The 71,355-nt window shown below is 43.5% G+C and overlaps 1 protein-coding gene across 1 annotated transcript; it reads left to right on the forward strand.

Annotated features, from left to right (window-relative positions):
- The first annotated feature begins 16,804 nt into the window (after positions 1-16,804).
- Positions 16,805-52,058, forward strand: LOC109867793 (hepatocyte growth factor-like). The gene is made up of 18 exons (XM_031802136.1): positions 16,805-16,979; positions 18,122-18,278; positions 28,992-29,104; positions 29,501-29,615; positions 33,706-33,848; positions 34,927-35,047; positions 37,362-37,480; positions 38,428-38,593; positions 39,419-39,552; positions 40,394-40,481; positions 46,478-46,614; positions 46,780-46,812; positions 46,918-47,023; positions 47,203-47,277; positions 47,385-47,534; positions 47,644-47,750; positions 47,870-48,012; positions 48,132-52,058. The coding sequence occupies exons 1-18, from the start codon at positions 16,931-16,933 to the stop codon at positions 48,309-48,311; spliced, it is 2,136 nt and encodes a 711-aa protein (XP_031657996.1). The 5' UTR covers positions 16,805-16,930; the 3' UTR covers positions 48,312-52,058.
- Positions 52,059-71,355: the final 19,297 nt, after the last annotated feature.

Here is a 71,355-nt window from a genome sequence, read left to right on the forward strand (position 1 = left end):
TTTGGATAGCTGATGCCAACTAGCTTTTCAATGTGTGTTCATGTTTTTCACGACACAAGCACATAGCCACTGGGCATAGACGTCAGTTCAACATCTAGTTTGCATTTACATTTGGTTGAGTTGTCAAATAACATGAATTCAACATGAAATCAACAACAAAAATGTAATATCATTGGATTTAGGTTCAAATCTGGGTGAGAAATAGGGCTTCCCGAGTGGCACAGTGGTCTAAGGCACTGCATCGCAGTGCTAGAGGTGTCACTACAGACCCTTGATTGATCCCAGGCTGTGTCGCAGCCGGCTGTGACCAGGGGATCCATGAGGCGGCGCACAATTGGCCCAGCATCGCCCGGGTTAGGGCAGGGTTTGGCAGTTGTACAGTGTTTCCTCCGACACATTGGTGCGGCTGGCTTCTGAGTTAAGTGAGCAGTGCGGTGTGGCAGGGCCATGTTTTGGGGGAGCAAGGCTCTTGACCTTTGACTCCCGTGTCCGTATGAGAGTTGCAGTGATGGGACAAGACTGTAACTACCAATTGGGGGAAAAAAGTGAAAAAAAAGACTTGAGTTGATGACTTTTGCAGCGACAAGGGCAGATTCAGAGGCCATGAAAGGACTGTCACAAACAGATCTGCCCTTACATATTTTCAACACCTAATTGACCTAAGTGTTTTTGTTATATCAAATGTGGCAAAAAGTCATGAAGTCCTACATATTCCTTTACAGAGCATTCAGAAAGCATTCAGACCCCTTGACTTTTTCCACATTTTGTTATGTTATAGCCTTATTGATTGATTAAATTGTTTTTTCCCCTCATCAATCTACACACAATACCACATAAAGGTTTAGTAAAAATGGGTTTTTAGACATTTTTGCTAAATAATTCAAATTAAATCGCATTTACATAGGTATTCAGACTCTTTACTCAGTACTTTGTTGAAGCACCTTTGGCAGTGATTACAGCCTCAAGTCTTCTTGGGTATGAGGCTATAAGCTTGGCACACCTGTATTTGGGGACCTTCTCCCCATTATTCTCAGCAGATCCTCTCAAGCTCTGTCAGGTTGGATGGGGAGCGTCGCTGCACAGCTGTTTTCAGGTCTTTCCAGAGATGTTTGATCAGGTTCAAGTCCGGGCTCTGAATGCCACTCAAGGACATTCAGAGACTTTTCCTGAAGCCACTCCTGCATTGTCTTGGCTGTGTGCTTAGGGACATTGTCCTGTTGGAAGGTGAAACTTCGCCCGAGTCTGAGGTCCTATACTAGAGTTGCTTACCAGGATGATATTGAATGTTCCTGAGTGGCCTATTTACAGTTTTGACTTAAATTAGCTTGAAAATCTATCGCAAGACTTGAAAATGGCTGTGTAGCAATGATCAACAACCAATTTGACAGAGCTTAAAGAATTTTTATTTTAAAAAATTAATAATGTGCAAATATTGTACAATTCAGGTGTGCAAAGCTCTTAGAGACTTACCCAGAAATACTCTGTAATCACTGCTAAAGGTGATTTTAACATGTATTGACCCAGGTGTGTGAATACTTATGTATTTAATTTTCAATATATTTGCCAAATTTTCTACAAACATGTTTTCACTTTGTCATTATTATGTATTGTGTATAGATAGGTAAGAAAAACAAATACATTTGATCCATTTTCAATTCTGGCTGTAACAAAACAAGATGTGGAATAAGTCAAGGAGTGTAAATACTTTCTGAAGGCAGTCGGGTAGGATGGTTATTTGGCCTATATTCACTGTTGGTAGTTGGCTAGGATTCCGGTTTGGGGAAGGCCCAGCAGGAGATGAGGAGAGTGACAGAACCTGTGAGTGTAATCTCAGGTTACCTAGAGGTTACTTAGAGTGTAGGTCATAGACTATGAATATGTTGGTTATGAGGGACGTACACAGCTCCACACAGCTCCACACAGATACACATTTGAAGATGATCCCTGGGCTTTGATGGAAAGTAAAGGTGTTGCAGGGTAGGTGGAACTGATCAAACATGGTGCACAAAGGCCACTCACTCACAGTCAATCCCCAACCATCATACACGTTGACATACAGCATCTTTGCTTAAGTTTGACCAAACTAAGGGGCCTCTTGTTTGCCACAGATGGCATTATGTCCTTAGGGATGTTGGGATTACTGAACAGTTTCCTAGACCAGTGCATGAGTCACCCCAGCATGAGAGCTCATTCTTCACATGCAAGTCCAGTTCAGGTGTCACATGGGCTGGCCAGTCATGGGTAGTAGCAAAATAGGGCAATGCACGGCAGAACTTTCCAGATGGCATTTTGGCTGTTGAATGGCCAAATGACATATGGCAGTCCAGATCCACGGTGTCTCTGTCTTTATTAACTGCCAGAGGGGGGACTGATGGTGGAGTGGGCCTATCACGAACAGTTCTGGGAGATTCAGGAGGTGTGTTGGATTAATGTGGTGAACTTGCATCCTCTCCATACACCACAATGTCATCAAGTCAACATGTACATCAACTCCAGGGCAGACTGGGAGAGTCAAGATGGCATTAACATTTAATAGGCACAATTTTCTATGACATGTGAAGGTCCACTAAGTTAATGGCATTTCTTGTCAATAAGTGTCAGGTTGTGTTGGATCATTGTAGTGAACACCTACCTTATGCGCTTGTCATCATGTGTTTTTGCATCTTCCCCATACACCATAATGTCACCAAGTCAACTCATACGGCAGCTCCAGGGCAGAAAGACAGAATGGTGGACATGATTTTTAATTTTTTTAAAGATGTGCCAGCTCAACCTGAACAGCATTTTTTTTATTTATTTCACCTTTATTTAACCAGGTAGGCTAGTTGAGAACAAGTTCTCATTTGCAACTGCGACCTGGCCAAGATAAAGCATAGCAGTGTGAGCATACAACAAAGAGTTACACATGGAGTAAACAATTAACAAGTCAATAACACAGTAGAAAACGAAGGGGGGGTCTATATACAATGTGTGCAAAAGGCATGAGGAGGTAGGCAAATAATTACAATTTTGCAGATTAACACTGGAGTGATAAAAGATCAGATGGTCATGTACAGGTAGAGATATTGGTGTGCAGAAGAGCAGAAAAGTAAATAAATAGAAACAGTACGGGGATGAGGTAGGTGAAAAGGGTGGGCTATTTACCAATAGACTATGTACAGCTGCAGCGATCGGTTAGCTGCTCAGATAGCTGATGTTTGAAGTTGGTGAGGGAGATAAAAGTCTCCAACTTCAGCGATTTTTGCAATTCGTTCCAGTCACAGGCAGCAGAGTACTGGAACGAAAGGCGGCCAAATGAGGTGTTGGCTTTAGGGATGATCAGTGAGATACACCTGCTGGAGCGCGTGCTACGGATGGGTGTTGCCATCGTGACCAGTGAGCTGAGATAAGGCGGAGCTTTACCTAGCATAGACTTGTAGATGACCTGGAGCCAGTGGGTCTGGCGGCGAATATGAAGCGAGGGCCAGCCGACTAGAGCATACAAGTCGCAGTGGTGGGTAGTATAAGGTGCTTTAGTGACAAAACGGATGGCACTGTGATAGACTGCATCCAGTTTGCTGAGTAGAGTGTTGGAAGCCATTTTGTAGATGACATCGCCGAAGTCGAGGATCGGTAGGATAGTCAGTTTTACTAGGGTAAGCTTGGCGGCTTGAGTGAAGGAGGCTTTGTTGCGGAATAGAAAGCCGACTCTTGATTTGATTTTCGATTGGAGATGTTTGATATGAGTCTGGAAGGAGAGTTTGCAGTCTAGCCAGACACCTAGGTACTTATAGACGTCCACATATTCTAGGTCGGAACCATCCAGGGTGGTGATGCTAGTCGGGCATGCAGGTGCAGGCAGCGACCGGTTGAAAAGCATGCATTTGGTCTTACTAGCGTTTAAGAGCAGTTGGAGGCCACGGAAGGAGTGTTGTATGGCATTGAAGCTTGTTTGGAGGTTAGATAGCACAGTGTCCAAAGACGGGCCGAAAGTATATAGAATGGTGTCGTCTGCGTAGAGGTGGATCAGGGAATCGCCCGCAGCAAGAGCAACATCATTGATATACACAGAGAAAAGAGTCGGCCCGAGAATTGAACCCTGTGGCACCCCCATAGAGACTGCCAGAGGACCGGACAGCATGCCCTCCGATTTGACACACTGAACTCTGTCTGCAAAGTAATTGGTGAACCAGGCAAGGCAGTCATCCGAAAAACCGAGGCTACTGAGTCTGCCGATAAGAATATGGTGATTGACAGAGTCGAAAGCCTTGGCGAGGTCGATGAAGACGGCTGCACAGTACTGTCTTTTATCGATGGCGGTTATGATGTCGTTTAGTACCTTGAGTGTGGCTGAGGTGCACCCATGACCGGCTCGGAAACCAGATTGCACAGCGGAGAAGGTACGGTGGGATTCGAGATGGTCAGTGACCTGTTTGTTGACTTGGCTTTCGAAGACCTTAGATAGGCAGGGCAGGATGGATATAGGTCTGTAACAGTTTGGGTCCAGGGTGTCTCCCCCTTTGAAGAGGGGGATGACTGCGGCAGCTTTCCAATCCTTGGGGATCTCAGACGAGATGAAAGAGAGGTTGAACAGGCTGGTAATAGGGGTTGCGACAATGGTGGCAGATAGTTTCAGAAATAGAGGGTCCAGATTGTCAAGCCCAGCTGATTTGTACGGGTCCAGGTTTTGCAGCTCTTTCAGAACATCTGCTATCTGGATTTGGGTAAAGGAGAACCTGGAGAGGCTTGGGCGAGGAGCTGCGGGGGGGGCGGAGCTGTTGGCCGAGGTTGAAGTAGCCAGGCGGAAGGCATGGCCAGCCGTTGAGAAATGCTTATTGAAGTTTTCGATAATCATGGATTTATCAGTGGTGACCGTGTTACCTAGCCTCAGTGCAGTGGGCAGCTGGGAGGAGGTGCTCTTGTTCTCCATGGACTTCACAGTGTCCCAGAACTTTTTGGAGTTGGAGCTACAGGATGCAAACTTCTGCCTGAAGAAGCTGGCCTTAGCTTTCCTGACTGACTGCGTGTATTGGTTCCGGACTTCCCTGAACAGTTGCATATCACGGGGACTATTCGATGCTATTGCAGTCCGCCACAGGATGTTTTTGTGCTGGTCGAGGGCAGTCAGGTCTGGGGTGAACCAAGGGCTGTATCTGTTCTTAGTTCTGCATTTTTTGAACGGAGCATGCTTATCTAAAATGGTGAGGAAGTTACTTTTAAAGAATGACCAGGCATCCTCAACTGACGGGATGAGGTCAATGTCCTTCCAGGATACCCGGGCCAGGTCGATTAGAAAGGCCTGCTCACAGAAGTGTTTTAGGGAGCGCTTGACAGTGATGAGGGGTGGTCGTTTGACTGCGGTTCCGTAGCGGATACAGGCAATGAGGCAGTGATCGCTGAGATCCTGGTTGAAGACAGCGGAGGTGTATTTGGAGGGCCAGTTGGTCAGGATGACGTCTATGAGGGTGCCCTTGTTTACAGAGTTAGGGTTGTACCTGGTGGGTTCCTTGATGATTTGTGTGAGATTGAGGGCATCTAGCTTAGATTGTAGGACTGGCGGGGTGTTAAGCATATCCCAGTTTAGGTCACCTAACAGAACAAACTCTGAAGCTAGATGGGGGGCGATCAATTCACAAATGGTGTCCAGGGCACAGCTGGGAGCTGAGGGGGGTCGGTAGCAGGCGGCAACCGTGAGAGACTTATTTCTGGAGAGAGTAATTTTCAAAATTAGTAGTTCGAGCTGTTTGGGTATGGACCTGGAAAGTATGACATTACTTTGCAGGCCATCTCTGCAGTAAACTGCAACTCCTCCCCCTTTGGCAGTTCTATCTTGACGGAAGATGTTATAGTTGGGTATGGAAATCTCTGAATTTTTGGTGGCCTTCCTGAGCCAGGATTCAGACACAGCAAGGACATCAGGGTTAGCAGAGTGTGCTAAAGCAGTGAGTAAGACAAACTTAGGGAGGAGGCTTCTGATGTTGACATGCATGAAACCAAGGCTTTTTCGAACACAGAAGTCAACAAATGAGGGTGCCTGGGGACATGCAGGGCCTGGGTTTACCTCCACATCACCCGCGGAACAGAGAAGGAGTAGTATGGGGGTGCGGCTAAAGGCTATCAAAACTGGTCGCCTAGAGCGTTGGGGACAGAGAATAAGAGGAGCAGGTTTCTGGGCATGGTAGAATATATTCAGGGCATAATGCGCAGACAGGGGTATGGTGGGGTGCGGGTACAGCGGAGGTAAGCCCAGGCACTGGGTGATGATGAGAGAGGTTGTGTCTCTGGACATGCTGGTAGTAATGGGTGAGGTCACCGCATGTGTGGGAGGTGGGACAAAGGAGTTATCAGGGGTATGAAGAGTGGAACTAGGGGCTCCATTGTGAACTAAAACAATGATAACTAACCTGAACAACAGTATACAAGGCATATTGACATTTGAGAGAGACATACAGCGAGGCATACAGTAATCACAGGTGTTGAATTGGGAAAGCTAGCTAAAACAGTAGGTGAGACAACAGCTAATCAGCTAGCACAACAACAGCAGGTAAAATGGCGTAGACTAGGCAACGGGGCCAACAGATAAAACAAACAAGCAGAATGGAGTACCGTGATTTATGGACAGTCCAGCGTGCATCAGCTATGTAGCCAAGAGATCAGTGTCCAGGGGGCAGCGGTGGATGGGGAAGGGAAGCTGGACTGGCGAGTGTTATCCAGGTTAAAAAAACGAACAATGACTAAATAGCTTGTAGCTAGTTAGCTGGTTAGCTTCTGGAGGTTCTTGAGTGTGTTCTAAAAATAAATAAAAAATAATAGCGATTCCGTATCACATTGGGTGAGGCAGGTTTCCGGAAGGTATAAACAAATTAAAAGTCAAAAGAGATAGAAAGTAAATATGGGTCCGGTGGGCGTTTGGGACGCGGCGATTCAGGCGGTTAGCAGGCCTGTGCTAACAAGCTAACAGTTTGTAGGCCCGGGCTAGACAAGGTAGCAGTTAGCGGACCGGAGCTGGACAAGCTAGCAGTTAGCAGGCCGAATTAGCAAGCAGGGAGATAGCGAGGGCTAGAGAGTTAGCCTTTGGGGGACGTCGCGATGGGGTGAGTCTGTTTATTCCTCTTCATGCGGTGACATCGATAGACCGGTCGTGGGCCCGGGTATTGTAGCTCAGGAGTATGCTACGGTGGTAGCGCAGGCCGGGCTAGCTTCAAGCTAAGTGGGTGGAAACGCTAGCCAGGGGTGATCATCCAGGGTTGCGGTTTAGCTAGATAGCTAGTTGTGAAGATCCAGCGTATTTGGAAGCTTAGGTTTAGCAAAATGTTTTTAAAGGGATAGCTATGTAAAAAACGAAAAATATGTAAAAAAACGAAAAATATGTAAAAAACGAAAAATAAACAAAATATAAACAAAATATACAGGGACACGACACGACAGGACGACTTACTGCTACGCCATCTTGGGTTCAGCATCTTGGGTTCAGCATAAGAGCGCATACACCAATGAGGATCACAAATGTAGTGAGTCAGCAGAAAGTCATGTTGGATTCTGGCAGCCGCCAGACTAGCAATAAATCAAAGCTTACTTGTAAGTAATATGGAGGTGTGACTACCCATCCCGCATGCGGGAGCGTAATCATCGACTGACACTAATTAGCATAACGCAACGGACATAAATATTCCTAGAAAATATTCCTATTCATGAAAATCACAAATGAAATATATTGAGACACAGTTTAGCCTTTTGTTAATCACCCTGTCATCTCAGATTTTCAAAATATGCTTTACAGCCAAAGCTAAATTTATCGATAGCCTAGCATAGCATTATGTCCAGCTAACAGCAGGTAACTTGGTCACGGAAATCAGAAAAGCAATCAAATTAAATCGTTTACCTTTGATGAGCTTCGGATGTTTTCACTCACGAGACTCCGAGTTGGATAGCAAATGTTCCTTTTTCCCAAAAATATTTTTTTTGTAGGCAAAATAGCTCCGTTTGTTCTTCAAGTTTGGCTGAGAAATCGCACGGAAATCGCAGTCACGAAAACCCGAAAAATATTCCAAATTAGCTCCATAATATCGACAGAAACATGGCAAACGTTGTTTATAATCAATCCTCAAGGTGTTTTTCAAATATCTATTAGATAATATATCCCCCGGGACAATTTGTTTTTCAGTAGGACCGATTGGAATAATGGCTACCTCTGTATTTTACGCGAGAGTCACTCTGGGAGCCATCAGGTGACCACTTGCGCAATGTAGCCGCTTATGGGTATTCTTCAACATAAATGCGTAAAACTATGTCACAATGCTGTAAACACCTTCGGGAATAGGGAGAAAGAGTAATCTGGTTGATAGCCCATTTACTGCTCAATAGGGACACATTAGAACGCAGCGCTTCCAAAACATGAGACACTTCCGGATTGGATTTTATACTCTGTTATACTCACAGATAATATTTGTACAGTTTTAGAAACTTTAGAGTGTTTTCTATCCTAAGCTGTCAATTATATGCATATTCTAGCATCTTCTCCTGACAAAATATCCCGTTTACTACGGGAACGTTATTTTTCCAAAAATGAAAATACTGCCCCCTAGTCACAAAAGGATAACTTATTAAGAGCCCAATCCTGGAGGCACAATTTATCCCACAGTAGGGGCAAGTTGTAGAGCTAGGGAGAGGGTGTCCAGGGTTCTCTTTCCTTTCGTTGTAGCCTCTGAGTTTCCTCATTGATCCTCAGAGGCTTGTGACTTGAAATACTTTGTGTTGCAATACCATGCAGTCTGCTGCTTTTTCTATATCCAGACAATGGTGTTTGAGTGTAATTATGGCAGGCCTATTGGATTCCAAACATAGTTGAATTACACAAAAAATGATATTGTGTGCAGGTCATAATTAGAGTACACAAATCTGAAAGATGTCTTTGATTAAAAGCATGTAAAGTACCAGTCAAAAGTTTCGACACACCTACTCATTCAAGGGTTTTTCTTTATTTGTACAATTTTCTATATTGTAGAATAAGAGTGAAGACATCAAAACTATGAAATAACACATATGAAATCATGTAGTAACCAAAAAAGTGTTAAACAAATCTAAATATATTTTATGTTTGAGATTCTTCAAAGTAGACAACCTTTGCCTTGATGACAGCTTTGCACACTCTTGGCATTGTCTCAACCAACGCATTTCAATTAACAGGTGTTCCTTGTTAACAGGTGTGCCGTGGTCAGATTACACGTATGCTAGGCTACAGGACTTTTTTGCAAGCACGGACTGGAATATGTTACGGGATTCATCCAATGTCATTGAGGTTTATGCTCCCTCAGTCACCGGCTTCATCAATAAGTGCATTGACGTCGTCTTCCTCACAGTCACCATATGTACATTTCCAAACCTTAAGCCATCGATTACAGGCAACATCCGCACTGAGCTAAAGGCTAGAGCTGCCGCTTTCAAGGAGCGGGAAACTAATCAAGAAATCCTGCTATGCCCTCAGACGAACCATCAAACAGGCGCCAATACAGGACTAAGATTGAATCCTACTACACCGGCTCTGACGCTCGTCAGATGTGGCACGACTTATAATGGACTACAAAGGGAAACCCAGCCGTGAGCTGCCCAGTGATGCGAGCCTCCAGACGAGCTAAATGCCTTTTTATGCTCGCTTTTTGAAGCAAGCAACACTGAAGCATGCATGAGAGCACCAGCTGTTGCGGACGACTGTGTGATCACACTCTCCATAGCCAATGTGAGCAAGACTGTTAAGCAGGTCAACATTCACAAAGCCACGGGGCCAGACAGATTACCTGGACGTGTACTCAAAGCATGCGTGGTCCAACTGGCAAGTGTCTTCAATGACATTTTCAACCTCTCCCTGACAGGCTATAATACCTACATGTTTCAAACAGACTGCCATAGTCCCTGTGCCCAAGAAAGCGAAGGTAACCTGCATAAATGATTACCGCACCAGCTGGTCATGGCTCACATCAGCACCATCATGCCGGAAACCCTAGACCCACTCCAATTCGCATACCACCCCAACAGATCCACAGATGACGCAATCTCAATCGCACTCCACACTGCCCTTTTCCACCAGGGACAAAAGGAACACCTAAGTGAGAATGCTGTTCAATGACTACAGCTCAGCGTTCAACACCATAGTGCCAATAAAGCTCATCACTAAACTAAGGACCCTGGAACTAAACACCTCCCTCTGCAACTTGATCCTGGACTTCCTGACGGGCCGCCCCCTGGTGGTAAGGGTAGGCAAAAGCACATCTGCCACGCTGATTCACAACACTGGGGCCCCTCAGGGGTGTGTGCTTTGTCCCCTCCTGTACTCCCTGTTCATCCACGACTGTGTGGCCAAGCACGACTCCAACACCATCATTAAGTTTGCAACAGTGGTAGGCCTGATCACAGACAACGATGAGACAGCTTATAGGCAGGAGGTCAGAGACCTAGCAGTGTGGTTCTAGGACAATAACCTCTCCCTCAATGTGAGCAAGACAAAGGAGCTGGTAGTGGACTATAGGAAAATAAACCAATTAACATCGACAAGGAGATAGTGGAGCGGGTCCACATCAACAAACCAAACACACACACTACACTGGTGCCTGGCAAATTTGGAGGAAATCAAATTACCCCATCTATCCTATTACCCCCTACCCCCTCTACACCAGTGATGCCCAGTTCCAAACCAACATTTTAAGAATGTGCCTGCACCCTTTTAAACTTGCAAATGTGGTAGGTTGAACTGGATGCTTACAAAGTGCCGGTTGAGGAGCTGTTTTTTAATATAGGCCTACTGCACAGTTGAATATTTCACCTTTATTTAACCAGGCAGGCAATTTGAGAACAAGTTCTCCTTTACAATTGCGACCTGGCCAAGATAAAGCAAAGCAGTTCGACACATACAACAACACAGAGTTACACATGGAGTAAAACAAACATATAGTCAATAATACAGTAGAAACAAGTCTATATACGATGTGAGCAAATGAGGTGAGACAAGGGAGGTAAAGGCAAAAAAAAAGGTAATGGTGGCAAAGTAAATACAATATAGCAAGTAAAACACTGGAATGGTAGATTTGCAGTGGAAGAATGTGCAAAAATAATATGTTTTGGTTGGAGTCATTAAAACTCGTTTTTCAACCACTCCACACATTTCTTGTTAACAAACTATAGTTTTGGCAAGTTGGTTAGGACATCTACTTTGTACATGACACAAGTAATTTTTTTCAAACAATTGTTTCCAACAGATTATTTCACTTATTACAATTAGAAGTTTAAATACACTAAGTTGACTGTGCCTATAAACAGCTTGGAAAATTCCAGAAAATTATGTCATGGCTTTAGAAGCTTCTGGTAGGCTAATTGACATTATTTGAGTCAATTGAAGGATCACCTGTGGAAAAATCAGTGCCTCTTTGTTTGACATCATGTGAAAATCAAAAGAAATCAGCCAAGACCTCAGAGAAAAAATTGTAGACCTTCACAAGACTGCTTCATCCTTGGGAGCAATTTCCAAATGCCTGAAGGTACCACGTTCATCTGTACAAACAATAGTTTGCAAGTATAAACACGATGGGCCCACGCAGCCATCATACCCCTCAGGAAGGAGATGCGTTCTGTCTCCTAGAGATGAAAAGTGCAAATCAATCCCAGAGCAACAGCAAAGGACCTTGTGAAGATGCTGGAGGAAACAGGTACAAAAGTATCTATATCCACAGTAAAACGAGTCCTATATCGACGTAACCTGAAAGGCCGCTCAGCAAGGAAGAAGCCACTGCTCAAAAAACCGCCATAAAAAAGCCAGACTACGGTTTGCAACTGCACATGGGGACAAAGATCGTACTTTTTTAAGAAATGTCCTATGGTCTGATGAAACAAAAATAGAACTGTTTGGCCATAATGACCATCGTTATGTTGGGAGGAAAAACGGGGAGGCTTGCAAGCCGAAGAACCCCATCCCAACCGTGAAGCACGGGAGTGGCAGTATCATGTTGTGGGGGTGCTTTGCTGCAGGAGGGACTGGTGCACTTTACAAAATAGATTTCATCATGGAAAAGTATGTGTCAGTCAGGAAGTTAAAGCGTGGTCACAAATGGGTCTTCCAAATGGACATTGACCCCAAGCATACATCCAAAGTTGTGGCAAAATGGCTTAAGGACAACAAAGTCAAGGTATTGGAGTGGCCGTCACAAAGCCATGACTTCAATCCCATAGAAAATGTGTGGGCAGATCTGAAAACGCGTGTGCGAGCAAGGAGGCCTACAAATCTGACTCAGTTACACCAGCTCTGCCAGGAGGAATGGGCCAATATTCACCCAACTTATTGTGGGAAGTTTGTGGAAGGCTACCCGAAACGTTTGACCCAAGTACAACAATTTAAAGGCAACGCTACCAATTACTAATTGAGTGTATGCAAACATCTGACCGACTGGGAATATGATGAAAGAAATAAAAGCTGAAATAGATCATTCAGTTTACTATTATTCTGACATTTCACATGATTAAAATAAAGTGGTGATCCTAACTGGCCTAACACATGGAATTCTTACTAGGATTAAATGTCAGGAATTGTGAAAAGTTCAATGTATTTGGCTAAGGTGTATGTAAACTTCCGACTTCAACTGTATATATTTATTACCTTTTTCACAGTTTTCATGATTTACAATTTCAGACAAGGCAATGGCAAGTCAAACCCAATGTCCAAACAACTCATGCCTCTATTCAGTCTTAAATGGTTCCAGTTGTATGTAACAGTGAGCTAGCTACTAAACAACAAAAAAAGACCCTGTCTTTCAAAGATAATTTGTAAAAATCCAAATAACTTCACAGATCTTCATTGTAAAGGGTTTAAACACTGTTTCCCATGCTTGTTCAATGAACCATAAACAATTTATGAACATGCACCTGTGGAACGGTCGTTAATACACTAACAGCTTACAGACGGCAGGCAATTAAGGTCACAGTTAATTAAGATAACTTAGGACACTAAAGAGGCCTTTCTACTGACTCTGAAAAACACCAAAAGAAAGATGCCCAGGGTCCCTGCTCATCTGCGTGAACGTGCCATAGATATGCTGCAAGGCGGCATGAGGACTGCAAATGTGGCCAGGGCAATAAATTGCAATGTCCATACTGTGAGACGCCTAAGACAGCGCTACAGGGAGACAGGACGGACAGCTGATCATCCTCGCAGTGGCAGGCCACGTGTAACAACACCTGCACAAGATCGGTACATCCGAACATCACACCTGCGAGACAGGATGGCCACAACAACTGCCCGAGTTACACCAGGAACGCACAATCCCTCCATCAGTGCTCAGACTGTCCGCAATAAGCTGAGAGAGGCTAGACTGAGGGCTTGTAGGCCTGTTGTAAGGCATGTCCTCACCAGACATCATTGGCAACAACATCGCCTTTGGGCACAAATCCACAGGACTGGCAAAAAGTGCTCTTCACTGACGAGTCGCGTTTTTGTCTAACCGGGGGGGGATGGTCGTATTCACATTTATCGTCGAAGGTTTAAGCGTTACACCGAGGCCTGTACTCTGGAGCTGGGTTCGATTTGTAGATGGAGGGTCCATCATAGTTTGGGGTGGTGTGTCACAGCATCATCGGACTGAGCTTGTTGTCACTGCAGGCAATCTCAACTCTGTGCGTTACAGGGAAGATATCTTCCTCCCTCATGTGGTACCCTTATTGCAGGCTCATCCTGGCATGACCCTCCAGCAGTTTGACAATGCCACCAGCCATGCTGCTTGTTCTGTGCATGATTTCCTGCTAGTCAGGGATGTGACTGTTCTGACATTGCCAGCGAAGAGCCCGGATCTCAATCCCATTGAGCACGTCTTGGACCTGTTGGATCGGAGGGTGAGGGCTAGGGCCATTCCCCCCCAGAAATGTCTGGGAACTTGCAGGTGCCTCGGTGGAAGAGTGGGGTAAAATCTCACAGCAAGAACTGGCAAATCTGGTGCAGTCCATGAGGAGGAGATGCAGTGCAGTACTTAAAACCTCTTATGGCTGCATCCCTTGTTCTCAATTTCCGCCTGAAGACATACCCTAATCTAACTGCCTGTAGCTCAGCCCCAGATGCAGGGTTATGCATATTCTTGGTATCATTTGAATGGTAATATTCTGAAGTTTGTGGAAATGTTAATTGAAAGTAGGAGAATATAACACAGTAGATCTGGTGGAAGAAAAGAGAAAGAAAGCATACGTTTTCTGTTTTTTATTGTTGTAGCATCATCTTTCACATGTACTAGAATAGCCACACAGCAAGATAGGATGCCGGAGATAATGTGATGGATAACACAATGGGGCAACTGTAGGTGTGCAAAGTTTCAGACTGATTACTTCAGGAATGGGTGAGCTACATGACATTTAGCATGAAGTCACCCAGGAGTCCTTGCAGAAACAGCTCCTCAGTTCCTGTTTGAATCATAACACAAAAAATCTGTCTCACTTTCACTTTTTCACTTTCACTTTAGACTTTGACTTCGCTTTTCCTGATTTATTCGCCATGATATCTTCAATGAAATCGTTGAAAATACAACTTTCTGAAATACTGCTGTGCGTAACAAGCCTCACAGCAACTCCTCTGATAGTCAAGGCGAGAATGGAGTTCCTTACGCGTGCATTTACAAACAAGGAATGGTGGTCCAACCCAAAACCATTACATACTGGCGTTTACCTCAGCTCATTGGCTATCTACCCAGCTAGATTTCAAGAAGATCAGTGGTCATTGGGCAGAAATACAGTCAATCAATGAAGCTTCGCTAAAATTATTGGTGCGCAAGGAAGTAATTGCTCGTTGTCTTCAAATCAGTTCACTTCGGTCAATACTCCCCGCAAAAAAATAATGACGTTTGGCTGTGTTGCAAACATCCAGAGGAATGCACTGAAACCAACCATGACTAGATAAACAATTGTTTACGTGTGTAATTACGTTGAATGCTCCGTAAAAAATTGATAGAGATGGAATTCACGGCACAAATGGTTTACAAAATGTTTCGATTTAGGCTATAAAAATGGATTTTATCAAAGATAATGGCACTTCATTTGATCACTGGGACCCGCAGGAAGAGAAATAAGAGCAAGATATCAGAATGTAAGTCATAATTTTACCTTCAGATGTGAATGTGTAAAAACTGTCATGGTGGAAAATGTTTCTGTTGTTGATCGCTCTTCTCAAACAAAAGCATGGTATTTGTTCTCTGTAATAGCTATTTTAAATTGGAAAACGTAGTTTGAAGGATGTAAGACACTTGCATTTTCAAGAATGTTTAATGTTACGACCTTGCATTTTTAGTTGTCACATCAAGGGAAATTTCCCCTGATGTTGATCCCTGTACAGGGATCGCAGCCATATTAATGCAGCTGGTGGCCATACCAGATACTGACTGTTACTTTTGATTTTGACCCCCCCTTTGTTCAGGGACACATTATTCCATTTCTGTTAGTCACATGTCTGTGGAACCTGTTCAATTTGTCTCAGTTGTTGAATCTTGTTATGTTCATACAAATATTTACACATGTTCAGTTTGCTGAAAATAAACCAGTTGACAGTGAGAGGACGTTTACTTTTTTTGCTGAGTTTAGAACTTTAATCTTAGTCTAATTTCAAAACACACACACAAACACTTCTATATCAGATCGTTATAGAGGACTAATGGAGATTTCTGCAAACCATAACATCTGAATGATCCCAACACATCTGCTGCTACAGTGCTACAGTACTTACATGTGTGTGTGTGTGTGTGTGTGTGTGTGTGTGTGTGTGTGTGTGTGTGTGTGTGTGTGTGTGTGTGTGTGTGTGTGTGTGTGTGTGGTTATGAGAGTTTAAGACCCTGTTTCATTGGTATGGATGGTTTATTATCAAAGAGCATGACTGGTTTATAATAATAATACAAAACCACCTATCAGTCATCTGCAGAGCGAGAGAATAGAGAGAGAGAGAGACATGGAGATGCATAGAGTGTGTGTGTGTGTGTGTGCATTTAGGAGCGATGACATGATGAGGGGGTGATGACGTGATGAGATTCCCCATGTCCCAGGAGATATGGAGGAGCGGAGGTTTAGGATGCTGTGTGTCCTCCATGAAGACAGGGCTGTTTGTAAAAGCTGAGATAACTCCTGACACTCCGACTCATGGGGGACCTTTTCCACTAATTAATACCTAATGATTTTCCTCATCACTTTTTCACTGAGATATTAACTGAGTGTACAAAACATTAGGAACACCTTTACCTAATATTGAGTTGCATCCCGTTTTGTCCCTTTAGAACAGCCTCAATTCGCCGGGGCATGAACTCTACAGGGACAATTGCCCACGTTGACTCCAATGCTTCCCACAGTTGTGTCAAGTTGGCTGGATGTCCTTTGGATGGTGAACCGTTCTTGATACACATGGGAAATTGTTGAGCGTGAAAAACCTAGCAGCATTGCATTTCTTGACATACTCACCTACTACCATACCCCGTTCAACTGCACTTAAATATTTTATCTTGCAAATGTACCTTCTGAATGGCACACGTACATGATCCATCTCTCAAAGTAAAAAACATATTCTTTAACCTGTGTCCTCCCCTTCATCTACACGGATTGAAGTGGATTTAACATTTGATAATAATAGGGGATCATAGCTTTCACATGGTCAGTCTATGTCATGGAAAGAGCAGGTGTTCCTAATGTTTTGTACACTCAGTGTACCATGAGTTGTTAAACAGTGAGTGAGTGTAGTAGAGGAATAAAGTGGGAGGAGAGCGCTGAGATGGAGAGGGAGAGAGAGAGAGATCCATAGTGTGTTTCTACTGAGAGTCATCTGTGCTGTAGCTGAGTGAACAACCCCAGTACCTCCGTCCCGCTGTCTGGACCTTGTCAACGAAAGACAACACCGTTACTATTATTGGGATATCAATAATCGTTTATAACGTGAACAGCCTTTGCAGCAACTATGTGGATTTACAACATTATTTTTAGTCTCTTAATCGTCTGTTATTCAGGTAAGTTTGGGAGACAGTCACCAGGGCATTTTAGACTTTATGATTGTAGGCTAATTGAGATTCAGCAGTTTGTTGTAGAACTTTTCTCCTCGCCCTACTAGCGTAGCCTAATGTCGATTGGTGGATGTGATTTTCTACAAAACAACACATCATAATCATCTGTTTAAATCTGTTACCTTTCAAGTTAGCTTGTCAAGTTTAAACTGTAAAAAAAAAAAATATCTGCGCAGCTTTCTGTGAGGCATATAGAAACCTTAGAGCCCATCTCTGTGATGGTTCTACAGCAAACTTTCGTAACATCATTTTTTAAAAGCCAATTTAAAAGCCAATTAAGAACCTGTGCGTTTTATGTAAAACTATGTATATCGAGCTGAAGCGCTAGACGTAACTCTCTCTGCTCTCATGTGTCTATTCCGCTTGATGTGTTGGTGGAAATAGGCTAAATTCATACACGTTACACTCAGACGAGTCTGACGTGAACTCGCTGATCCCAGCCAGCATTCACCATTTAGAAAGAACATAATGTTTGCTATAGGCTATTGATACTACTTGTATAGGTATTCTTCCATAATGTGGCTCTTATTAGGCCATACATTTATACACTTTTATTGAGGAGGAGAATACTGGAGTATTAAGACTAAACAGAGACACAGCCTGACAGTCTGCTACTGTGCTGTTTATGTGTGAGTCAACACTACATTGTGTGTGTAGTGTGTGTGTGTGGGGGGGGGGGGGGGGGGGGGGGGGGGGGTGAGAACCACAGCATTGAGTGGATTTGGAACAACATGAGCATATCAGTCCCTGTTGGAGAGGAAGGGGTGGAAAGAAACTATGTGCATGTGTGAGAGAAAGAGAGAGAGAGGAAGGGTAGGGGTGGTAGGTAAGTAAGTGTGTCCCAGCTGAAACGGAGAGGAGAAGAAATAATTATCTGTCCGTCTGTATGTATGTCAGTAAGGGGACAAGGAGTGATGAGTGTGCATCTCATTAAGACATTCATATTAATGGGGGTAAAACCATGCTAATTTAAACATCATGATGCTGCTGGGTTTGTCTCAGTCCTGATGGGAACATCAATACAGCCTCACTGGACAGGGGCTGGACACTGCATTCAACACCTGAATTTCATACTGTGTGTGTGTTAGAGTGCAGGAGGAATGCATTACAGGACTACCAGAGGAGTGATGGCGTGAGATTGGTCCAACTGCCAGACTCTGCCCTCCATACCAAAAGCAGGAAGTTGAGCATTGTGAAGTGTGCCCGTGGTTGCAGCCGCAACAAGATACTGCTCTTCACCTGCAGGTAGGTGTGGTGCATATGTGACCAACTCCTGGGTATAGCAACAATTTTTGCGCTTGCAGCTTCATATTCTATGTGTCTATGACCATGTTTACATGCAAACCAATATCCCGGTATTATTCAGGATACTGAAGTATTCTGTTTTTGAGTTGATGCAAATAAACCTATCCCGTTTACAATAACCCAAAATAGTTTGTGTCCCGGTTATGAGAAACGCGGACAAATGCCTGGGATAGGCTGATCTAAGATGGGATAGTGTGGGATGTAGGCATCTTATCCTGTTTACTGTTGTTTTAGTTTCACATGTCATGTGTGTTGTGTGATGATGTTTTATCTGTTTGTCAAACCACTTGAAAAAGAATGCTACCTGCACAGTTTTATACCCCATAATAATTCAGCCTACTATAATTAATTTACTATAATTTACTACTAGCAACTTTCACCCCTAATTTAGACAAGTTTCTGCTTATAATTTACAACATTTGGTAGGCCATATTATAATTCCCGACATTTGGTAGGTCATTTGTTTGTCAAATATAGTTTGAAACATGGAACTTCTCTTCAGTCTTAACTTGTTGCCCCAGAAGACTAAATAAAGAAGTGCTCACTGGTAACAGTGGCGGTAGGTGTTGTTTAAGATGAGGGAGGACGATTATTTTTTCATGAGCATGGCCTTATTTCTATTACAGCATATTGGATGACTGTCATTCATATTCCATTCACCCAGCTCAATGTAACATCAATAGGTTTAGGCTACTGCACGGTGCTAACATTTTCCCTATACCCATCATGAGGTTGCTACAACATAGCCTATGAATGAAAATTTACAATGTAGGTGCACAGGTCAAGAGAAATTGAGTAATCAAGGTGACAGACATTGACACATTAAATACCACCTAGCACAATTTTTGCCTGCATCTAGCTGATCTAGTGTGTAATCATTTGTCCAACAGTTGCAAACGAGAGTTTCTATTGGTGTAACGTTCGTCGTCTTCCTCTGATGAGGAGTAAGAGAGGTCGGACCAATTTTCAGCGTGGTATGTGTCCATATTTATTCAAACGAACACGGAAATAACAAAATAACAAAGAGAAACGACCGAAAACCGTTCTGGCTGGTGCAGACACACAACAGAAAACAGAAAACAATCACCCACGAAACTTAATAGAAAACAGGCTCCCTAAATATGGTTCTCAATCAGGGAAAACGATTGACAGCTGCCTCTGATTGAGAACCATACCAGGCCAAACACAGAAATAGCAAATCAAAAACTAACATAGACAACCCACCCAACTCACGCCCTGACCATACTAAAACAAAGACATAATAAAAGAACTAAGGTCAGAACGTGACAATTGGACAGATTCAGGTATGTTTATCCCTGTTTTGTTCAGTTTGCTTCCATTTAAGAAATGTTTTTCAACAGAATTTGCAGTATGAATACACCCCTGATCACACGCAATCACAGTTCACTTTCATAGCAGCCAGATTATTTTATAAATCCTTCTTTCATCTATGCACTCTCCTCCTCTCACCTTTTCTCTTCACTTGTTGACTCCAGTGCACAACACATTACCTTTCCAAGCCAAACCTTAATTTCATAACCGCTAACAAATACACACGGCCTACATCATTGTCACCATTTTATCTAATGTCAAGGCAACAACATAGCTACTAGATCTAACATGTTAGTAAACCCGCTACAATCATGCAGTAGGAAAATTGCAATTGGCTCAGAACATGGCAACACGGATGGCCCTTGTATGTACACAGAGAGCTAATATTAATTAATTTGCATGTCAATCTTTCCTGGCTCAAAGTAGAATAGAAATTGACTTAATCAATATTTCTATTTACAGTACCATGCAAAAGTCTTTGTGTTTTTCCTATTTTGTGGCATTACAACCTGTAATTCAAATGTATTTTTATTTGGATTTCATATAATGGACATACACAAAATAGTCCAAATTGGTGACGTGAAATGAAAGAAATTACTTGTTTAAAGAAATGTTGTAACGACGTTCTTCGTTTGTTGAAGGAGAGTCGGACCGAAATGCGGCGTGGTGGTTAATCATGATCTTTAATGGAAAAGTGACGATACATGAAAACTGTACAAAATACGAAAACAACAAACGGAACGTGAAACTTATTACAGCCTATCTGGTGAACACTACACAGAGGCAGGAACAATCACCCACGAAAGACAAAGCGAACTCAGGCTACCTAAATACGGTTCCCAATCAGAGGCAACGAGAAGCACCTGACTGCTGATTGAGAACCGCCTCAGGCAGCCAAGCCTATACAACACCCCTAAACCCCTCCCAAATACTACAAACCCCAATACGAAACACAACACACAAACCCATGTCACACCCTGGCCTGAACAAATAATTAAAGAAAACACAAAATACTAAGACCAAGGCGTGACAGAACCCCCCCCCCCAAGGTGCGGACTCCCGGACGCACCTCAAAACCATAGGGAGGGTCCGGGTGGGCGTCTGTCCATGGTGGTGGCTCCGGCTCGGGACGTGGACCCCACTCCATAAATGTCATAGTTCCTCCCCTTCGCGTCCTGGGATAATCCACCCTCGCCGCTGACCATGGCCTAATAGTTCTCACCCAGAACCCCACAGAACTGAGGAGCAGCTCGTGACTGAGGGGCATCTCGGGACTGAGGGACAGCTCGGGACTGAGGGACAGCTCGGGACTGAGGGGCAGCTCGGGACTGAGGGGCAGCTCGGGACTGCGGGGCAGCCCGGAACTGAGGGGCAGCTCGGGACTGAGGGGCAACTCGGGACTGAGGGGCAGCTCGGGACTGAGGCAGCTCGGGACTGAGGGGCAGCTCGGGACTGAGGGGCAGCCCGGAACTGAGGGGCAGCCCGGAACTGAGGGGAAGCCCAGTACTGAGAGGAAGCCCAGCACTGAGAGGAAGCCCAGTACTGAGATGAAGCTCAGGTAGGTAGTAGGCTCCGGTAGATCCTGGCTGGCTGGCGGATCTGGAAGATTCAGGTTGACTAGCAGATCTGGAAGATTCTGGTTGACTGGCAGATCTGGAAGAATCTGGTTGACTGGCAGATCTAGAAGATCATGGCTGACTGGCGGATCTAGCTGCTCTATGCAGACTGACAGCTCTGACTGCTCCATGCAGGCTGACAGCTCCTTGCAGACTGGCAGCTCTGGCTGCTCCATGCAGGCTGACAGCTCTGACTGCTCCATGCAGGCTGACAGCTCCTTGCAGACTGACAGCTCCTTGCAGACTGACAGCTCCGACTGCTCCATGCAGGCTGACAGCTCCTTGCAGACTGACAGCTCCTTGCAGACTGGAAGCTCCTTGCAGACTGGCAGCTCCTTGCAGACTGACAGCTCTGGCTGCTTCATGCAGGCTGACAGCTCTGACTGCTCCATGCAGGCTGACAGCTCCTTGCAGACTGACAGCTCCTTGCAGACTGACAGCTCCCTGCAGACTGGCAGCTCCTTGCAGACTGGCAGCTCCTTGCAGACTGACAGCTCCTTGCAGACTGACAGCTCCCTGCAGACTGACAGCTCCCTGCAGACTGACAGCTCTGACTGCTCCATGCAGGCTGACAGCTCCTTGCAGGCTGACAGCTCCTTGCAGACTGGCAGCTCCTTGCAGACTGGCAGCTCCTTGCAGACTGACAGCTCCGACTGCTCCATGCAGGCTGACAGCTCCTTGCAGACTGACAGCTCCTTGCAGACTGGCAGCTCCTTGCAGACTGACAGCTCTGGCTGCTTCATGCAGGCTGACAGCTCTGACTGCTCCATGCAGGCTGACAGCTCTGACTGCTCCGTGCAGGCTGACAGCTCCTTGCAGACTGGCAGCTCCTTGCAGACTGACAGCTCCGACTGCTCCATGCAGGCTGACAGCTCCTTGCAGACTGACAGCTCCTTGCAGACTGGCAGCTCCTTGCAGACTGGCAGCTCCTTGCAGACTGACAGCTCTGGCTGCTTCATGCAGGCTGACAGCTCTGACTGCTCCATGCAGGCTGACAGCTCCTTGCAGAGTGACAGCTCCTTGCAGACTGACAGCTCCCTGCAGACTGGCAGCTCCTTGCAGACTGGCAGCTCCTTGCAGACTGACAGCTCCTTGCAGACTGACAGCTCCCTGCAGACTGACAGCTCCCTGCAGACTGACAGCTCTGACTGCTCCATGCAGGCTGACAGCTCCTTGCAGGCTGACAGCTCCTTGCAGACTGGCAGCTCCTTGCAGACTGGCAGCTCCTTGCAGACTGGCAGCTCCTTGCAGACTGACAGCTCCGACTGCTCCATGCAGGCTGACAGCTCCTTGCAGACTGACAGCTCCTTGCAGACTGGCAGCTCCTTGCAGACTGGCAGCTCCTTGCAGACTGACAGCTCTGGCTGCTTCATGCAGGCTGACAGCTCTGACTGCTCCATGCAGACTGGCAGCACCCTGCAGACTGACAGCTCCTTGCAGACTGACAGCTCCCTGCAGACTGGCAGCTCCTTGCAGACTGGCAGCTCCTTGCAGACTGACAGCTCTGGCTGCTTCATGCAGACTGACAGCTCTGACTGCTTCCTGCAGACTGACAGCTCTGACTGCTCCATGCAGGCTGACAGCACCCTGCAGACTGGCAGCTCAGGCTGCTTCAAACAGGCAGGAGGCTCCGGCAGCGCAGGAGAGGAGGAAGGCTCTGGCTGTGCTAAACAGGCGGGAGACTCCGACAGCGCAGGAGGGAAGGAAGGCTCTGGCTGTGCTGAACAGGCGGGAGACTCCGACAGCGCAGGAGGGAAGGAAGGCTCTGGCTGTGCTGAACAGGCGGGAGACTCCGACAGCGCAGGAGAGGCGAGGCGCACTGTAGGCCTGATGCGTGGTGCGGGCACTGGTGATACTGGAGCGAGGACATGCACAGGAAGCCTGGTGCGGGGAGCTGCTACCGGAGGACTGGTGTGTGGAGGTGGCTCTGGATAGACCGGACCGTGCAGGCGCACTGGAGCTCTTGAGCACCGAGCCTGCCCAAGCTTACCTGGCTCGATGCCCACTCTAGCCCGGCAAATACGAAGGGCTGGTATGAACCGTACCGGGCTATGCACCCGCACTGGAGACACCGTGCGCTCACTAGCATAACACGGTGCCTGCCCGGTCTCTTTAGCCCACCGGAAAGCACAGGGAGTTTGCGCAGGTCTCCTACCTGGCATAGCCATACTCCCTGTAAGCCCCCCCCCAATAATTTTTTTGGGTTGCTTCTCGGGCTTCCTTGCCAACCGTGTTCCCTCGTATCGCCGGCTCCTATCTCCTGCTGCCTCTGCTTCCTCCTTGGGGCGGCGATATTCACCAGGCTGAGCCCAGGGTCCTCTTCCGTCTAATATCATCTCCCAAGACCAGAAGTCCTTATATCGCTGCTCCTCATGATTAACAGGGAGAGTTGGCTCAGGTCTGACTCCTGACTCTGCCACTCTCTCCCTGAGCCCCCCCCCCCCCAATACATTTTTTGGGGTGACTTTTGGGTTTCGCTCTGCGCCGCCGTGTTTTCCTTTTCGACTCCATTCGCCTATAGCCTTCTTCGCACTGCTCAAGCGAATCCCATGCGGGCTCCTGCACTCTCTCTGGGTCGGCCGCCCACCTGTCGATTTCTTCCCACGTCGTATACTCCATGCCATTGCTGTCCATAACGTCCTCCTTTCGCTGCTCCTGCCTGTTACCACGCCGCTCGGTCCGTATGTGGTGGGTGATTCTGTAACGACGTTCTTCGTTTGTTGAAGGAGAGTCGGACCGAAATGCGGTGTGGTGGTTAATCATGATCTTTAATGGAAAAGTGACGATACATGAAAACTATACCAAATACGAAAACAACAAACGGAACGTGAAACTTATTACAGCCTATCTGGTGAACACTACACAGAGACAGGAACAATCACCCACGAAAGACAAAGCGAACTCAGGCTACCTAAATACGGTTCCCAATCAGAGGCAACGAGAAGCACCTGACTGCTGATTGAGAACCGCCTCAGGCAGCCAAGCCTATACAACACCCCTAATCAGCCGCGATCCCAAATACTACAAACCCCAATACGAAACACAACTGGTGCAACCAATTACCTTCAGAAGTCACATAACTAGTTAAATAAAGTCCACTTGTGCAATCTAAGTGTCATGTGATCTGTCACACGATCTCAGTATATATAGACCTGTTCTGAAAGGCCCCAGAGTCTGCAACACCACTAAGCAAGTGGCACCACCAAAAAAGCGGCACTATGCAGACCAATGAGCTCTCCAAACAGGTCAGGGACAAAGTTGTGGAGAAGTACAGATCAGGGTTGGGTTATAAAAAAATATCAGAAACTTTGAACATCCCACGGTGCACCATTAAATCCATTATTAAAAAATTGAAAGAATATGGCACCACAACACACCTGCCAAGAGAGGGCCGCCCACCAAAACTCACAGACCAGGCAAGGAGGGCATTTATCAGAGAGGCAACAAAGAGACCCAAGATAACCCTGAAGGAGCTGCAAAGCTCCACAGCAGAGATTGGAGTACCTGTCCATAGGACCACTTTAAGCCATACACTCCACAGAGCTGGGCTTTATAGAAGAGAGGCCAGAATAAAGCAATTGCTTAAAGTGTTTGCCAAAAGGCATGTGGGAGACTCCCCAAACATATGGAAGAAGGTGCTCTGGTCAGATGAGACTAAAATTGAACTTTTTGGCCATCAAGGAAACCGCTATGTCTGGGGCAAACCCAAGACCTCTCATCCCCCATGAACACCATCATGTTTTTCATCATCAGGGACTGGGAAACTGGTCAGAATTGAAGGAATGATGGCACTAAATACAGGAAAATTATAAACCTGTTTCACTCTTCCAGAGATTTGAGACTGGGACAGAGGTTCACCCTCCAGCAGAACAATGACCCTAAGCATACTGCTAAAGTAACTCCCAAGTGGTTTAATTAAAGGGAAACATTTAAATGTCTTGGAATGGCCTAGTCAAAGCCCAGACCTCAATCCAATTAAGAACCTGTGGTTTGACTTAAAGATTCCTGTACTCCAGCGGAACCCATCCAACTTGAAGGAGCTGGAGCAGTTTTGCCTTGAAGAATGGGCAAAGATCCCAGTGGATAGATGTGCCAAACTTATAGAGACAAACCCCAAGAGACTGTAATTGCTGCAAAAGGTGGCTCTACAAAGTATTCTTGGGGGGGGTTAATAGTTATGAATGCTCAAGTTTTCCTTTTTTTGTCTTATTTCTTGTTTGTAAAACAATAACAAATATTCAGCATCTTCAAATTGGTAAGCATGTTGTGTAAATCAAATTATACAAACCCCCCAAAAATCTATTTTAATTCCAGGCGACAAAAGAGGGGAAAAATTACAAAATAAATACAAAAGAACTGCTGTTTTTTTCTTTGTATTGTCTTTTACCAGATCTATTGTGAATTTTCTCCTACATTCCTTTCACATTTCCACAAACTTGTGTTTCCTTTCAAATGGTACCAAGAATATGCATATCCTTGCTTCAGGTCCTGAGCTACAGGCAGTTAGATTTGGGTATGTCATTTTAGGTCCTGAGCTACAGGCAGTTCGATTTGGGGATGTCATTTTAGGTCCTGAGCTACAGGCAGTTAGATTTGGGGATGTCATTTTAGGTCCTGAGCTACAGGCAGTTAGATTTGGGTATGTCATTTTAGGTCCTGAGCTACAGGCAGTTAGATTTGGGTATGTCATTTTAGGTCCTGAGCTACAGGCAGTTAGATTTGGGGATGTCATTTTAGGTCCTGAGCTACAGGCAGTTAGATGTGGGTATGTCATTTTAGGTCCTGAGCTACAGGCAGTTAGATTTGGGGATGTCATTTTAGGTCCTGAGCTACAGGCAGTTAGATTTGGGTATGTCATTTTAGGTCCTGAGCTACAGGCAGTTAGATTTGGGTATGTCATTTTAGGTCCTGAGCTACAGGCAGTTAGATTTGGGTATGTCATTTTAGGTCCTGAGCTACAGGCAGTTAGATTTGGGTATGTCATTTTAGGTCCTGAGCTACAGGCAGTTAGATTTGGGGATGTCATTTTAGGTCCTGAGCTACAGGCAGTTAGATTTGGGGATGTCATTTTAGGTCCTGAGCTACAGGCAGTTAGATTTGGGGATGTCATTTTAGGTCCTGAGCTACAGGCAGTTAGATTTGGGTATGTCATTTTAGGTCCTGAGCTACAGGCAGTTAGATTTGGGGATGTCATTTTAGGTCCTGAGCTACAGGCAGTTAGATGTGGGTATGTCATTTTAGGTCCTGAGCTACAGGCAGTTAGATTTGGGGATGTCATTTTAGGTCCTGAGCTACAGGCAGTTAGATTTGGGGATGTCATTTTAGGTCCTGAGCTACAGGCAGTTAGATTTGGGTATGTCATTTTAGGTCCTGAGCTACAGGCAGTTAGATTTGGGTATGTCATTTTAGGTCCTGAGCTACAGGCAGTTAGATTTGGGTATGTCATTTTAGGTCCTGAGCTACAGGCAGTTAGATTTGGGTATTTCATTTTAGGTCCGGAGCTACAGTCAGTTAGATTTGGGTATGTCATTTTAGGTCCTGAGCTACAGGCAGTTAGATTTGGGTATGTCATTTTAGGTCCTGAGCTACAGGCAGTTAGATTTGGGTATGTCATTTTAGGTCCTGAGCTACAGGTAGTTAGATTTGGGTATGTCATTTTAGGTCCTGAGCTACAGGCAGTTAGATTTGGGGATGTCATTTTAGGTCCTGAGCTACAGGCAGTTAGATTTGGGGATGTCATTTTAGGTCCTGAGCTACAGGCAGTTAGATTTGGGGATGTCATTTTAGGTCCTGAGCTACAGGCAGTTAGATTTGGGTATGTCATTTTAGGTCCTGAGCTACAGGCAGTTAGATTTGGGTATGTCATTTTAGGTCCTGAGCTACAGGCAGTTAGATTTGGGTATGTCATTTTAGGTCCTGAGCTACAGGCAGTTAGATTTGGGGATGTCATTTTAGGTCCTGAGCTACAGGCAGTTAGATTTGGGGATGCCATTTTAGGTCCTGAGCTACAGGCAGTTAGATTTGGGGATGTCATTTTAGGTCCTGAGCTACAGGCAGTTAGATTTGGGTATGTCATTTTAGGTCCTGAGCTACAGGCAGTTAGAATTGGGTACGTCCTTTTAGGTCCTGAGCTACAGGCAGTTAGATTTGGGTATGTCATTTTAGGTCCTGAGCTACAGGCAGTTAGATTTGGGTATGTCATTTTAGGTCCTGAGCTACAGGCAGTTAGATTTGGGGATGTCATTTTAGGTCCTGAGCTACAGGCAGTTAGATTTGGGTATGTCATTTTAGGTCCTGAGCTACAGGCAGTTAGATTTGCGTATGTCATTTTAGACGACAACTGAAACAAAGGGGCGGATCCTTATGAGGTTTTAATGTTTCACCGTTTTTTTAATGACATGGTCCTCCTCAGTGATAGGTCCTGTGCGAAATGTCCAAATGTCATCCGTTTTAAGGAAATGAAAAGCTGAGAAAACGACGAAACACGTTTCTGATCAGACTTCAGTTAGTCTTGGATGCATATTTTATGTAGTTGAAATACTGTTAGCTTGCAAAACAGTTTCAAAGATAACACCTTACACGTGTTTTCACATTTTCTCTATAGAGGTGCTGAATTTAAAAATATATATTTCTCCACTCCTGTTCCTGAGACAAAATGAACATATGTTGTATAATTTCACTCCAGGAAATGCATAGCCAAATTCTGCAGGAGTTCATATTATGTTAGGCTACATGTGAGATGTTACAGGCCTACAGTCAGTGTCCAGATTTCACTTACTATTCCATTTAACTCATATGAATTTAAATGAGGAGTATTGAATGTTTATTCATGGTCTGGAAGACTCATGAGTGGGATATCAAAGGTGCAAACGGCTTATCCAAAATAAGACCTTAAGTGGGGTATGAGCTACTCTCCGGAACAATGTCCGTATGCAAATATGGTCTATGACAACTGTCAAGAGTTGTTTTCCACCTGTAGTTAGATTGTCGCTGTCAAGTTTTTGATTAATTAAATGCAGTAACTCCCTTCATTTCATGACTCTAGAACCAAGAAAATGTATTCAAAATAGCTTCTGAATTTTCATAATTGTATTTCCAATAATGGGAAAATATGGTGCTTTTTTAAATTCCTGAAAAGTTTATGTTTGGGAGAAAATACATTTTCATCAGACAGCGACAATATACTGTATTTGTTGTCTAAGCCAGTATGACACCATCCCCTGGCCTTCTTTGGCAGCAGCCCAAACTCTATATCGTAATCATGTGAGGGTTGGAGCCAATTCCATTTCAATTCCAGTCAATTCAGGAAGTACACTGAAATTAAAATTCTCTTCAATGCTTTTCAATGAGGAACATTTGGAATTTGTTTTTCTTTTGATTGCCTTCTAAATGGAATTGTTCCCAACCCTGCTCACTGTAATACCCTACCACTCTGTAATGAGAAGTTCGGTTTCCCTTAGTGTCTTTCAGCAGCAAAATTAGTCTGGTATGCATGTCTAGGTTTCCCCTGACAGAATCAGTCCTCTCAGCAGTCTCCTTTCAGCAGTAGCAGGCATGGCGTCAATCCTATTTCAATTCAGGACACATACTGTATTATCTGCATGTTAATTCCATTTGGATAAACATGCCTGCTAAATGATTATACTACATAAATCAATCAATATTTCACTCCATCCCTTCCCTCTCTCTCTCTCTATCTATCTAGAGCGTTCTTGTATGATCAGAAAAACAGGAAATGCCAGTGGTTGTCATTTGACAGGAACTCACCAGGAGTCCAAAGCCAACATGACTTCAACTACCAACTCTACCAGAAGAAAGGTATTGTACACTATCTCCCTGTCTTTCTCTCTTTCTGTCCTCCAGCCCTCTCCCCCTTCTCTCTCTACGGGCAGTAGAAAGGCACTGCTTACAAGTGTCTAAAGTGTCTCGTACTCCTTGTTCTCATCAGAGTTTGGTACCTGGGTTAGTAATGTTATGTATGTGTAGAGTAAAATGGAACAGTATGGGGGATGTGAGACCAGTCCTAACATGTTCTCTCAGATGCTCTGTGCTCTGTCAGATGAGAAAAGCAGAAATGTTCTTACAAACAGAGTCCTTTTTTTGTTGACTGTCCTCTCTCTCTCTCTCTCTCTCTCTCTCTCTCTCTCTCTCTGTCCCTCTCTCTCTGTATCTCTCTCTCTGTATCTCTCTCTCTTGTTCTCTATCTCTTTCTAGCCTATGTGCAGGAGTGCATAGTGGGGACAGGAGTGAACTACAGAGGGAGAAGGTCTGTAACGGCCAGTGGAATCAGGTGCCAAGCCTGGGCCTCTCCTTTCCCTCATGAACACAAGTAAGCTAGAACCTGTGTTTGTGCATGTGGTGTGTGTGTGCGCCTGTGTGCATGTGTGTAGAGTGATACATTAGCTGGTGATTAGTCTTAAGGGGCCAGTCATTCATCAGTACTAGTCCTCTCTGAACTCACTCTAACACTTTACACAGTCAGGGATCATTTCCTGTTTTAGTCTCACTGTTTATGTAGGGTGTGTGTGTTCAAGAGGGTTTATACTGTAGTAAAACCTGTTAATTAAGTGATAAAAACCTGAGAGAGAGAGAGAGCACAGGGAGAGAGATAGGGAGAGAGAACACAGGGTGAGAGAGAGAACACAGGGATACAGGGAGAGAGAGGACACATGGAGAGAGAGAGAGAGAGAGAGAGAGAGAGAACACAGGGACACAGGGAGAGAGCGGACACAGGGAGAGAGACAGCTCGTGACAGAAGATCATTAGAGGAGCACAACCATCCACCCCCTCCTCGTTCTTCCTCTCGTTCTCCTCTTACCTCGCCCTTCTCCTCTTCTTTCCTGCTGTTTTTGCCTTTCTTCCCTGTGCAGTCAAATCAAATGTTATTTGTCACATGCGCCAAATACAACAGACCTTACAGTGAAATGCTTACTTACAAGCCCTTAACCAACAATGCAGTTTTAAGAAAATACCAAAAAAAAGTCAGAGATAAGAATAACAAATGATTAAAGATCAGCAGTAAATAACAATAGTGGGGACTATATACAGGGGGTACCGGTACAGAGTCAATGTGTCAATGTGCGGGGGATTGTAGCAGCGTTCCAGCTATGACTAGGGTGACTGGAGTCTTCGACAATTTTTAGGGCCTTCCTCTGACACCGCATGGTATAGAGGTCCTGGATGGCAGGAAGCCACTACCCTCTGTAGTGCCTTGCGGTCGGAGGTCGAGCAGTTGCCAAACCAGGCAGTGATGCAACTATGCTCTCAATGGTGCAGCTGTAAAACCGTTTGAGGATCTGAGGACCCATGCCAAATCTTTTCAGTTTCCTGAGGGGCAATAGGTTTTGTCGTGCCCTCTTCACGACTGCCTTGGTGTGCTTGGACCATGTTAGTTTGTTGGTGATGTGGACGCCAAGGAACTTCAAGCTCTCAACCTGCTCCACTACAGCCCTGTAGATGAGAATGGGGGGTGTGCTCAGTCCTCCTTTTCCTGTAGTCCACAATCTTCTCCTTTGTCTTGATCACGTTGAGGGAGAGGTTGTTGTCCTGGCACCACATGACCAGGTCTCTGACCTCCTCCCTATAGGCGGTCTTGTCATTGTCGGTGATCAGGGCTACTACTGTTGTGTCATCAGCAAACGTAATGATGGTGCTGGGGATTGTGCCTGGCCATACAGCTATGAGTGAACAGGGAGTACAGGAGGGGGCTGAGCACCCCAGATGGGCCCCCGTGTTGAGGATCAGCGTAGTGGATGTGTTGTTACCCACCTTTACCACCTGGGGGCAGCCCATCAGGAAGACTAGGATCCAGTTGCAGAAGGAGGTGTTTAGTCGTAGGGGCCTTAGATTAGTGATGAGCTTTGAGGTTACTATGGTGTTGAACACTGAGCTGTAGTAAATGAATAGCATTCTCACATAGGTGTTCCTTTTGTCCAGGTGTGAAAGAGCAGTGTGGAGTGCAATAGAGGTTGCATCATCTGTGGATCTGTTGGTGCGGTATGCAAATTAGAGTGGGTCTAGGGTTCCTGAGATAATGGTATTGATGTGAGCCATGACCAGCCTTTCAAAGCATTTCATGGCTACAGATGTGAGTACTACAGGTCTGTAGTCATTTAGGCCGGTTACCTTAGTGTTCATTGGCACAGGGACTATGGTGTTCTGCTTGAAACATGTTTGTATTACAGACTCAGACAGGGAGAGGATGAAAATGTCAGTAAAGACACTTGCCAGTTGTTTCAGTGTTAATTGTCTCGAAACGAGCATAGAAGTTATTTAGCTCGTCTGGTAGGCTCGTGTCACTGGGCAGCTCTCGGCTGCAATTCCCTTTGTAGTCTGTAATACTTTACAGGCCCTGCCACATGTGACGAGCGTCCGAGCCGGTGTAGTACAATTCGATCTTAGTCCTGTATTGACTCTTTGCCTGTTTGATGGTTCATCGGACAACATAGCGGGAATTCTTACAAGCTTCCGGGCTAGAGTCTTGCTCCTTGAAAGCAGCAGCTCTAGCCTTTAGCTGGGTGCAGATGTTACTTGTAATCCATGGCTTCTGGTTGGGATATGCCAGTGACTGATGTGGTGTACTCCTCAATGCCACCTAAAGAGTCCCGGAACATATTCCATTCTGTGCTAGCAAAACAGTCCAGGAGTTTAGCATCTGCTTCATCACTGATCACTGGTGCCTCCTGCTTAAATTTTTGCTTGTAAGCTTGAATCAGGAGGATAGAACTATGGTCAGATTTGTCAAACGGAGGACACGGGAGAGCGTCTCTGTGTGTGGAGTAAAGGTGGTCTAGAATTGTTTTCCTTATTAATTAATTAGTTAATTAATTAGTTAATTTAACATGCTGATAGAAATGAGGTAAAACTGATTTAAGTTTCCCGGCATTAAAGTCCCGACCACTAGGAGCGCCGCCTCTGGATGAGCGTTTTTCTGTTTGCTTATGGCGGTATACAGCTCATTGAGTGCGGTTTTAGTGGCAGCATCGGCCTGTGATGGTATGTAGACAGCTACGAAATATACAGGTGAAAACTTTCTTGGTAGGTAGTGTTGTCTACAGCTTATCATGAGATACTCTACCTCAGGCAAGGAAAACCTTGAGACTTCCGTAGATATCTTGCACTAGCTGTTGTTTACATAAATGCATAGGACTCGCCCCGTGTCTTACCTGAGGCTGCTGTTTTGACCTGTCGATAGAGTGTATAACCCACCAGCTGTATGTTCTTAATGTCGTCGTTCAACCACGACTCGGTGAAGCATAAGATATTACAGTTGTTAATGTCCCGTTGGTAGGATAAACATACTTTGTGTATGTCCCATTTATTTTCCAGCGATTGAACGTTAGCTAGCAGGATGGAAGGCACGGGCACGTTAGCCAATCGTCGCCTGATCCTCACAAGGCACCCTGATTTCCTTCTCCAGCGAATGTGGGGATCTGGGCCTGGTCGTGTGTCTGTATTATATCCCTCCCGTCTGACTCATTGAAGAAGAACTCTTTGTCCAGTTTGTGGTGAGCAATCGCAGTTCTGATGTCCAGAAGCTCTTTTCGGCAATTAGAGACGGTAGCAGCAACATAATGTACACAACAAGTTACAAAAACAAACAAAATAGCTTGGTTGGTTAAGAGCAGATAAGGCTGCAACCTTCCCCTCCGGCACCATCAAAAGGAAGTACCAATGACTCGCTCAATATGGAAGTGGCCCGATGATGAGGATGCTTTGCTACAGGACTGTTTTGCTAGCACAGACTGGAATATGTTCCGTGATTCATCCGATAGTATTGAGGAGTATACCACCACAGTCACCGGCTTCATCCCAAAGTACTTACATATCCCAACCAGAAGCCATAGATTACAGGCAACATCCGCACCTAGCTAAAGGCTAGAGCTGCCGCTTTCAAGGAGCGGGACACTAATCCGGACGCTTATAAGAAATCCCGCTATGCCCTCAGACGAACCATCAAACAGGAAATGTGTCAAATACAGGACTAAAATGAAATCCTACTACACCGGCTCTGATGCTCGTCGGATGTGTCAGAGTTCTGTTAAGGCTTGGTATGTCAAGCAATTACAGATCAATTGTGTGCATGTGTGCTTTATCAGTGAGTTTACACTGGGGAACCCACACATTACCATATGTTGCATTATGTCGCCTAGCTCTGTGCCTTCCAAATGGTTTCAGCTGTGACCCATATAAATCCTTCCAATTGATCATGTGAGTCAGCAAACAAAACCACAATTGAATTGTTCCTCAGTCAATACGTAGATGTGTATGACTCAAGGTTACTTAGGAACACATGGCCTGTTCTACGCTCCACCTTGGAGATTTCCCTTTTTCCTTTCAACTCTGCACCAGATAGAATGAGAATATGTTTGTGATTGAGTGAGATATTGATGAACACTGAAGTTCTTCTCTCCCTCAAGTTTCCTACCAAGGAGGAACAGGAAGAAGGAGCTGACAAACAACTACTGTCGTAACCCTGACAACGCTATTTCAGGACCATGGTGCTTCACTACAGACCCCAACGTCAGACACCAGGACTGTGGAGTACCTGAGTGCTTACAAGGTAGGACACCCACGCATGCACATACACACACACACAAATTGACCACTGCCAACAACTAGTGGCTCTAACATGGTGGATTCTCTCCCTCAATGCCCCTCATTGGTCTCCACTTATCTGTGGCAAACTGCAGCCAAGTGGAATATCAGGTGTGTTCTCAGTAATGTAACTGTTTCTGATGGTATTGGCCTGAATTGCTGCATGCAGAAGTGTGATTCAGTTTATGTTGTCGATTCTCATTTCATCTTTCCCTGGCTTTGTTAACTATTTCAACCCAAAGGGACCCCGTCTGCTTTTTTGCTTTTCAGTCTATACATAACCCATGTTCCTAGTGGGGATTCTTACTCTAGTAGGTCAGTTAAATGTCTTTAACTTTAGGCATGGAGCAGTTTTCCCACCACAGCCCATGTTCTTTTCCAGTGCACCATTTAACTGCACTGTGATCCCTTCTCCCTGTGGAACTGGGTCATGGTCTGTGGTATCTAGAACTGGATGACGCAAACTGTCACAGGAGAAATCACTGTTTCTCAGAGGTCTAGAGGACAAATGTCCTCTTTGGATAGTACAATCTATCTAGTTAATAAACAGCTGACGGTGATGTGATGAGATGTGTATGAAATACACAGGACTACCAGAGATGTGTGTGGGAGGGAGGAATCCACAAGGTTGTTATAAGATTCTGAGGAAATGTAATGGGTCTGTGTTGTAATGGGAATGTGTGTTTTGGTCCAAAGAAAAATGACTGGAAAGGTTGATTTGAAAGAAAGTTTCCAGTAATGAGGAACACTGGGACATCACACACACACACAAACACACACACACACACGCCCGCAAACACACAATCATATACACACATAATGAGAATAGTAGACTCATAAACATCTGTTTCTAATCTGTTCTGCTCTGCTGTTTACACTGCTCCACACACACACACACATACACACTGAAGGTTGACTCACTTGACTTAAGGGGAGACATTTTACACAAACTATTAAATAGATGGGACAACTATTTTGGTATTACATGTAGTATTTATGTAGTATCTGCATAAATAATGTCCATGGCACGTGTGTGTTCCCAGTGGAGTGTGTGAGCTGTAATGGGGAACGCTACAGAGGTCCCATGGATCACACAGAGACGGGACGGGAGTGTCAACGCTGGGACCTAGAGGAACCACACAAACACCTCTTCCACCCCAAGAGGTAACACACACACACACGCATGCATACACACACACACACACACACACACACACACACACACACACACACACATGCATGCATACACACACACACACACACACACACATACATACACACACACACACACACGCATGCATACACACACACACACACGCATGCATACACGCACACACACACACACACATGCATACACACACACACACACGCATACACACTCAGTTTGAGGTTTAATATGAATTACAGAAACACAAGGATGACTAAAGACGTGTTAACGAGTCTAACACTAATCCACACCACCTGCTGCTGGGGCAGGACACACACACACACATACAAACACACACACACACCCTTCAACGCTGTGATGAAGAGGTTCTCAGTACCTCTGAGGCTCTGTTAGGATGCCTGGAGGAGGAATGAGATGCAAAACACCTGCAGTGGACCAGTGTACTCTGCCAATGGAGGCCCTATGGTCAACACACACATACTTATAGATACACACACACACACACACACACACACAAATGTATAAATGCACGCTTACACTGATGGAGACGCACACACACACCGGCATTCCCACTTTGTTCAGTGCTCATACAGTTGAAGTCGGAAGTTTACATACACCTCAGCCAAATACATTTAAACTCAGTTTTTCACAATTCCTGACATTTAATCCAAGTTTTAAAAAACTGTCTTAGGTCAGTTAGGATCATCACTTTACTTTAAGAATGTGAAATGTCAGAATAATAGTAGAGAGAATTATTTATTTCAGCTTTTATTTCTTTCATCACATTCCCAGTGGGTCAGAAGTTTACATACACTCAATTAGTATTTGGTAGCTTTGCCTTTAAATTGTTTAACTTGGGTCAAATGTTTCAGGTAGCCTTCCACAAGCTTCACATTGGGTGAAATTGTTGGGTGAATTTTGGCCCTTTCCTCCTGACAGAGCTGGTGTAACTGAGTCAGGTTTGTAGGCCTCCTTGATCACGCACGCTTTTTTAGTTCTGCCCATACATGTTTTATATGATTAAGGTCAGGGCTTTGTGATGGCCACTCCAATACCTTGACTTTGTTGTCCTTAAGCCATTTTGCCACAACTTTGGAAGTATGCTTGGGGTCATTGTCCATTTGGAAGACCCATTTGCGACCAAGCTTTAACTTACTGACTGATGTCTTGAGATGTTGCTTCAATTTATCCAAATAATTTTCCATCCTCATGAAGCCATCTATTTTGTGAAGTGCACCAGTCCCTCCTGCAGCAAAGCACCCCCATAACATGATGCTGCCACCCCCATGCTTCACAGTTGGGATGGTGTTCCTCGGCTTGCAAGCCTCCCCCTTTTTCCTCCAAACAGAACGATGGTCATTATGACCAAACAGTTCTATTTTGTTTCATCAGACCAGAGGACATTTCTCCAAAAAGTACAATCTTTGTCCCTTTGTGCAGTTGCAAACCGTAGTCTGGCTTTTTTATGGTGGTTTTGGAGCAGTGGCTTCTTCCTTGCTAAGCGGCCTTACAAGTTATGTTGATATAGGAATTGTTTTAATGTGGATATAGATACTTTTGTACCTGTTTCCTCCAGTACAAGGTCCTTTGCTGCTGTTCTGGGATTGATTTGTACTTTTCCTGAGCGGTATGACGGCTGCTGGATCCCATAGTGTATATACTTGCGTACTATTGCTTGTACAGATGAACGTGGTACCTTCAGGTGTTTGGAAATTGCTCCCATGGATGAAGCAGACTTGTGGAGGTCTACAATTGTTTTTCTGAGGTCTTGGCTGATTTCTTTTGATTTTCCCATGATGTCAAGCAAAGAGGCACGGAGTTTGAAGGTAGGCCTTGAAATACATCCACAGGTACACTTCCAATTGACTCAAATTATGTCAATTAGCCTATCAGAAGCTTCTAAAGCCATGACATCAGTTTCTGGAATTTTCCAAGCTGTTTTAAAGGCACTGTCAACTTAGTGTATGTAAACTTCTGGCCCACTGGAATTGTGATACATTGAATTATAAATGACCACTGCCAACAACTAGTGGCTCTAACATGGTGGATTCTCTCCCTCAATGCCCCTCATTGAGGGAGAGTGTTCTGTCTGTCAACAATTGTTGGAAAAATGACTTGTGTCATGCTCAAAGTAGATGTCCTAACCAACTTGCCAAAACTATAGTTTGTTAACAAGACATTTGTGGAGTGGTTGAAAAACTAGTTTTAATGACTCCAACCTAAGTGTATGTAAACTTCCGACTTCAACTATATGTATCTACATCTGTCCCAATGACTTGTTGAAATCCTTCTCTTCTGTTTGGGTTGTAGGTATCCTGATAAAGGCCTAGATGACAACTATTGTAGGAACCCAGATGGACGTCAACGACCGTGGTGTTTCACCCTGGATGCACACACATCCTGGGAGTACTGCAACATCACAGCCTGCCGTGAGTGTGTGTGGGTGTGTGTGCATGCATATGTATGTGTGTGTGTGGTGTGACTAACTACTCCAAATGTACAGCTTCCTGTACCTGTCATTTCACACCCTCCTCTCTCTCTGATTGAATAAGCCAGAGGAATGCGGTTTTGAGCAACACACACTCATTCCCAGTTATGTCATGGCTAATAGACTGTGTGTTTATTTTAGGCTGTATCACAATCTGTGTTTGGCCGGTGTAGACTGTCATTGTAAATAAGAATTTGTTCTTAATTGACTTTCCTAGTTAAATAAAGGTCTAAAAAAAAAGTGAGCCTATAGAAGGTTGACGGAGAACAACACTTTAAAGCTGTGTGAGTGTGTTTGTTGATTCTTTGTTTCTGTTTGGCTCTTCTCTGTTAGTCATCAGCAGCGCTGGAACTGGGAAAGATAGCATCTTACCGGTTGGACTCTCTCTCTCTCTTTGTCTCTGTGATACAGGCCTTGGAATTCAACCCAGTCCAGTTTTATGGTCTAACCCTTAAACGTTGTGTTAATGAAACCAAGGCAGAAAGAAAGACATAGAAACAAAGAGTTGTATTGTTTTGGCCTTTTCTATTCCCTGGTCCTGTCTTTATCATCCTCACCAGTAGCACTCTATTTTTAGACAGATCCACAAAATACTGTTTAGATTGTGGAGAGACAAGCTGCCACATATACTTGTATAAAACATTTATCAGCGTTGTTTCCTCGTTATTTCAGTTTAATCAACTACATGACTGCAATATAATCTATAGAAAATAGGTGTTTTAGTCCAAGTGAGTCTTGTTCTTGCTACTGTGTCTGAGTGGCACAGTGGCCTCAAGGAGAAGCTGGTGTAGTTTAACAGATGTTACAGGTGATATGGCTATATTTAACCATGGTGCATTTCTCACTCGCCACACACACACACTGTCTCTTGCTCCTTGCTTCTCTCAGCCTCAGACAGTGTGGGAGAGGTAGATGTGACTACCAGGTGTTTCCTGGGTCGAGGTGAGGGCTACAGAGGGACAGTAGCAGTAACACCCAGTGGGGTGACCTGTCAACGCTGGGACTCACAGTACCCCCACAACCACACATACATACCCCAGGACTATCGCTGCAAGTGAGTGACTGGACACACATCGACAACCCGACACACACTATATTACATGTTGAAGGGCAACTTCACCACTTTTCAACCTCATATTCAAATATAACGTTAACAAGTTATTCCCAATGACATAAGTTAAAACATGTAAAAGAGTGATTTTCAAACACTATGAGATTCGTGGTGACGTGGGGAGTCAGATAATACCCTCCCTCTTGTAACGGGGTTCTTCCTGGGAAGGAGAGGCGGACCAACATGCAGCATGGTTATCTTTATACATCTTTAATCAAGATGATAACGAACAATACAAAAACGTACCGTGAAAAACCGAAACAGCCCTGTCTGGCGCAAACAAACCCAGAGACAGGAACAATCACCCACACAACCCAACACCAAACAGGCTACCTAAATATGGTTCCCAATCAGAGACAATGACTAACACTTGCCTCTGATTGAGAACCATATCAGGCCAAACACAGAAACAGACAAACTAGACACACAACATAGAATGCCCACTCAGATCACACCCTGACCAACCAAAACATAGAAACATACAAAGCAAACTATGGCCAGGGTGTGACACCTCTGGCTAGAAACACAGTGCAGGTTTTGGAAATCACCATTTGTCTTACTTTTAATCCTACCCTTTGATATCACAGAGAATTATTTAAAAAAAAACTTTATTCTCGTCTTTTTAACCACAGATCGTAGAAACATGCTGCTTTCACATATGTAGACACTGGTTTGGTGCTGGAGATAATGAATAGGAGGTTGAAAAAGGGTGGAGTTGCACTTTAACTTGTTTAGAGAATATATCTTTATTGTGTGTGTGTGTTGCAGAGACCTGAGGGAGAACTACTGCAGGAACCCTGACGGCCTTGACCTCCCATGGTGCTTCACTTCAGACCCTAACGTTCGCAAGGCATTCTGCACCAACATCCTCCGCTGTGGCACACAGAGTACTGAACCCCATGGTGAGAGCCTAGCATAATCAAAACCACAGTAGTCTCCTGAGCTAAAGCCTATAGCTCCAGGAACTAATACAGGTCTTCAGGTCTCAGACAATGGTAGTGCAATAGACATTTACTGCTTTTGGTTAAACTAACATGTGAAGGGGTGGTGGGTAGCCTAGCGGTTATAGCATTGGTCCATTAATCAAAAGGGCACTGGTTCAAATCCTGAGGGACTAAGTGATAAAAATCTGCCGATGTACCCTTGAGCAAGGCACTTAACCATAATTGCACCTGTAAATCGCTCTGGATGAGAGTGTCTGCTAAATTATGTAAATGTAATAGGTTTCTGGCTCCTAAACATTTTTATTTTGACCATGCAAAATAGATGGATTCCTGATGCAGATATGTTTTCTCTGAATAATAATATACTTAATTAGTTCAGTGTTGTCCCTGAAGTATGATCACCTGAGCAACTTAGAAAGTATGTTTCTATAGAAGTATTACTGAAGGACTCTGGGAATCACAGCCCAATGCACATAAATTAACTAGCTCTGACAGCATTACAACATCGCTCTGTCCCATTGGACAGTGTGGAGAAGAGGCCAGTAAGTAGATCTGGAATACAGATTCTTTAGGGTTGTGTTTTTCTTACACTCTGGGACAGCTGGGACAGTTTTGTGACTTGGGTTTTGTGGTCATATTCTGGTATACCAATCAGGACAGCAGAGATTGTATAGTTTTAATACCATATTTCCCTGTGGTTGGTGTGGTCTGTAGCATTCTGACTTGTATTACAGTAACATAAATATGTTTTCATATTTTATTATCCTGTTATCATACTGTACGTGTGTGTGCGTTCCAGACTGCTACGAGGGCAACGGAGAGAGCTACAGAGGAGAGGTATCTAGGACCAGGTCAGGTCTTCTCTGTTCCCTCTGGACAGACCACAGGTAACAAAACCACATGCTACACATCTGCGTGTGGCGGGGGGGGGGAGGGGGGGGGGGGGGGGGGGGGGGGGGGGGGGGCGCATAGATGGGAGTAGGGCTGTGGCGGTCATGACATTTTGTAAGCTGGTGATTGTCGAGCAAATAACTGCCGGTATCACGGTAATTGACCGTAAATTAACATAAACACGTTTAGCCATTTAATATAGCCTACACCATCACAGTTCATCCATGATTTATTTTGGTTTTATTGTGAGAAACGTGATATGGAGAAAATGTTTTTTTCAGAAAAACAGGATAGCATACTATGAGTTGTGCTTACGTTAGGCGCTAATGTGGCTATGCCATATGGCTGTAGGCTACACTAGTTCATTTAGCAGACAAGATTTGCTTAGAATGCCGTGGCATTATTTTATAGTATGAAGAATACAATTGAATCTGCTGTATGTATGCTGTTCTGCCTGCGGCTATAGAACCCTGACCTGTTCACCGGACGTGCTGCCTTGAACTGCTGTTTTCGACTCTCTCTACCGCACCTGCTGTCTCTAACTCTAAATGATCGACTATGAAAAGCCAACTGACATTTACTCCTGAGGTGCTGACCTGTTGCACCCTCTACAACCACTGTGATTATTATTATTTGACCCTGCTGGTCATCTAGGAACATTTGGAACATCTTGGCCATGTTCTGTAATAATCTCCACCTGGCACAGCCAGAAGAGGACCACCCCTCTGGCCACCCCTCAGAGCCTGGTTCCTCTCTAGATTTCTTCATAGGTTCCAGCCTTTCTAGGGAGTTTTTCCTACCCGCCGTGCTTCTACATCTGCATTGCTTGCTGTTTGGGGTTTTAGGCTGGGTTTCTGTATAGCACTTTGTGACATCGGCTGATATAAAAAGGGCTTTATAAATACATTTGATTGGCTTTATAAATACATTTGAATCAATTTGATTGAAAAAAATAGAAAGGATATTTTCTCCAAATGATTTTCAATGGAGTGCGCTCATGCAGCTATTCAGTGTTGAGCAGGTCCTCCTGTATGCTTAATTTAGTGTTATTTATGCAACCTTAGTTGTGATACAAACGTTGGGCTATATGTTTTGTAGTACATGCGGCTCTAATGATGAGTAGAAAAAAGTTGCATCAAAGGCATGAGCTCTTTGTTTCTTGTGCAGGCTGTGCACACTTTATCAGTCTCTCATTCACAATTTGTTAAGCACTCTCACAAGGCCTCGAATTTTCCGACAGCATCCCACATGTGTGGCTGTAATGCCCCCTAAAGAATGTTATGCCTTTTGCGGCCAAAGTGGCCGATGTGCCTATGAGGTGAATATAATCATTAGGATTCTCTTCTACCGGCTGCGTGCTCCGAAGCATCTCTCACATGGCTCTCTCAGATAGCTCTATTCTTATTAGCCAATGCATGTCACCTGATCAGGTTCTTCTCACAGGCATCTGAGCTCCGAAGTAGGCTACAAGTGAAGACAGACACATCGGGCAACTGCCTTCTTATAGAATTCCGAGGCGCATATTGAAGATGTTAGAGGAACTGTCCACATTTACTTTTTATCAGCCAACAAGATGAGCAGGTCTAACAAACAGCAAAAGTTCTAGCTTATGTCAATCTACTATTCCCCATAGAACATAACTTGACCTATTCTATTGGTCAACCTGTCCTTCTGAGTGAGAAATACATATTCCAAATATAGTCTGGGACAGTTGTGGAATGTGATAGATCCCAAGTTAATACAACCACTGCATCAAAAAAAATGTAAAAGCAATGAGGCTGATGCAACAGATCAGAATGTTTAGCATAAAATGTTAATAAACTATTAGGCTATTTGTTCACAGCCAGCAGTTCTCCCATGGCAGTAGGCTATAAGTGTGAATGTTACAAAATGCAATTAGCAGGAAAACACATTCTCAAAAGTGACCGCAAATGTGATTATTCATTTAATGCTTTATTATGGTAAAAATGATCTTCCCCAAACTTGAAACTCACACGCCGCCTACGAGCCAGTTAGGCTCTCCACCGGTTATAAAGTGGATTAATTTGCCTAATTTTAAGTAGTTATTTGGCCACTTTAGTTGTGATACAAACCTTATCAAAACATATAGGCCTATGGGCTAGGCTACACGAGGTGTGTGACTATACTTTGAAAAAGTTGCAAAAAAAAAGCTATGTGCTGTTTCTTGCCTAACTGTACATGCTGTGCATCCTTCACAAGTGATAATATATCTTTCACAAGTGATAGGCTAATATTGTCACCCATCAGACTATTCTTAATTTAATTTTGTCTTTACATATAGTACCAGTCAAACGTCTGGACACCTACTCATTCCAGGGTTTTTCTTTATTTTTACTGTTTTCTACATTGTAGAATAATAGTGAAGACATCAACATTATGAAATAACACATATGGAATCATGTAGTAACCAAAAAATTGTTAAACAAATTCTTCAAAGTAGCCACCCACACTCTTACCATTCTCTCAACCAGCTTCATGAGGTAGTCACCTGGAATGCATTTCAATTAACAGGTGTGCCTCGTTAAAAGTTCATTTGTTTCCTTCTTATTGCATTTGATCCAATCAGTTGTGTTGTGACAAGATAGGGGTGGTATACAGAAGATAGCCCTATTTGGTAAAAGACCAAGTCCATATTATGGCAAGAACAGCTCAAATAAGTACACAGAAACAACAGTCCATCATTATTTAAGACATGAAGGTCAGTCAACCTGGAACATTTCAAAAACGTTGAAAGTTTCTTCAAGTGCAGTCGCAAAAACCATCAAGCGCTATGATGAAACTGGCTCTCATGAGGACCGCCACAGGAAAGGAAGACGCAGAGTTATTTAGAGTTACCAGCCTCAGAAATCAGCAATTACCTGCACCTCAGATTGCAGCCCAAATAAAATGCTGCACAGAGTTCAAGTAACAGACACATCTCAACAGCAGCTCTTCAGAGGAGACTGTGTGAATCAGGGCTTCATGGTCGAATTGCTGCAAAGAAACCACTACTAAAGGACACCAATAAGAAGAAGAAACTTGCTTGGGCCAAGAAACATAAACAATGGACATTAGACCGGTGAAAATCCTTTGGTCTGATGACATACGGATGATCTCCGCATGTGTGGTTCCCACTGTGACGCATGGAGGAGGAGGTGTGATGGTGTGGTGGTGCTTTGCTGGTGACAGTGTCTGGGATTTATTTATAATTCAAGGCAGACTTAACCAGCATGGCTACCACAGCATTCTGCAGCGATAGGCCATCCAATCTGGTTTCCGCTTAGTGGGACCATAATTTGTTTGTCAACAGGACAATGACCCAAAACACACCTCCAGGCTATGTAAGGGCTATTTGACTAGGAAGGAGAGGGATGGAGTGCTGCATCAGATGACCTGGGCTCCACAATCGCCCGACCTTAACCCAATTGAGATAGTTTGGGATGAGTTGGACCGCAGTGAAGGAAAAGCAGCCAACAATTGCTCAGCATACTACCGTTCAAAAGTTTGGGGTCTTACTACTTTTGCACACACTGTACATAGATTTTTCTATTGTGTTATTGACTGTACGTTTGCTTATCCCATGTGTAACTCTGTTGTTTTTGTCGCACTGCCTTGCTTTATCTTGGCCAGGTCGCAGTTGTAAATGAGAACTTGTTCTCAATTGGCCTACCTGGTTAAATAAAGGTGAATTAAATATATATTTTTTAGAAGTGTCCTTGTTTTTGAAAGAAAAACAAAAAAATTTGTTCGTTAAAATAACATCAAATTGATCAGAAATACAGTGTAGACATTGTTAATGTTGTAAATGACTATTGTAGCTGGAAACGGCTGATTTTTAATGGAATATCTACAGAGGCGTACAGAGGCCCATTATCAGCAACCATCCATCCTGTTTTCCAATGGCACGTTGTGTTAACTAATCCAAGTTTATAATTTTAAAAGGCTAATTGATCACTAGAAACGGTTGTTCTGATTAAAGAAGCAATAAATCTGTCCTTCTTTAGATTAGTTGAGTATCTGGAGCATCAGCATTTGTGCGTTCCATAACAGGCTCAAAATGGCCAAAAACTTTCTTCTGAGACTCGTAAGTCTATTCTTGTTCTGAGAAATGAAGGCTTTTCCAAGCGAGAAATTGAAGATCTCGTACAACTCTGTGTAATACTCCCTTCACAGAACAGCGCAAACTGTCTCTAACCAGAATAGGAAGAGGAGTGGGAGGCCCCGGTGCAAAACTGAGCAAGAGGACAAGTACATTAGAGTGTCTAGTTTGAGAAACAGATGCCTCAACTGGCAGGTTCATTAGATAGTACCCGCAAAACACCAGTCTCAACATCAACAGTGAAGAGGCGACTCCGGGATGCTGGCCTTCTAGGCAGAGTTCCTCTGTCCAGTGTCTGTGTTCTTTTTCCCATCGTAATCTTTTATTTTTATTGGCCAGTCTGGGATATGTCTTTTTCTTTTCAACTCTGCCTAGAAGGCCAGCATCCCGGAGTCGGCTCTTCAACGTTGCCATAATTGTGAATGGTAGTGTATGTGGGAACTCCTTCAAGACTTTTGGAAAAGCATTCCAGGTGAAGGTGCTTGAGAGGATGCCAAGGGTGTGCACAGCTGTCATCAAGGCAAAGGGTGGCTACTTTGAAGAATCTCAAATGTAAAATATATTTTTGGGTTGCTACATGATTCCATATGTGTTTTTTCATTCTTTTGATGTAGAAAATAGTAAAAATAAAGAAAAATTCTTGAATGAGTTGGTGTGTCCCAACTTTTGACTAGTACTGTATACTAAATAATGTGTGAAATGAGTTTTGATTTAGAATGGAACATTATCATGCACCTGTCTCAGAACAGAGGCAGGGGGAAAAACACATGTAATCTATGCACTTAAATAGCGAATGGAGGACGCTTTTCCCATGGTTAATTTTCATGCCAGCCAGGTAGGCTATACTCCTGTTGTAAAGAGAAGCAATGTGCTTAATATTAGGAAAGTTGAGAAATAAATATAGTAGCCCTAGCCTATAGAAAGCTAATGGGATCCTCCTCTTTTTAAAAAGGTCATCAATTGCATAGCCTATAGAAATGTTGCACAACATGAGCTAATGGGCTCTCATGAAGTGTTTGACTTTCGATGTGACTTTCGATTACATTTATATTGATGTCAGAGTGATTAGAGGGACAATAGAGTGTGGAGTACCAGGCTGTTAGCAAGTTTGGAATTTAACTGAGGTCATGACTCATGACTGCCGGTGTGGCGGTAATACGGTTACCGTAACAGCCCTAAGATGGAGTGCCCTCTTCAGAAACACATGGTTGAACCTAAGAGGTCATGTGGGAGTTAACCTGTAGCTGACATGTGGTCAAGTCATATTGGTCTAACAAAGAGTCAGAGCCTGGCTGTTCTCAAGGAGAGAAAAACTGGTCCATTACTCCACTCCACTGTAATGGATGGTTGAGTGGGTGTGTAATAAAGCATCTGGAGGACACACTGCAGGCTTCCTCTGACCCTGAGCCTCTTCCCTTCTCTGAATACTTCAAAGCCAATCGGTTCCTCTGCTTGGCTCCCGCCCAGAGGTCAGAGGTCAGCAGTTATTGTTTATGTTAGAGAGACTCAGAGGGATCACTCTCTCAGCGCGCACGCACACGCACACTGTGCGTTGGTGAATGGTCCCCCTCTGAATTCCCCTATTATCATCCTGGAATGTCTGGGAAGGAATTCTGTTGGTGACGTTCCAAACATTATGATCGTTGCCCTGTGTCACTGTAGGTGTGTGTGTGTGTGTGTGTGTGTGTGTGTGTGTGTGTGTGTGTGTGTGTGTGTGTGTGTGTGTGTGTGTGTGTGTGTGTGTGTGTGTGTGTGTGTGTGTGTGGAAGAGACGGAGAGAAAGAGAGATGGGTAAAGAGAGAGGCCATACACAGCTGTCTCCTCTCATTATGATGGGCTGACAGTCTGTCTTTAACTGTCTCTCATACTCTCCTTTGCTTTTCTTGTGTGTAGTTGGGACAGAGATGCAGCGGTGCTGACTGTGGGACAGGAGGCGAGTTTCTGTAGGAACCCAGACAGAGACACTCATGGCCCCTGGTGTTATACTAACAGCACTGCTATGCCCTGGGACTACTGCAGCATCAAACCATGTGAGTCACACACACACACACACACACACACACACACACACACACACACACACACACACACACACACACACACACACACACACACACACACACCCCTGCTGTAGTGGCATTGTCACTGTGTTGTCTCTGAGACCTCTATCTTGTGTTTCATCCTCTGTCACACAGGTGTACCATCAAAGAACACCATTCCACAGAGAGGTCCGTCGCTCTACTCCGCCTTCTGGTTTTCATGTTTCATCTTGTATTTCTCTCTGGGTATAAAATGGTTGTTTCAACATAGTTTCCTCTTTCTCAACTTGTCAGTGGAGGTGTCCAATGTGTCATGTTTCATCCATAAGACGACCAGGATAGTAGGAGGAGCTCCAGTCGCCATCACAGACGGAAGCTGGATGGTCAGCATACAGAAACGGTACACACACACACACTCTGTGTTATCTGTTATCTGTACACACACACACACTCTGTGTTATCTACTGTAGGTATAAACTCTGCTCTAGCGGCAGATGTATAGACCATTTGTCCAAGTGTTGGGGTTAGCAAAAGGTCCATTCCCAGTGTGTAATATCATTTGTTGTGTTCCCTCCCCAGGTCCAGTCACTGGTGTGGAGGTTCTCTCATACGAGAGGAGTGGGTCCTCACTGACAGACAATGCTTCTCCTCATGGTAACTGCACCTCTCTCTCTCTCTCTCTCTCTTCCTCTTTTGCTCTTTACCTTTCTTCCTCTGCCTCTTTATCTTTACTATGCTTACATCCACCTGTATCCACACAGTGTTCCAGACCTGAGTGAGTATCGTGTGTGGTTAGGTGTATCAGACCTTCGTGGCTTGGCTCCTAACAGCTCCTTCAGACAGGAAGTCTCCATCTCCCATGTGATCTGTGGTCCTGAGGGCTCCAACCTGGCCCTCATACGGCTGGCTCAGTGAGTGCCTGAACAGATATATACAAACACTCCTGGTCTTTTATCGTACGTTTTCTAGTCTTTCTAGTTTCTATTCTTCAACAACAACAAAAATATTTCTCTCACTCAGGCCTGCCCTCCCTGCAGACAGTGTCCACACCATTCAGCTGCCGGTGGCTGGGTGCTCCATTGCTGATGGCTCGATGTGTAGCATGCATGGATGGGGCGAGACCAAAGGTACACACACACATACCATTGCATCCATCAGGATTATGTCATCTAGGAAAGGGACTGGTTACTCATTAGCTGTACTGTTGTCATGACTATAATCTCCCCTCCTCTCAACTATCACTCAGGTACGGGTCATGAAGGTGTACTGAAGGTAGTCCATCTGCCCATGGTCAGTAATGAGAGGTGTAGTGAACAACACAGAGGGAACCTCCACATCACAGACACCAAGATTTGCGCTGGGGGGAGGAAGGACGAGGGCGTCTGTGAGGTAAGGAAGCTGGTGAACTGTGAATTAAATGTGCCTGAAACACTTGGAACAGTTCTCTCTCCTCAGGAGTTGACTGTATGTTTTTCCTAATGTATGCTTTATGTCTCTCCCCCTGTCAGAGGGACTATGGCGGCCCCTTGGTGTGCCAGGAAGGAGAGAGCAGGGTCATAGTGGGGGTCAGTGTCCATGGCAGAGGCTGTGCCCGTGCCAATCGGCCTGGCATCTTCATCAACGTCCCCTTCTACACCCAGTGGATCCACAAGGTGTTCCGACACTACCCCGAACCTCAGATCAACTAGGCACTACCCTCAGATCAACTAGGCACGACCCTCAGATCAACTAGGCACGACCCTCAGATCAACTAGGCACGACCCTCTGATCAACTAGGCACGACCCTCAGATCATCTAAATATCAAATACAGATAAACCTTTATGTAGATACACCTGTGGCTCAGTCACGTAAGGACCAACTGAGTCCCTGTGCATTTGAAAGAGGGAAAACTCCAGCCATACAGAAAGATATCAAACACAACTCCAAACTTGATTCTGGAATTCAGACTCATGGGCTTCTATATGTCTTTGGAGTGGACCTGTGAAGTGGAATGTAATTGTGTTGATCAGACTGCTGGATCGATCCTTTAGATAATATAAATATGTAGTGTTACAGACATGCTACTAAAGACAACAGAGGTGTGGATATGTGGTTGGCCAAACACCATGTGCTGAAGCTGGTAAGGTTTGGATGTTCAGGACTCATATTGTCCACAATCAGTAAGAATCTGTAGACAATGTGGTAATAGGGGAGAGTGGGGTAAATTGAGACACCCCTTGTTTCTAGGAAACCATATACAAAATTAATAATGTGACCACATTTTTAGGAAGAGGTCATAATTTCATGGAGTCAGAAGAAAGAAACCACCACCACAAAGTAAATTGAATGTATTGTGTTCCAGGTTTCAGGATGCTTGTATCTAAACCAAAGTTAGATGTACATCAGTTGGGGTCTTTATAAGTACAATATGAGGTCCAAAACCTAGCATGAAAGTGCATCCTTGTAGCTGTGTGGACTAATATAATCAAAATGTTTGCCTTGGTGTAAGTTGAGCCAATGGCCACCATATTTGCATTTGTATTATTACAGAGCAGACATCATCATGCCCCTTGTATACAAACGTAAAACAAGCAGGGGTCTAGCCGCCTTGAGTTTCTTGAGAGAGCAACCAAGGAAGTGAGAGAAGGGAAGAAGTCAATTTGAGCAGCAGAAAAGGATAGAAAAAATGGTCTTTATGACACTGAAGAGGTACATTGACGATCAGCAAGGCTATGACAGAGTAGCAGAGGCACACAAGGTCTCATCTGATGACATGGAGTCTCAGCTTGCTGATCATATCAAGAATCTGGCAGACCAGTTTCATGGGCTTAGCCTTAAATGCAGAGAACTGGCACATACGAATTGGCACATTGAAGTAACATCTCTATCCCAGGCAACTGGTCTAGAAATGAAAGGGTCAGTGATATTGAACAGAGAGATCTATCTGAATGTAGGCATACATTTAAGATATACACTATACCACACCCCCATTCCATTATTTCAACTTTGACCTACCGGCACCATCACCCACTATCACAGGTCACCATCACCCACTTACCTCAAGGCGGCTCAACTGACCTTGTTCCTTTGCTCAACTTAAGATGTGCCAAAATTCCACATTTTTTGAACAAGCTATGTTTTCAAAACTGTTATGTTTCCATGAATTCTGATTATTTCCAGGGATACACAACATCCTGAAATACATTACGAAAGTGTGCTCATCAAACATCTCATTCGAAAATCATGGGCATTAATATGGAATTGTTCCCCCCTTTGCTGCTATAACTGCCTCCACTCTTCTGCGAAGGCTTTCCACTAGATGTTGGAACGTTGCTGCTGGGACTTGCTTTCATTCAGCCAATAGAGCATTAGTGAGGTCGTGTACTGATGTTGGGCGATTAGGCTTGGTTCGCAGTCAGCTTTCCAATTCATCCTGAAGGTGTTTGATGGGGTTGAGGTCAGTGCACTGTGCAGGTGAGTCAAGTTCTTCCATACCGATCTCGACAAACCATTTCTGTATGGACCTCGCTTTGTGCACTGGGGCATTGTCATGCTGAAACAGGAAAGGGCCTTCCCCAAACTGTTGCCACAAAGTTGGAAGCACAGAAGCTGTAACGTAAAGATTTCCCTTCACTGTAACTAAGGGGCCTAGCGCTAATCATAAAAAACAGCCCAAGACCATTATTTCTCCTCCACCAATTTCTACAGTTGGCACTATGGATTCAAGCTGGTATTGTTCTCCTGGCATCTGCAAACACAGATTTGTCCGTCGGACTGCCAGATGGTGAAGCGTTATTCATCACTGCAGAGAACACATTTCCACTGCTCCAGAGTCCAATGGCGGCGAGTTTTACACTACTCCAGCTGATTCTTGGCATTGCGCATGGTGATCTTAGGCTTGTGTGTGCCCGCTTGGCCATGGAAACCCATTTCATGAAGCTTCTGACGAACGGTTATTGTGCTGACATTGCTTCCAGAGGCAGTTTGGAACTCTGTAGTGAGTGTTGCAACCAAGGACAGATGATTTTTAAGTGTTATGCGCTTCATCACTTCATCACCCGTTCTTTGAGCTTGTGTGGCCTACCACTTTGCGGCTGAGCCATTATTGCCCCTAGAATTTTGTACTTCACAATAACAGCACATACAGTTGACTGGGGCAGCTCTAGCAGAGCAGAAATTGGATGAACTGACTTGTTGGAAAGGTGGCATCCTACTGTATGACGGTGCCACATTGAAAGTTACTGAGCTCTTCAGTAAGGCCATTCTATTGCCAATGTTTGTTTATGGAGATTGCATGGCTATGTGATTGATTTTATACACCTGTCAGCAACGGGTATGGCTGAAATAGCCAAATCCACTCATTTTAAGGGGTGTCCACATACTTTTATGTATATGTAGATATCTTTGGTAGAAACAATACTATTTTTCACTTGACATAGTGATGCTGAATGTAAAAATGGCTCAACCTACCCCAATCTCTCCTACACTTGATTCCTGAAGTTACTTGAATGTACTGAAAACAAAAGGCAGTAGCTCTCCACTTCTGTAGTGTTCTTCTGTACTATGCCAATAAGTGTCACAGTGTAAATAGTTTGCTGAGTGTGACTCTAACACTCGGTATGTGATATTGGTCTTATAGACCTGTGAGAGGATGATGAAGTTGGCCTTTTAGGAATATGGAAAGTTCAATATGAAGCCATTGAATGTAAATATGTTTTATGTCTGTATATGTACAGTATTTTAAAGGTAAAAGGGAATGGATTGCAACTCCAAGCCTTACCAGTGTCCTCTTACCCTCTCCCCTCCTTTCTTTCTATTTCCACTTCTCTCCTCATCTCTCCTCCCATCTCTTACTGCAGTAATGTATTCTGTTTGATAAACACACAGAACTCATTACCACAGGCCAGTATGACTGATTCCGTGTGTGCGTGTGTGTGTGTGCGTGCGTGCGTGCGTGCGTGCGTGCGTGCGTGCGTGCGTGCGTGTGTGTGTGTGTGTGTGTGTGTGTGTGTGTGTGTGTGTGTGTGTGTGTGTGTGTGTGTGTGTGTGAATTCTATTGGAGTGAGTTATATTCCCTCCCCTCCCACAGCCTCTGGCAGACATCCAGTAACTCTCTACTCTGGACTGAGAATCTGTTACTGCAAACTGTTACCGAAATGGAGGTGTACTGTATTTTTTATGTTATCATTGTGGAAGTATTAGCCTCTATATCTATCACACGTTGGTCTGACTATTTCACTGGGAATGTGAGGGGTCAAACAAGTAGGCCCACTTTATAGCTCTTCTTATATTTCAATCATTTGTATTTGAACATTTAGTGAAGTTTTATTCTGTGTGTGTGTGTGATGCTGCTATACAATGTTAGATTATCTATACCTGTATACTCTAGGCTACTGTACATGTATTGTTTTTCATTTGAATACTCAATTTCAATACAGTAATATCATATACCTGTCATAGCCTACACTGTGTTCCTTTCTCAATGTTATTGTGCATGGCACAATGAACACATACAATGAGTTTGTCTATTTAAAAGGCATGGTTGGGAGTGGAATCATTAGACCTAATTTCCATTTCAACCTTTCTGGGAGAATTTGTAACAAGGTGTTATAACAGTAGGGCCTAGGCTTCTACAGGTGTCATTTATTACATTTGCTTCAGAAAGCATCCATAAAATTAACAGAAGGAAATTGTCTTTGACACGTGGCTCACATATCAAGCTCATTAAAAGCACCAATGCTAACATACATAGGACAAGACAATTAAAAGGTAGGCACTAAGTGCAGCATTAGCATTTGTGCCTAAATGTACTGTTTAAAATTGTTATTGCAGAGCGAGGATTTGTTGTGGATATTCACTTTGACTTTGTACTGTACAAGCGGCCTGGCAGAAGCAATTTGTTTGCTGAGTAGGCAAGTTTGTAGTTGGTTAGGAAGCTGCTCTGAAGTGTATCTCATCAATAGACTACTCCCAGTCTAGAATTTACATCTTTCATGTTTTACCTCCATGGCAGACGAGCTGCAGACGCTGGTCAAACCCTCCTCAGTTGAATCCTAAATGATAGTATTTTTTCCAAGCTAGTTAGACTGAAGCGTTGTGAGAGGTGTTACCTGTCTAGCTTATTCCAAGACCAACAATTATCTGTGGAATCATGTTTTATGTTTTGTCTGGACCCCAGGAAGAATAGCTGCTGCTTTCACATCAGCTAATGGAGATCCTAATAAAATTCCATTATGGAACTCGGCTGCAGTGTCCACTAGGTGGTGATAGCGTACAGGCAATATGTGGAGGAAGAATCAGATTTAAACCATACGAGTCTAATCCCTTGCTAAACTGGAGGAGGGGGATCATTTTGCTATTTGATTTAGAATTTTAAGACCCCTTGAAGTATAAAAAAATGACATTTTTATATGGCCCTACTGCTATTAGTCCATGCAAACACATTGAATACATATTCACTCCATGGAACAAGAGATAGTCCCCCCCAAAAAGGAAGTTTGTCATGAACTGTCTGTCCTATATCTGAGAGATGTAACCCCTTATTTTTGGAACTAAACAGTCTCCATATATACTTCCATTCATTTTTTCACCTGATCACGGAGGACCTTCAGACGAGTGTTGTGAAGCCCGTGGGTGTCCTAGAACAAAACAACCGACATGTACACTACCGGTCAAATTTTTTTAGAACGCCTTCTCATTCAAGAGTTTTTCTTCATTGATAGTATTTTCTACATTGTAGAATAATAGTGAAGACATCAAAACTATGAAATAACAGATATGGAATCATGTAGTAACCAAAACATTTTATATTTGAGAGTCTTCAAATAGCCACCCTTTGTCTTGATGACAGCTTTGCACACTTGGCACCCTCTCAACCAGTTTCATGAGGTAGTCACCTATATTGAATTTCAATTAACCGATGTGCCTTCTTAAAAGTTCATTTGCGGAATTTCTGTCCTCAATGTGTTTGAGCCAATCAGTTGTGTTGTGACAAGGTAGGGGTATACAGAAGATAACACTATTTGGTAAAAAACCAAGTCCATATTATGGAAAGAAAAGCTCATATAAGCAAAGAGATACGACAGTCCATCATCACTTTAAGACATGAAGGTCAGTCAATATGGAAAAGTGCAGTCGCAAAAACCATCAAGTGCTATGATGAAAGTGGCTCTCATGAGGACCGCCACAGGAATAGAAGTCCAGAAATTGCAGCCAAAATAAATGCTTCACAGAGTTCAAGTAACAGACACATCTCAACATCAACTGTTCAGAGGAAACTGTGTGAATCAGGCCTTCATGAAACGAATTGCTGCAAATAAACCACTAGTAAAGGACACCAATAAGAAGAATCGACTTGCTTGGGCCAAGAACCCCAAGCAATGGAGATTAGACCGGTGGAAATCTGTCCTTTGGTCTGGAGTCCAAATTGGAGAATTTTGGTTCGAACCACCTTATCTTTGTGAGACGTGGTGTGGGTGATCTCCGCATGAGTATTTCCCACCTTAAAGTATGGAGGAGGAGGTGTGATGGTGTGGGGGTGCTTTGCTGGTGACACTGTCTGTGATTTATTTAGAATTCAAGTCACACCTAACCAGCATGGCTACCATAGCGTTCTGCAGCGATATGCCATCCCATCTGGTTTGCGCTTAGCTCTTAATTTGTTTTTCAACAGGACAATGACCCAACACACCTCCAGGCTGTGTAAGGGCTATTTGACCAAGAAGGAGAGTGATGGAGTGCTGCATCAGATGACCTGGCCTCCACAAATCAAATCAAATGTTATTGGTCAATTATACGTGTTTAGCAGATGTTATTGCAGGTGTAGCGAAATGCTTGTGCTTCTAGTTCCGACAGTGCAGCAATATTTAACAAGTAATGTCTAACAATTTCACAACAAATACCTAATACACACAAATCTAAGTAAAGGAATGGAATTAAAGAATATATCAATACATGGATGAGCAATGTCAGAGCATCATAGACTAAGATACAGTAGATAGTATAGAATACAGCACAGTATATACATACTGCATGAAATGAGTATTGCAAGATATGTAAACATTATTAAAGTGACATTATTAAAGTGACTGGTGTTCCATTTATTAAAGTGGCCAATAATTTAAAGTATGTGTATGTAGGCAGCAGCCTCTCTGATGGCTATTTAACAGTCTAATGGCCTTGAGATAGAAGCTGTTTTTCAGTCTCTTGGTCCCACAATCTCCCCTACCTCAACCAAATTGAGATGGTTTGGGATGAGTCAGACCGCAAAGTGAAACAAAAGCAGCCAACAAGTGCTCAGCATATGTGGGAACTCCTTAAAACAGTTGGAAAAGCATTCCAGGTGAAGCTGGTTGAGAGAATGCCAAGATTGTGCAAAGCTGTCATCAAGGCAAAGGGTGGCTACTTGAATAATCTCAAATATAAAATATATTTTGATTGATTTAACACTTTTTTGGTTACTACATGATTCCATATGTGTTATTTCATAGTGTTGATGTCTTCACTACTATTCTACAATGTAGAAAATAGTACAAATAAAGATAAACCCTTGAATGAGTAGGTGTTCTAAAACTTTTGACCAGTAGTGTTCGTGTTCATGAGAATCCACAGAGGGGTCATTAGTGTGTTTCCTAAACTGTTCAGATGCTACAGACAGAAGCTGGCAGTTTGGCTGTACCGACTTCTGTCGAGTCCCAAGACGCTTGTGGGGATCGTAGAGCAAAACGGAGAACACCAACGTGTTCGTGAGAGTCTTATCTTCCCTTGGAATATCTTCTTTCCATATTTTATAGTCGAAAACACACAGCCCTGCATCTGCGGATGTCACAGCGGTGATGCTGTGCTAGAGCAGGGTTCTCCCTGACTGACGGTGTCTTTAGTGTTGGCTGCTCTTATAGACCTGCACCCACATCATTCCCCACATAAGCCACTATGCATCCAAACACACTTAAACAGGGGCATGCCTAATAGACACTGAAACGCAAGGGATGGAGCTGGAAGGGACAGAGAGGGAGAGGGGATTAAATGCGGAATCCATTGATGTAGCATTAAAGATGTCACAGCCAGCAGAAAATACACAGAATTGACATTTTCTGTTGTGTGAGTTCTGCATGCTACTGCTGACATGCACAACACACACACACATGGCCACCAGTGTCCCAGCAGATGTGTGGGGGCCATACTCGCAAACTTTTGATTAAGACCTGAGGTTTATACTTGTGGTTATAAATAGTTAGCTGCTATCTTTTCTCATAGGCCAATCTGGCACAATAAGTAACCTTTCACTATGCGAGGCCAACCAGCTGAGCACATGATTATAGTCGGTAACAGAATAACGAATCAACCTATCAGATACCTTACACGATAGATCCACCATCCAATTACATTTGTCAAACAGGTCAACCTGGCCACCAGAGGGAGATTCTAAAACCTCCATCTTCAAGTTTTATTTGTTTACCCGTGTCTCAGTCATAGGTGCAGTGTGCAAATATACATTACATGACGCTTCCTTGACTAGGCTACTGATGTTACACAAAATTCTAAAGGCACATTTTTGCATATATGAAAAAATGCAAACTTTTTGCTTACTGTTTCACACATTGATTTGCTTTTAGCGATAAAACAAGTAAGAGGATTATACTTTTATATTTGTAGCTACACTGTAAAAAATTGTAACAGAAGATGGCGGTCTTGTCAAATAGCTGTATTTCCCTACTACTTTTCCAAATGTGTGTTGCAGTATGCTAAGACAGTTCGCTCGAAGTTTGAGAGATACCACAGCTGTAAGTTCAAACCCCAAGGAAAATAACACTCCACTGCTGGTCCTCAAGTCAAATAATGCATGTGTGACAAAGTACATAATTATACCAATGCATAGAAAACAATCATAGGCCTATATGTAAAATGTTATATAATTATTAGGCCCTATCATATCAGTGTGTTTCTCTACAAGGCTGACAAAATATGTACAGTTGAAGTTGGAAGTTTACATACACTTAGGATGGAGTCATTAAAACTTGTTTTTCAACCACTCCACAAATTTCCTGTTAACTAACTATAGTTTTGGCAAGTCGGTTAGGACATCTACTTTGTGCATGACACAAGTCATTTTCCAACAATTGTTTACAGACACATTATTTCACTAATAATTCACAGTATCATAATTCCAGTAGGTCAATTCCAGTAGGTCAGCTTACATACAGTAAGTTGACTGTGCCTTTAAACAACTTGAAAAATTCCAGAAAATTATGTCATGGCTTTAGAATCTTCTGATAGGCTAATTGACATCATTCGAGTCAATGGGAGGTGTACCTGTAAATGTATTTCAAGGGCGACCTTCAAACTCAGTGCCTCTTTGCTTGACATCATGGGAAAATTCAAAACAAATTCAGCCAAGACCTCAGAAAAAAAATTGTATACCTCCACAAGTCTGGTTCATTCTTGGGAAACAAAAATAGACCTTTTGGCCATAATGACCATTGTTATGTTTGGAGGAAAAAGGGGGAGGCTTGCCAGCCGAAGAACACCATCCCAACTGTGAAGCACAGGGGTGGTAGCATCATGTTATGGGGGTGCTTTGCTGCAGGAGGGACTGGTGCACTTGGCATCATGAGGATGGCATCATGAGGATGGAAAATTATGTGGATATATTGAAGCAACATCTCAAGACATCAGTCAGGAAGTTAAAGCTTGGTCACAAATTGGTCTTCCAAATAGACAATGACCCCAAGCATACTTCCAAAGTTGTGGCGAAATGGCTTAAGGACAACAAAGTCAAGGCATTGGAGTGGCCATAACAAAGCCCTGACCTCAACCCTGTAGAAAATTTGTGGGCAGAACTGAAAAAGCGTGTGCAAGCAAGGAGGCCAACAAATCTGACTCAGTTACACCAGCTCTGTCAGGAGGAATGGGCCAAAATTCACCCAAATTATTGTGGGAAGCTTGTGGAAGGCTACCGAAAACGTTTGACCCAAGTTAAACAATTTAAAGACAATGCTACTAAATACTAATGGAGTGTATGTAAACGTCTGACCCACTGGGAATATGATGAAAGAAATAAAAACTGAAATAGATTATTCTCTCTACTATTATTCTGACATTTCACATTATTAAAATAAAGTGGTGATCCTAACTGACCTAAGACAGTGATTTTTACTATAATATAATGTCAGGAATTGTGAAAAATGTTTAAATGTAGTTTAAATGTATTTGGCTAAGGTGTATGTAGACTTTCGACTTTAAATGTAGCTCCTTATTAAATCATTGTCACGCCCTGACCTTAGAGATCCTTTAAATTCTCTATTTGGTTAGGTCAGGTTGTGATAGGGTGGGCAATCTAGGTTTTCTATTTCTTTGTTGGCCTGGTATGGTTCCCAATCAGAGGCAGCTGTGTATCGTTGTCTCTGATTGGGGATCATATTTAGGAAGCGTTTTCCCTCCGGTTATTTGTGGGATCTTGTTTTTGTGTAGCTGCCTGTGAGCAGCCCAGAATGTCACGTTTTGTTTTCTTCTATATTGGTAAGTACACTGCGCCTTGGTCCATTCATTCAGACGATCTTGACAATCATTCTTAAACGTTATTTTCAGGTGCTAATTCCACTTCCCTTCAACACCCTAACATAAATGTAATTCTACATTTCAATAGGGGAAAAAATACATCCATTGGAGATTCAAATCTATGCTGGGTACTCTACACTGTGAGCTTTTGTGCAGTCACATACCACTCATGATCTATACTGAACAAAAATATAAACGCAACATGTAAAGTGGGGTCCATTGTTTCATGAGCTGAAATAAAAGATCCCAGAAATGTTCCATCTGCACAAAATGCTTATTTCTCACAAATTTTGTTTACATCCTTGTTCGTGAGCATTCCTCCATCCACCTGACAGGTGTGGCATTTCAAGAAGCTGATTAAACAGCATGATCAGTACACAGATGCACATTGTGCTGGGGACAATAAAATGCACTCTAATATGTGCAGTTTTTCCACACAACACAATGCCACAGATGTCTCATGTTTTGAGGGAGCCTGCAATTAGCATGCTGACTGCAGGAATGTCCACCAGAACAGTTGTCAGATAATTTTATCTTAATTTCTCTACCATAAACTACCTCCAATGTCATTTTAGAGAATTTGGCAGTACGTCCAACCGGCTTCACATCCGCAGACCACGTATAAACACGCCAGCCCAGGACCTCCACATCCAGCTTCTTCACCTGCAGGATGTGCCACATGGACAGCTGATGAAACTGTGGATTTTAACAACTGAAGAATTTCTGCCCAAACTATCAGAAACCATCTCAGGGAATCATCATCTGAGTGCTCATCGTCCTCACCAGGGACTTGATCTGACTGCAGTTTGGCGTCATAACCGACTTCAGTGGGCGAATGCTCACTTTCGATGGCCACTGGCATGCTGGAGAAGTATGCTCTTCACGGATGAATCCCGGTTTCAACTGTATCAGGCAGATGGCAGACAGCGTGTATGGCGTCGTGTGGGCGAGCGGTTTTCTGATGTCAACGTTGTGAACAGAGTGCCCCACGGTGGTGGTGGGGTTCTGGTAAAGAACAAAATGTATAAAAACATGTTCCAAATTATAACATAAGCTACGGACAACGAACACAATTGCATTTTATCAATGGCTATTTGAATGTATAGAGATACCGTGATGATATCCTGAGGCCCATTGTTGTGTCATTCATTCGCCACCATCACCTCATGTTTCAGCATGATAATGCACGGCCCCATGTCGTAAGGATCTGTAAACAATTTCTGGAAGCTGAACATTTCCCAGTTCTTTCACGGCCTACATACTCACTAGACATGTCACCCAATCATTGAGCACGTTTGGGATGCTCTGGATCATCGTGTATGATAGCGTGTTCCAGATCCTGCCAATATCCAGCAACTTCACACAGCCATTGAAGAGGAGTGGGACAATATTCCACAGGCCACAATCAACAGCTTGCATGAATCAAATGGTGGTCACACCAGATACTGACTGGTTTTCTGATCCACGCCCCTACTTTTTTTAAGGTATCTGTGACCAACAAATGCATATCTGTATTCCCAGTCATGTGAAATCCATAGATACGGTTCTAATTTATTTATTTCAATTGACTGATTTCCTTATATGAACTATACCTCGCATGTTGTGTTTATATTTTTTTCAGTGTAGTTAATTTTGTGAAAAAGTTTTGGATCACGTCCAGCTACATCAACAATTTTAATTGGCTGATACAAAATCTGTTATCGGATATAATCATGTGCTCAGTTGTTCGTCCTCAGCATTGTGGCTTATTGTGCCAGGTTGCCCTATGAGAAAAGATAGCAGCGAGCCATTTTAGACCACCCGTCTAAACCTTGGATCTAAGCAAAAGCTTGCGAGTATGTCCTCTTGGTGTCTCATCTAGAGGCAGAGAGCAGCGTGACTGCCATGGCTCCTGTCTGCTTAATGACCCGTAGCACACAGCTACTGTCACAGACCATCATGCCTGGCTGACTACTGACTGCTCATACATGTAGGAGGGAGGGAATGAAGGAGGGATGGAGAGGGAAGAGAGAGAGAGATATAGAGGGCTATATGGCTGATGAAAGTGCTCTCTATCATTGCAATATTAACTCTTGGTTAAAAGGCCAAGTGCAATCTAAAACGTGGTTTCCTATGTTTATTTATATTTCCCCACATTGAGGTTGGAATAATACTGTGAAATTGTGAACATTATGATAATGCCCTTTTAGTGTAAGAGCTGTTTGAAAAGACTGCCTACAATTTCAGCCTGTTTTGGTGGGTAAATGAGTTAATAGACCAATAAGAAAGAGAGTTCCAAACCTCTCTGTGAGAACAGTTTGTTTTCAGTTTTCCCCTCCCCATTCAGATAATTCCCAGACAGTCCTAGCAAAATTCTTGCTTGAGAAATTGCTCTTTGCTAAGAAGCTATTTTTGTTTAACCATTTTAATTGAAAACATCATAGTAAGGTACTTATTTTAATGATCTCCGTCCCCAAACAAATTTGGTTGGTCTGGACCGGACCTAATCTGAACCAATCATAGACCTCTATGTTTCCCAAGTTTGGAGATCAAAATGCATCACAGTAGAGTACAGCAAAGTACCATATCAGTACAGTACAGCACAATAGAGTAAAGTACAGTACCAAACAACACATTTTCACTACACCTATCTGGTGTACAGTATGTGACAATATTTAGAAAATGTATTCTTACAGTAGAGTTCAGTCTGAACCAATCATGGACGTCTATGTTTGGCCCAAATCAATAACGGTCCTGGCCCAGACCATCTGTGGATGACGGACGTTGAAATTAAAGCCGGTCCAGACCGTACCAAAAAATGGCGTCTGTAGACAGACTGATCAAATGTCAACTACTTTTCAACGTCTATGGACATCCAGTGTCGGTCGGTGCTTAGTGGGTGAGGATACTGGTTACAGGAAATGGAAAAAGAGAGCAAGCTCATGAGTAGGTGTCAGTAAGAGTAGGGAGAGATTACATTAACTGGAGAGAGAGAGAGAGAAGGAGGAGAAAGAGGCAGAAAGAGAGGGAGACAGAAGGATTTTCAGACTTGGTTTGACCACCAGATGACAGAAACAGAAAGAAAACAGTTCTGAGCTGAACATAACAGTATGGCAGTGGAAGGGAGGATAGTAACAGGTGACACAACTGTGATTTGTGACTAGTATGACTTCCCGTTGTAGCCAATTCAATTGCAGTAATTCCATTACCATTTTTTTTTGCAATTTTGCTACCAATTTAAAAAACCAAATAGATACCAGTAAAAACACAAACTAATTGGTAGGTCTACCTTTACTTGTTTCTTCTGTAAACTTTCATTATTCTCCATCCTCATGAGGGAGAGAAATTATAAACTATATTATAGATATGAGGGTTTTTGGTAATGGAATTTTAAGGCACAGGGCAATGTTTCTTAAACGTACACAAGGCAAATCATTTAGTTTGTGTGGGTGCACAATGAGTTCTGAGACAGACAGGAGGAGAGATATTTAAAACACAGGACTCCTACTACAGACCTCGTGTCACGCCCTGGCCATGGAGAGGTTTTTATTCTCTATTCTTGGTTAGGCCAGGGTGTGATGAGGGTGGGCAGTCTAGTTTCTATATTTCTATGTATATTTCTACGGCAAAGCATCCTACACGTGGGAGGAGATCCTGGCCGGAAAAGATCGCCTGCCATGGGAGCAGGTCGATGCAAGGAAGGCGGAAGGCGGAGGCAGCTAGGAAAAGGATTACACGGGGACAAGACTGGCACTAAAGACCGGGAGCCCACTCCCAAAAATGTTTTGGGGATGACACACGGGGATATTGGCTGAGCCAGGTTGGAGACCTGAGCCAACGGGTTATGCAGGCTCTTAGCTCGAGACCTCCAGTGCGCCTCCACGGCCTAGTGTATCCTGTGCCTCTGCCAAGGATAGGGCCTCCTGTATGTCTCTCCAATCTGGTGAGTCCTGTGCCTGCGCCCAGAACTAATCCCCTTGTATGTCACCCCAGCCTGGTGAGCCCTGTGGCACCTCCACATACCAGACTGCCTATACTTCTCCTCCCTTCAGTGATGATCCATGGCAAGAAGCCTCCAGTGATGATCCATGGCAAGAAGCCTCCAGTGATGATCCATGGCAAGAAGCCTCCAGTGATGATCCATGGCACGAAGCCTCCAGTGATGATCCATGGCACGAAGCATCCAGTGATAATCCATGACAAGAAGCCTCCAGTGATGATCCATGGCACGAAGACTCCAGTGATGATCCATGGCAAGAAGCCTCCAGTGATGATCCATGGCACAAAGCCTCCAGTGATGATCCATGGCACAAAGCCTCCAGTGATGATCCATGGCAAGAAGCCTCCAGTGATGATCCAGGGCACGAAGCCTCCAGTGAGGAGTCATGGCACGAAGCCTCCAACAATGGCCTCCAATCCGGAGCCTCCAGTGATGGTCTCCAGCGACGGTCTCCAGTCCGGAGCCTCCAGAGACGATCTTCAGTCCGGAGCCTCCGGAGACGGGCTCCAGTCTGGAGCCTCCAGAGATGGTCTCCAGTCCGGAGCCTCCAGCAATGACGGTCTCCAGTCCGGAGCCTCCAGCAACGACGGTCTCTAGTCCGGAGCCTCCAGCAACGACGGTCTCTAGTCCGGAGCCTCCAGCAATGACGGGCTCCATTCCGGAGCCTCCAGCAACGACGGTGCCCAGTCCGGAGCCTCCAGCAACGACGGTGCCCAGTCTAGGGCCCGCTATGAGGGTCCCCAGTCCGGGGTCGGCGGCGAGGGTCCCCGCACCAGAGGCGCCAGGTGTTCCTTTGTAGAAACGAATGAACTTATCGTCAGACTGGCTAGAATGCAGGAAGACCTTGACTTGGTCATATTATCTCAATTGGTGAGAGACGATGTAGGAAGGCTTGAGAACTATACTGCCATTGTACCAGAGTGGAGGAGAGACGGGACAGTCCGAAACCTAATGACGTCATTTTCAGTTTATAACCTGTTGTCAATTTTATCATGTTCAGTACTCTCGAGAATAAACGCTAGTGCTTGATTTTGAGACTGGTCTCCGCCCATTTTATGCAAATAAGTTTCTTACAAATCCTTTGAAATGGGCTGAGTGTATTCATTTAATTGGGTATTAAACATATAGGAATTGAATTCCTCTAACAATTGGTCCGAACGCCGGGTCTAAATACCTGTCTCTGCCATCTGAAGGTAGTACGCCGAACATCATGCACGGGCAGGTCTAAATACCTGTCTCTGCCATCTGAAGGTAGTACGCCGAACATCGTGCACGGGCGGGTCTAAATACCTGTCTCTGCCATCTGAAGGTAGTACGCCAAACATCGTGCACGGGCGGGTCTAGTCCCCTTATTTTAAGACCTGGCTTCTGAATTGAGGTTAAAGAACAGGCCGGTATACACCCCAGACTGACAAGGAAGGTGACTAGATCCAACGAACATTGCTTTTCCCAGTCGGCGACAAGGTCAGTAGCCTATATTCTCGATTCTAGGGGGAATTATTTAAGTTAGCTTTGATTTGATGTTCTAAAAGGTTTAGAATTTATCAAGAATAGGAGCTTTGCTATTCCAAACAGATCCAATGGGTTGTGTACGACCGATATACACTGGGTTTTTTATATATACTGGCAGGTTTGCGACAACCTGGGGTTAAGTGCACACCATAAATAAACTAGCCTGATAGATCCGGGTGCCTTGGAGGCCAGAGTGGTTATTAAGACGGGACAGGCAATCCAAATGAGGAGAGGGAAGCCAAAATCTAGAGGAATGGGATAAAAGCCAAATCTATAGACAAGAGGTTCCAGGAGAGAGGGAAGCCTAATATAGCAAAGTGAGACAAGATATTGGTGTACTTTAAAAGTCCTATGAGGCAACATGAAATAGGAGGTTAACTAGGGATTTACGACCCCTGGGTAATAGCTTATAGTTGTAAGGGTGAGACATGGTGAGCCTATTTTCGCCAGACATGGAGGAGTAAGTACGAATTTGATGAACGTTTAAATAAAACTGGAATCAATGATTAAACAAATAAATAGGGTTAGTGGAGACAAGACAGATAAACAACGGGCAGAGGGGCTAAATACAGCTAGGATGTGGTTAGCCGAGGCGAGGAAGAGAGCTGAGAACAAAGGGAAATGAAGAGAGGCGCCCAAAGTCTGACAAAGACGATGATGAACCCTGAATAGAAACTGATACTGCTAAAATAGTCAGGAAGCGTTTAAATTAGGACTATTTTCTGGGAATTCTCGGTGCCGGAGTTTGCGACTACAAATAATTATAATAATATGGTCGTTGGCGGGGAGTTTCTTTCATTCAAAATAGTGTTGGTGGTTCAGTGGTTAAATAGGTGCCTTCCAAGCTTGAGATCTGAGTTCGCTTACCGGTAAATTATTTTGACTAAAATGTGATTTTTTTTATTGTAATTCAACTATTTGTACATTTTGCCTGGAAAAATACGGTCGCTAGTGTTTGTATACGATATGAACTGAACGTTTTTAATAGGTTTAGGTTGAATTGAGAGAATAATTCATTCAAAATAATGGCGAGGCAATTTTGATGTAATACGTTGTGTTGCCCAAAATGATCTGATGGAATAATATATTGAGACAGGAGTCGTATTTAAATAAATGTATCATAGAAGAGCAAGTTAACTAAACCTGATGAATTCTAAGGAATAACGGAGAGATACGATAAAGTTTTGTGCCATCAGGATGTTATATTTTTTTATGTATCGACTGACATACGATATAAATTTAGCAAAGAACATGGTACGTTTAAATTTTGGGGTATAGAAAGTTGGGAAGTTCGGTTGGTTTTACTTTTTCGATAGAATTTAAAGCAGAACTCAATCTGAATAGGGGATATATTTTTGACGAGAGACAGGTTGAACTGCTGCGTCATTACGTTGAATACACAATAACGTTCCTAAAATTATGACAGAGAAAATTGGTTGTGTCATTTAGAGGGAAGTACATTTTTTAAAAGTAGCGGAATATCGTCAGGATAGTCTAAAAAGATGCTACAGCTAGCAACAGAATTGCTAGGCGTTCCATTGGGCTATTTTTGGCTATAATATAGGGAGGTAAGAATAGTTGAATCGTAAAAAGTTGTGGTTGTTTCCCGGGTATGGATTTTTGGTTAGGTAACGCCAGTGAATTCGAACAAGAAGTTAACGTATTCTAAACATTATCTGTTTTCATTACGGGGAACAATAAAAGGTCTACAATAGGGTATGGCTGTCTGAGAGTGTTTCATTTTAAAGGGACAGTGCACGTTTATCACAATTGTGTGAGTGTAATGGCAGGGTATAAAGTATTTTGGTGAGACAATTTGGAGAAAGACTGAATGAGTTACATGAAACATCGAGGAAATTTAAAACGAATGATTTGAGGTTATTATCATAATTATTAGGTTTTGTTTTTGTAGTAAACGTTTGGGTTACTACTTGGCACCACACGTCCCGCTAGGGCACCTCCCCCCACTGCTCAACTGACACAGTAGCACACAGAACGCAAAAAATATTCTTAGAAATATTTAACCTCCACACATTAACAAGTCCAATAGCTCAAATGAAAGATAAACACCTTGTTCATCTAGCCACCAAGTCAGATTTCTAAAATGTTTTACGGCGAAAACATAGCACATATTTATGTCAAACCACCACCAAAGATAGGCTAATTTACATAGCCATTTTGTAGAACAATAGATGCAATCACAAAAGCAGGATTAAAAGTAAAATAATTCACTAACCTTTTGAAAATCTTCATCAGATGACAGGAATAGGACATGTTATACAGTACATTTATGTTTTTTTCAATAATATGCTAATTATATCCATAAATCACGGTTTACATAAAAGGTCATGGCTAAAAAATGCTACAACAATGCCTGGAGAAATTATGGTAACTCTGCCAGATAACAGAAATACACATCATAAACGTTGACTAAATATACATGTTCTACATATACTTAGAAAGATACACTTCTTCTTAATAAAACAGCTGTGTTACATTTATTTTTAACTTTACAGATTTCGTTCACTAGGCTATAATGTGAGTCGGCGCTCAGGAATTAGCATTTTGGCTCCTCTATCTCGGAGTCCACAGAAACCCAAATTGAACACATAAATGTTCCCTTACCTTTGCTGTTCTTCCATCAGAAGACCTGGAAGGGTTTATACTTACCAAAAACAGCTTTAGTTTTGAAGTCTGTGTCTTTCGGTTATCAAACACGACATATTTCGGTTGAAATGCAGCCAAAAAGTAAAGTTAGTTCGCACCAAAACGTCGAAATTACATATTATATGTCGACTAAACTTGTCAAACTTGGTTCAGAACACAGCGTTAGCATGCTATATAGCTTCACCGCAATTCTCAGGACAAAGAGAAACACACGCATCGTTTAATCAATCTTGAAAGAAAGACACCACAGGCTCAGAATGCGCGTGAGAGTAACCTGTTTTCTCGCGCGACCGAAAGGATTCGGCCCGTCATTAATCTCGTGAGCGCGCGCGTCACGCTGAAGGCATAGGAACTGTTCCCAGGACTGTAGGTGCTTGGGAAGGGTGGGGGCGATGACGTCAAAGTTGGGCCAACTTTTTGGATGACAAGAGAGAGTTTGGGAGAATGAGTGCCCTGAGAGTTCTGCTTTACTTACAGACATAATTTAAACGGTTTTAGAAGCTTTAGAGTGTTTTCTATTCAATAATATTTATTATATGCAAATATTAGCAATTTAAAAAAAAAAATGTCAGTTTACTATGGGCACGCATTTCACCAACGGGGGCAGTATTCTGCCCTAGCCTTAACAGGTTTTAAGGGGATTACCATGTTCCCAGAGACAAGATATCTTAAAGGGGTACACTCACATATGGAATTTTAGGAGTTTTATTTTCTGAGTTTTAATTAGACAAGTACATTTTTTAAAGATAAAGGGTTCTTTAATGTGTCTAATATGGTATGGAACACGAATGTAAAGGGGTAGTGTAACTTTTGACCAGTTTTCATGGCATTCTCAGGTGGTCTGATAAGCCACAGGGTGGAGCCATTTGAATATGAATTTGTGGTCATGGGTGGTACTGGTTTTTAAGGTCAATTAATTATAATGGAGTTTATAGCTCTTGGACATAATTATTAGTTCAGAACCACAATTATTAGTTTTGAATCACAGAGGATGGTCTTTTGAGGTTTGGACAGGACACAGTTTAAGCCAATAGAGCAGGAAAATACATGATAGAAAAGGTGTTTTTATAAGCATTACAATTATTTATGAATAGAAATAAGTTGCAGTTCTTAGGTAAATTACGGTAGATAAGGTATCTCAAACTATGCAACATATATTAAATTATTGATGTGACTGATTTTTAAGTTTAACCCATGTTATTTTTCAGATAAAAACAGTGGATTCCCGAAGGAGAGATTTCATTAACACAGGAAAGGGATATGATATGGTTAGAATTCGTTCTGGCTTTAATTAACCATTAGAATATTTTAATTTTAAAGTAGATAAGACACTTGGCAGAGAATTGGTACAGGATAGATATGAATGGACGCCCAATGGATAATTGGACAAGTGGAGAATGAAAGGGGCGTTCCTACATGATAATGTCAGAACATAAGGATAATTGACTAATCTTAATCTTGAGATTAAGACTTAAGAAAATGTGCTATTCATAAATACATAATCTTAAGTCATTGTTTAGGTTAGGCAAGGTTGTTACCTGGGCATAGACAGGTATCAAAGGGGGGATGGGTAAGTTGTGGTCTAGGATAGGAAACTTAGTGGCCTATTGGATAATAAACTAATAATAAAAATGTTTTAGCTAACAAGTAGGCATAGAAGTTAAAGATATAATCAGATAGAACATATGAGAAACTGTTTGTTAAACCACTCAAATGTTACTTTAGCAGTATCCTTCTGGTCATTGTCCTGCTGGAAGGTGAACCTCCGTCCCAGTCTCAAATCTCTGGAAGAGTGAAACAGGTTTCCCTCAAGACTTTCCCTGTATTTAGCGCATTCCATCATTCCTTCAATTCGGACAAGTTTCCCAGTCCCTGTCGATGAAAAACATCCCCACCGCATGATGCTGCCACCACTATGCTTCACTGTAGGCATGGTGTTCTCATGGTGATGAAAGGTGTTGGATTTGTGCCAGATATAGTGTTATCCTTGATGGCCAAAAAGCTCAATTTTAGTCTCATCTGACCAGAGTACCTTCTTCCATATGTTTGGGGAGTCTCCCACATGCCTTTTGGCGTGCACCAGCCTTGTTGCTTATTTTTTTCTTTAATCTTATGGATCAAATCCCGTTAACGGGATTGATTTGACAACATCCGGTGAAATGGCAGAGCGCCAAATTCAAATTAAATTATTATAATTATTTATCTTTCATACAATCACAAGTGCAATACACCAAAATAAAGCTTAACTTCTTGTAAATCCAGCCACTGTGTCAGATTTCAAAAAGCAAACCATGCTATTATGTGAGGACAGCACCCCATCAAACAAACACATGACAATCATATATCAACCCGCCAGGTGCGACACAAAACTCAGAAATAACGATATGATTCATGCCTTACCTTTGAAGATCTTCTTCTATTGGCACTCCAATATGTCCCATAAACATCACAAATATTCCTTTTGTTTGATTAATTCCTTTGTTATATCCCCAAAGTGTCCATTTATTTGGCACGTTTCATTCAGAAAAACACTGGTTCCAACTCGCCCAACATGACTACAGATTATCTAATATATTACCTGTAATCTTGGTCCAAATGTTTCAAATAACATTCCTAATCCAACTTTAGTCATTTTAAAATGTAAATAATCAATACAATTTAAGAAGGAATAAACAGTGTTCAATAGGGGATAAAATCAAAGTGGAACGAGCTTCAGGTTGTGCGCCCCAAACAAAAGAGTCCACTTGGCTCGACCCCCAGAAAGGAAAGGGCTACTTTTTCATTACTCAAAGGAAAAACATCAACCAATTTCTAAAGTCTGTTAACATCTAGTGGAAGCCATAGGAACTGCAAGCATATTTCTATTAAAACGGGCTTACCATAGAAACCTAATGGAAAACAGATTGACCTAAAAAAATTCCCTGGATGGACTGTGCTCGGGGTTTTGCCTGCCAAATCAGTTCTGTTATACTCACAGACATTATTCAAACAGTTTTAAAAACGTCAGAGTGTTTTCTATCCAAATCTACTAATACTATGCATACCCTAGCTTCAGGGCCTGAGTAGCAAGCAGTTTACTTTGGGCACACTTTTCATCCGGACGTGAAAATACTGCCCCCTATCCCAGAGAGGTTTTAAGCAATGACTTTCTTATGGTCACTCTTCCATAAAGCCCAACTCTGTGGAGTGTACGACTTAAATTGTTCCTATGGAGAGATACTCCATTCTCTGCTGTGGAGCTTTGCAGCTGATTCGGGGTTATCTTTGGTCTCTTTGTTGCCTCTCTGATAAATGCCCTCCTTGCCTGGTCTGTGAGTTTTGGTGGGCGTCCCTCTCTTGGCAGGTTTGTTGTGGTGCCATATACTTTACATTTTTTAATAATGGATTTAATGTTCCTCCGTGGGATGTTCAAAGTTTCTGATATTTTCTTATAACCCAACCCTGATCTGTACTTTTCTACAACTTTCTCCCTGACCTGTTTGGAGAGCTCCTTGCTCTTCATGGTGCCACTTGCTTGGTGGTGTCCCTTGCTTTGTGGTGTTGCAGACTCTGGGGCCGTTCGGAACAGGTGTATAAATACTGAGATCATGTGACAGATCATGTAACACTTAGATTGCGCACAGGTGGACTTTGTTTAACTAATTATGTGACTTCTGAAGGTAATTTGTTGCATTAGATCTTGTTTAGGGGCTTCATAATAAAGGGGGTGAATACACATGCACACACCATTCATTTTTTTGGTACATTTTCTTAAACATTTCATTTCATTTCACTTCACCAATTTGGCCTATTTTGTGTATGTCCATTACATAAAATCCAAATAAAACCTATTTTAAATTACAGGTTGTAATTCAACAAAATAGGAAAAAGCACCAAGGGAATGAATACTTTGTTGTCAAAAAAGTAAGACTGTTATTGTTTCCCTTCAATAAAATGCATCAAAACTATGTTCTGCACATTTCTGCTACTTTTCTGCTGTACAAGTGCTATCTCTTGCTAAAACATATGCAGTACCTTCAGAAATAATAAACCTCTACTTTAGTAAAATAAATAATTGGACAGGTGTTTTGTAATAATAAAAACGAGTGGTGTCCACTGATTGAATGCAATGTTTCTGTGTTGTGAAGAGGGAAAACCCAGATATTCATGAAGATTGTAATGAATGACAGGTTGTTTCTTGATGCAAAAAATATTTGGGGTTTAAAATTAAATTCAGCTGCTTTATTTTTAGGTTAGGAGAAGGCGGGTCATTTTTTACCCTTAGGACAAGGGGAGTATACAGAATGTTAAGACTACACAAGGGTTACGGCATTCACTTTCTGACACTTTCTGGGAAGCCTCTCTTCCCCTCTCCATCTATGTGGTCCTGCTCTCCGATGAAGCCATCAAGGATGGATGGATGGATGTGTAGATGGGTGGATGGGTGGATGGATGGGTGGATGCGTGGATGGGTAGATGGATGGATGGATGGGTGGATGGATGGATGGATAGACAGATGGATGGAATGATGGGTGGATGGATGGATGGATGGATGGGTGGGTGGGTGGATGGGTGGATTGATGGAAGGATGGATGGTTGGTTGGTTGGTTGGTTGGTTGGGTGGGTGGGTGGGTGGGTGGATGGGTGAGTGGGTGGGTGGATGGATGGGTGGGTGGACGGGTGGATGGATGGATGGATGGGTGGATAGACAGATGGATGTATTGATGGGTGGATGGATGGATGGATGGGTGGATGGATTGATGGATGGAGGGGTTCAAGCTGTGTCTGTAGGTGGCATCTCTTCGTCTCCTGTTCTAGTATCACATGAAAGGTCTCTTACATTTTGAAGTATGTGTGTGTGCGTGTATCTGTGTGTTTGTGTGTGTGTGTGTAAGTGACAGTGAGTTTCCTTGCCTGTATGTGTACAGTTCTCCTGCGGTATGTGAGTGTGTGTAGTGCGTCACCCTGCACTCTCTGTCCCAGGTGCCCAGTAGGAATGGGCATATGGTAACCCTGTGATACGAGCTGGACTTAATGACATTACTGCCACCACAAAAAA

The sequence above is a fragment of the Oncorhynchus kisutch genome, linkage group LG22 (assembly GCF_002021735.2).
Source record: "Oncorhynchus kisutch isolate 150728-3 linkage group LG22, Okis_V2, whole genome shotgun sequence".
NCBI classification, from domain to species: Eukaryota; Metazoa; Chordata; class Actinopteri; order Salmoniformes; family Salmonidae; genus Oncorhynchus; species Oncorhynchus kisutch.

Bases quoted from the DNA above. Each gene is read 5' to 3' on its own strand.
- LOC109867793 (XM_031802136.1), top strand. From the start codon at position 16,931: ATGTGGATTTACAACATTATTTTTAGTCTCTTAATCGTCTGTTATTCA. The intron at 35,048-37,361 runs GTAACACACACA...TTTGGGTTGTAG, and splicing joins CACCTCTTCCACCCCAAGAG to GTATCCTGATAAAGGCCTAG. The intron at 48,013-48,131 runs GTAAGGAAGCTG...TCCCCCTGTCAG, and splicing joins AGGACGAGGGCGTCTGTGAG to AGGGACTATGGCGGCCCCTT.